This window comes from Adiantum capillus-veneris, chromosome 2 (genome assembly GCF_014529385.1).
Source record: "Adiantum capillus-veneris isolate H3 chromosome 2, ASM1452938v2, whole genome shotgun sequence".
Classification (NCBI taxonomy): Eukaryota; Viridiplantae; Streptophyta; class Polypodiopsida; order Polypodiales; family Pteridaceae; genus Adiantum; species Adiantum capillus-veneris.
Genome location: NC_140932.1, coordinates 169,691,422 through 169,763,510, shown reverse-complemented (window position 1 = coordinate 169,763,510; position 72,089 = coordinate 169,691,422). Strand labels below are relative to the sequence as shown.

The window sequence follows — 72,089 nt, the reverse complement described above, 5'->3', positions numbered from 1 at the left end:
CAGGACTAGGCAGCATGCAGTTGAATAGGCTTTTATTGCTTCTCAAATAAAGGGTGGTAAACATCAATACAGCCACTTCTTATGGTTCTGCTGCGAGCGGAAAAAATTATGTTCCTAATGCTTCTGCTGGGAAGCAATTCGTCTGAAAATTCTAGTGATAAGGGCAAAAAGAAAATGCATTGTCATTATTGTAAAGCTAATGATCACTTGATCAAGTCTTGTCCTAAGTTGAAGGCCAAAGAGGCTAAGAAGAAAAAGGGTGGTTCCGCTGCAAATGCTAGTTCCACTACAAATGCAGCCATTGTTGAGTCTTCTGTGAAAGGAGACTGTGTTGCTGATGTTGATGCAGAATGGGCTTTTAGCATAGAGTGCACTTATAATCCTGTTGTCCATGATGCATGCTTGTCAGTTGCTGCAGATTCACATGTGTGGTATTTCGACAGTGGTGCTACAAAGCACATTACCTCACATCATGAATTGTTCACCTCTCTCGAGTCTGTCCCTCATGGGAATTCAGTCACTTGTGCCGACAATGCCTCTTATCCGATTCAGGGAGTTGAAAAGATTGTGCTTACTGCTGCTAATGGCAGTTCTTTCACACTTGTTGATGCACTTTATGTACCCTGGATCAAGAAGAATCTCTTGTCTGTATCCGCACTTGCTAGACTTGGACTTGTAGGCAAATTTGTGGATGACAGATGTACAGTTCATGATCTCAGTTTTGGTGATGAAATTGTTGCATCTGGCCTTTTGTGTCGTGGGCTGTATAAGCTCACTTTGTATGACAAGTGTGAACAAAATTTTGCAAATGTTGTAGTGCTATTTCAGATGCAAAACTTTGGCATGCACGTTTTGGTCATCTGAATTTCGCCAGTTTGCTGCGTTTGTAGAAATCTGGTATGGTTTCTTCTTTGCCGCCTCTTGAAGCACCTATCAAACATGTTTGTGAAGGTTGTATTCTGGGTAAAATGCAACTTTCTAAGTTTCCAAAGGATGGTTTAGTTAGGGCCACATGCAGGTTGCAGCTTGTGCATAGTGATGTTTGTGGGCCCATGCAAACTCCATCCTTGGGCAATTACCTGTACTTCGTGACTTTCATTGATGATTACTCACAGGCATGCATAGGTATTTCTGCTTAAAGCGAAGTCCGAAGTTTTTATGTGCTTCAAACAATTTCTGGCTATGGCTGAAAATGTATCAAAATGTACTATGGGCACCCTCCGTTATCGATCGAGGGGGGGAGTATATGTCTCATGAATTTAATGCATTTCTGGCTAGTCGTGGGATAAAACACCAATGTACAGTGCCTTATACACCTCGACAAAATGGTGTTGCTGAGAGGAAAAACAGGACACTTACGAAAATGGCACGATGTATGGTCAAAAGCCAAGCTTTGCCACATTCTTTTTGGCTTGAGGCCATCATGTGTGCCACTTATGTACTAAACAAGTGTCCTATAAAATCTTTGCAGTCTATTACTCCATATGAAGCATGGCATGATAGAAAGCCTTCTATTGAGCACATGCATGTTTTTGGCTATTTGGCATATGCTTTGGTGCCACAAACACAGCGAAGAAAATTGGATGATAAGGCTGTCAACTGTATTTTTTTGGTTATAGTGCTGAAAGCAAAGGTTACAAGTTGTATCATCCGCAAACAAAACAAATTCTGGTTTCATGGGATGTAGTGTTTGTGGAAGATTTTGTCAAGCCCTTGCTGTCATGTACTAGAGACAATAATGTAAGCTCACAGGACATTTATGACACCTTGTTGCCTCTTTTCAGTTGTGGAAATACGAATGTATGTTCTAATGAGGCAAATGTACAGCCTATGGGGGTTTCTGAAAATGTTATAGATCAGCCTATTGCTGATGCATATGTACATGATGTACTTGATGAGGAAAGGGATGAAAATGAGCAGGCTAGAGGTATGCCAAAATGGCTGGTGCACACTTTGCGTGACAATAAATCGGATGCACCTTTGTCTAGTCATACTCGTTCAGGCTCTCGCCATGCATCTTATGCATCAGATTTATGTTTTGGATGTGTCTAGCTTACATGATGTTGAGGAGCCTCTGTCTTTTGATGAAGCACAGAATTCAGAAAATTGGATGGCTGCCATGCAATCAGAATATGATGCACTTATAGAAAATGACACATGGAATTTATGTGATTTTCCTCCTGGCAAAAAGGCCATTGGTACGAAGTGGGTTTACAAGTTGAAATGCAAGCCGGATGGTGAGATCGATCGCCATAAGGCTCGACTTGTTGCAAAGGGTTATGCACAACAAAAAGGCATAGATTATAAAGAGACTTTTTCTCCCACTTGTTGTATGACTATTGTGCGTTTTCTATGTGCATTGGCAGCTCATTTTGGTTGGTATGTACATCAATCAGACATTATTACTGCTTTCTTGAATGGTGACATATTTGAGGAATTTTATGTAATGCAGCCTCACGGGTTTGTCATAAAAGGGCAAGAGGACAAAGTGTGTAGATGTAAGAAGGCTTTGTATGGGTTGAAGCAATCTCCTAGTGCTTGGTATGAGAAAGCTGACACTCATTTGGTCAAATGAGGCTTTCGTAACAATCCAACAGAAAGCACATTGTATGCAAAGCGTGAGGGTGATGTACTTCTCATTGTGGTTCTTTATGTAGATGATTTGATGATCACTAGACCAAATGAGAGACATATTGTTGAATTTAAGTCTGATTTGAATGCTACTTTCAAGATGAAAGATTTGGGGTTGTTGCATCATTATTTGGGCATACAGTTTAAGCAGTGTAATGGCGGTATTGCCTTGTGTCAGAAAAGTTACACAGAGAAATTGCTATGTAAGTTTGGACTTGAGGATTTCAAACCTATTGCCACTCCCATGGAAACAGGTTTAAAGTTGAGTCTACATGATGCTGGTGATCCTGCTGATTAACTCTTTACCAAACTGTTGTTGGCTGCCTCATTTATGTATGCAACACGAGGCCGGATATTCAATCTGCAGTCTCACAGGTCAGCAAATTTATGCATAGCCCAAGGTCTAAGCATTGGCAGGCTGTCAAGAGGATTTTTCTCTACCTTAGTGGCACTTTACATCTTGGCTTGTTTTATCCCAAGGGGGGATCATTGTTGCCAGACTTACATGCTTTTTTGGACTCGGATTGGGCTGGTTGTTTTGACATGCGAGTGTCCACAAGTGGTTTTTGTTTCATGCTTGGCAGTTCATGTATATCATGGTTGAGCAAGAAGAAACCTATTGTGGCCACTTCGAGTTGTGAGGCTAAGTACAGGGCAGTCTTCACAGCTACGATTGAGTGTGTATGGCTGAGACACCTTATGACTGATTTGGGTGTTGGATTTCTGTAAATAGGAAAATGAGAACTCACCCTAAGAGGGTCATGCAATAAGTAATGCGTTCCAGTTATAATTAAAGTGGGACTAAAGTGTAAAAGAGGGGCCTCTAATTTTTGGCACCAACAAATAATATCAAATATCAAATACCAAACTCCACAAGAGGTGCTGTGGAGTTTGGGATTGTAATCTTTAGGCCTTTCTTGTGTAGATGGCCTAAATCCCCCCCCTCTCTCTCTCTCTCTCTCTCTCTCTCTCTCTCTCTCTCTCTCATGCTATGCTATGTTATTCTGTGTATTCCATGATTCTACATCTCTTACAATTCCTCTTACACTCTTTCCTTGTCAACCTATTTTCTTGTGTGTGTTGTCACAGTCTAGGTGTGTGTGTGTACTTGAATTTGAAAGTGAAGGTGACCTGTTGATATTCAAGTTAATTGGCACAGGAATTCAAATTTTTGAAATATTTTCAAATTGACAACATCGAATTTGCGAACCACAAATTAATTGATCAATTAATTCCATTCATCAACCCTCAAGAACCGGTATGTCAAGTTTAAAAATCCAATTTGATGGCTAATTTTTGTGAATTACGAAGACGGAATAGCGAGAGTTTAAGAAGCAAGAGAATTTGAAGATATGGAAGAAGTGGAATTAGGAACTCGGATATCGCCGCTCCTTTATGGGAATTTTAAAGGACTGAGCTGGGCATAATAAGGAATAATACAAAGAAGCAAGAGGACTCAAAAATTTAAGGAATAGGTAACTCAAAATTCGCCATCAAATATAAAAAAAGAAAACTCCTGATTCCCAAAGGGCAGAAGAAGCATTGAACTTCGGATACCAAGCTTGCAAGCATTGAAGCCAGCTAACACTGTGGGAAATCGGGCTTACACAGGGTCTTCCCTTGCAGTCGACCTCCATAAAATCGTGCAAGATTGACATCAATGTGAGCGCCCTAGCCCGTGGACGAGTTCTCTCTCTTGCCTTGAGGTCCGAAGCGGCTTGCAAACGGCGCCATCTCCCTCTTTCCCCATATGCATTGTCGGCTCTGCTGCAGTTTGCTATTTCAAGCTTAGTTACCTCATGCATTCACATCCCCTGTTAGAATTAAACAGCCATAGTGGCTTATTGATAAAAGATCTAAAATATTGTGCAAGAATAAAATGACCGAGAGGATTATTATTTTTCGGCACCTCCTTCTCAACTCCCAGAATTCCAATCTACAAATCATCATGCACTCACTAATAGTAAAATCAAATAGATAGCACATAATTAGCCACCATTAAGCCAACTATCTCAATTGTAGTTAACCACATATAACAAGAAGGTGCCCAATCTAGTAACAATAATACACTTCTTGGAATCAAAATCTAATTACCAAAGCTTGAGAAAAATGGATTACAATGTGCTTCAGAATAGCCGCTCTTAGTCGTATGCTCAAAGCTTTTCCAAACTTTTTGATAATGATACAACCCAAAGTATACAACAAATTTGCTCAATATTTACAACTCCTCTCTTATGCAAAGCTTTTCCAGAAACATAGTGTGGTTAAAATCATGGCTTTATGATGGTGTAGATGACTAGAAGGGCACCTGTTGGGTAAGGCTGCTAATAGTTGAGCTAGCTACTAAGCTAAGAATTCATGACATTGAGATGGGGGATATGGTAAAAGCATATGGAGCTTTCAAAGGGCGCGAGGTCTTAGTCACTCCATTGATTGGAAAGTTAAGGCTCCATGTGCAAAGCTATGTCAATGAAGAACTCTCTCATCAAGCATGAAGATGTTATCCTAGGGTCACCATGGTTTGATCGAATTGCTGCCACTATGAAGTTTTTTAAGAGAAAAATCCTCTTTTCCTATAGAGGCAAGGATGGCGCACTTCATGTGAATAGTGTAGGCAACACTATATCCCTTGTACAACCTCAAACTTTAGACAAAGTAATAAAAAGTTTTCTTTCTTGTTGCATGGCTTTTGTCAAGGAGTCTAAGAAAGACACATGTGTTTCTAATGAAGTTAAAAATGAAACTAAAGAGGAGTTAGAATTAACTAGTTTCCTAAATGAGTTTCAAGATGTTTTTATGGATGATATTCCTAGGGATCTACCTCCCAAAAGAGGACAAGGTGATCATTCCATAGAAATTCTACCTGATAGTTCACTCCTAACAAGCCTCCTTATTGAGTCTCACCGGCCCAACAAGAGGAAATTATGAGGCAAGTGAGAGAACTTGTAGAAAAGGGATGGTTAGGCCTAGTTCATCTCCATTTTGTTCACCAATCCTACTAGTACGAAAGAAAGACAGTGCTTATAGAATGTGTGTGGACTATCGTGCAATTAATTAGATAACCATATAGTATAGATTTTCTATTCCCAGGATAGAAGATATATTTGATAAGTTACAAGGTTCTAGATACTTTAGAGATTAGATCTCAGAATTCGTTATCATCATATAAGGAATGTGCCTAAAGATATACATAAGACGGCCTTTTGTACAAATTTTGGCCTATATGAATTCTTGGTACTTTCTTTTGGACTTGCCAATGCACAAGCTGTCTTTAATCAAATGGTGCAAAGGCTCTTCAGACCTCATTAAAAAGTTTCACGGGAATGTTCCTCGATGACATTATCATCTACTCAAAGTTTATTGAGGAACATAAGCAGCATTTTCATGTAATATTTCAAGTTTTTTGAGGGACAATAAACTTTATATTAATCAAAACAAAAGTGAGCTTTTCTTAAACGAGATTCAATATCTAGGTCATATTATCTCCCAAGCAGGGATCTGAATGGACCCTGAAAAGTTGGATGTTATAAAAGGATGGCCTATACCAATAAATCTATATGGATGGAGAAGCTTTATATTAATATGTGTTGTATGGACTACAAAAGAGAATGAATCTTTTGAAACTCTCAAAGAGAACCTTACCTCTTAATCAAGATTAATATTACCAGACCTTTCAAAGCCTTTTGAAGTCCAATATGATGCTTATGGACAATGTCTTGGAGTTGTTTTGCTTCACGAAGGGTATTCCATAGCATACAAAAGTAGGAGATTGGATGACCAAAAAAAGAATCTAGGCATATATAAAAAGTAGCAGCTCTTTTAAATACCCTAGAGGCATGGAAGCATTATCTCCTAGGCACTCCATTTATTTGCGCATAGATCACCAAAGTTTGAAGTACTTTTGATGCAAAATAAATTAAGTGATTAAAAAATGAGGTGGGACAACTCTCTTTCACAGTTTAACTTTCATATTGCTCACATAGCTAGTAAGGACAACCAAGTGGCCAATGCTCTTTCACAAAGACCAAGTGTAAATTCTATATCACTAGCTACTCACAATGATCTATCCTTTATGATAGATGAGTACACTACGGATCTAGACTTCAAAGATGTAATGTTAGCCATTGCATTAGGATGGGAAAAAAGAGGAACCATACAATGTGCAAATGGTTATCTTCTCTATGGAAATATATTATGCATTACACATGGTTTACATGAAAAGGTTATATACTCATCTCATGTTCCACCCTATGCAGTTGAACATAGAGGTCCACCCTATGCAGTTGAACATAGAGGGATTCAAGATATTCTCAAGGGATTCGAGATGTACTTTTATTGGCCAACAATGAAGGCAGATAAATCATACTATATTTCCAAATTCATTGTATGTCAAAAGACAAAATATGATAGAGGGAAGCATCCTGGCGGCTTGCTTCAGTCATTGCCTATACCTGATTCCCCATGGGAAAGTATATCCATGGACTTCATCTTTGGATGCCAAGATTTATTCATGGGAATACAGGAATATGGACAATAGTAGACCAGTTTAGCAAGCAAGTGCAATTTATACCGATGAAAAAGACTATTAAAGCACACCATATGGCAACCCTCGTTATCTCGCAGGTCTTTAAGTACTTGGGCTTACCAACATCTATAGTATGCAATAGAGATCCAAGAATGATTAGAAATTTTTGGAAGGGTCTCTTTGAGAATCTAGCTACTAAAGTTGAATTTCTCCTCGACCACAAACGGATGGCCAAAGTGAGATAACAAATTCAACTATTATTGATCTTCTTAAAGCCTACGTTACAAAAGTAGATCAAAGAGATCGATGGGAAAAGTACTTATCCTTAGTCAAGTATGTGTACAATAACAATGTCCATACTTCTACAGGAAAGACACCCTTCAATGTAATTGAAGGAAGATCCAAAATCCCATCAATAGTCAAGACACTTGGAAAGATATTTGTTGCTAATGAGTATCGTAAAGAATCTTTTCAAAAGATCCATCATGCATCAGAAGAAAAAGGTTGTTGTTGATAAGCATAGGTGACCCTTGATCTTCAAAGAGAATGATTGGGTATTACTCAAGTTTTCCAAAGCATGCTTAAGCCATTCTACATGCAAGGGGACAAGGACGCCCAACAAGTCACCAAAAACATCATGCTAAGTTAGCAAAAAGATATTATGTCCCATTTCAAATTCTCAAGTCTATCACTAAAACAACTTATAAGTTGAGGTTATCTACCACTTTGGTTGATTCATAATGCCTTTCATGTGAGCCTTTTGAAACCTTATAAGGGTAAGCCACCCAAAGAGCCGATAATTGAAGGACCGCTTGAGTTTGAAGGTCAATAAGAGATCATGTAGCCAAAGAGCATTCTATGACATGAGGACAAGGTTTTAAGACCCAATAAGACTATCCAAAGATATATTGTCAAATTTAAGAACTATCCTTTTGAAGATGCAAGGTGGATACAAGACATCCAGCTAAAGGATAATGTAGACCTTGTAAATACTTACAAGATAAAAACTAAAATATGAACAAGTATGTTTTATAATGATTTTTTTCTTATTTTGACTCTTTCTTTTAAATATTCATAAGTTTTAAGTGTATGCATACCATTGACGAAGGAAATTTGGAATGGCGGCCTCTACACCAAAACAAACTCCATTGCGCCACAAGGGAAATGAGATGAGGGCACCACCTAGTCTTGGAAGCGTGGACTAGGACCGCTACACAAAGAGAGAGAGAGAGAGAGAGAGAGAGAGAGAGAGAGAGAGAGAGAGAGAGAGAGAGAGAGAGAGAGAACTATCACTATGAATGAAGCATTAACCTTAGTGTGTGTACAAGGAATGGATAACTTCAAGCACTCCCAACACAAATAGCATGTAGATTACTAAACAACAACTCAAGAATTAGCCAAAATCACATCAAGCACTCTCACACACACATAAAAGATCTCTCTTAATTAACATAAGTAAGAGGAGGGGAGGTTACTAGCATAAAACAATTTGCACTCTAGAATGTGCAAGAATAGAGTGAATGAATGAGCTTTATGGGCTCATGATGAGTGATACAAAGACTCAATGGGGCTGAGGGATACTTGAAATTACAAAGGGGGGGACCTCTTTATATAGGAAAGAGAGTGATTAGGAGTGAGGTTAAGATCCAAGTGCAATTTGTACAAATGAAGCTTGATTAGGGACATTCAACCAATGAAGAAGCTCCTTCCAAGTGATTTGTTGACCAATTTGCAACTAATTGGCTCCATCATCACTTGTGTTGTCTTCACTCCTTCCTCCATAGCTTGAGTCCAAGAGCTTCCTTATTTTAAAATGTAAAGAATCTACATAAAATCAATGCATATCTAGTAATAATAGAAAGGGGTTGAATGAGAACTTATGAATTACAACAAGATTAAGCATGATGAGAGAGGTGATTAGAAAAGGAATTTGTGATGGTTTTTTGAGCTTGAGAGACAGGAGGAAGGAGGGGAGGGTGAGAAGACTAATGGATGATTTTTAGAGAAGGTCTCAATGTGGAAAAGGAAGGGTGTGTGTGTAAAGGTAGAGGGGGTGGTCTCCACCACAGTTGAAAAAACTGGCGTCCGCCATTTTGGCCATATCTCCTAGACCGTAGATGCAAAAATTATTAAAAAAAATATGGTCAAAATCTCCAACTCATCAGCTACAACTTTGATGCAGACAACTTTTCTTGGATCGGAGTGGAAGTATTTTTTTAAAATCCAGCAAAATCATGTGTCTATTTCTTTCCTTTACCAAGTCTTCCACTTGGGTCCCATCTGTTTGAATCATCATATGGCTCCAAAGCCATGATGATATGAGCCACTCATGACCCTTGAATCATGGGTGCATGGCTCCACAACCACATCATATCTTTTCTTTTCACATTTACATATTTTCCCTTCCCTTTACCACTAGGTTCTCCCTCTACCTTTCACCTCCAGTGAACTAGTCAAGAAAAAATTCCCATCAAATCATTTTTTGAATTTTTCCAAGAGGTTGTTCTCACTCTTTCTTTTATTGTAAACCTCTAGAAGCAAGGAAAACCAAAAAAATATAGTAAACAAAAAGTTGTGATAGGCTCGGATCACCATGAATCATGCTTGCGGAAGGTTAGTCTCTCAAGCTTCTAGTAGACCTTGCCAATCTACTAAGAAAGATGATTAGGGCTAAGTAAAGACATGCTTGCAATAGCTAAGCCTTCCAAGCACCAAGTGGATTCAGTCATTATTGTGGAAGAATGTCGATGAGTAAAAAGGGATCCTCTACCCGAAGCAACAGGACTAGCTATGACTTTATTTTCCCTACTCCATAGTCGACAATGACTATGATTTCAAGAGAGAGATAATGTCATGAAAATCAGTTTCTAACCTTCTAAAAGTATTTTTTATATTAATTTGGCCATTTAAGTCCAGAGAATATAAAAGAGAACAAGTGAAGTTGATCTAAGTGCTTATGGACCAACCCGATCAACGGCTTGGGACCAAAATGGGAGGAGCCCATAAAAGAGAAAAGGTAATTGCAATTTAGTTTTCTCGCTCATAGGTATAGGTCAAGGAAGGATAAATATATCCTGAGAAGCCTTGATCAAAGGTAACAAGAAAAGGAGATGACCTAGACCAATTATAGGAGTCTAAAAATGCAAAGCAGTCGTGCTAAGTTCAAGTAATCTAAATAACTCTTTAGACTCCAAATATGAAGTCTCGGAAGCCTTAGTGTAAATATCTAACTTACCATAAATTATCTAAATTTAACAAGTGTAAACTTAGTAGATTTTGGGAGTAGCTTGGTGGCACCTCCAAAGCACTATTCTAATGTTTTTCATAGGAGGTGAGTTTTACTTTTACCAAAGTCCATCCTAATTTAGCAGGTCCTAAATTAGCAGGCACATTGTAGCCTAGGTCAGCTTCATAAATCCTCCAACGTTTGTACAAAGGTTTTGCACCCAAACTAATTAAATTAAAGGTTAAGTTTATGTTTTTTTATAAGTGAAATAGAAAAGCTATAGCCTAAGGTTAGATCAAACCTTCCTTATTTACAAAGTTGAGTCTAGTCCTTCTTTTCTAGGCTTGGCTAGACCACATGTCCAAAGTAGCACCGATTTGCTTTATGTGAAGTTAGCAAGTGTGTGTGAGTGTGTGTGGTGTGTTCAATTTCTAAGAAGAGTCCAAGGAAGAAGGGGTCAATTTGTTTAAGCTTAGAAAGTGTGGATAAGTGCATCAGCATGCATTAGTTGCACTTTGAGTGTTCACTTATCATTAAACAAGTGATAGACATTCCATTTGAAGTTTATTAGAAAGTTTTGTATGAATCAGAAGCAAGGGGTCATTACGAATTTGGCTCTTCTATTCTCCCTTATTCACACACTCTCAAGTGCTAAGTGTGGCCAAGAAAATACTCTCTCTCTCTCTCTCTCTCTCTCTCTCTCTCTCTCTCTCTCTCTCTCTCTCATGGGAGCTCTAGAGATAGACTCCATGCTCAAGAGCTTGGCTATGGATGTAAATCCAAGCAAGTAAAAGCTTCATATTTTCTTCATTTCTACTACTCTATAATACTAAGCTATGCTAAGAGATTTCCACAATTGAGTAGGCATATACGAAGTAAAACTTCTCTTGCTTGAAAAATACTCTTTCATGCTCATCTACCTCTTACCCCGCAGTTCTTTCTCCCTGATGGGGTATTTAGGGCTTGGGAAGGAGGGTTATACCATGGAATCTTGAAGAACACCATCTTCTTGGTTTGAGGAAAGCTGTGCAAGAGCACAAGTTATGTTGTAATCAAAGATCTCTTTGAGAGAGAATTATCATACAAAGACCTTTTGGAGGGGGGATTGGCTCCAAAAGCAAATCCGGTCCTCATCAAAAAGTTTTCAATCTTAATTGTGGTATTCTCTTTAAATTATATGCATGATTTTAGTTTTCTAATGTGTAAATTCGTAAAGAAATCAGCCTAGGAAAACCTTTAGTCTCCTTTAAAGAATTCTCTTAAGGAAACCTCTCTCGTTTCATAAGTTAAAATTCCTTTGAATCTAAAGTAAGTATTAGATTCTTTGACACATATGATCTTGTGAAAGTGTTCTATAGGTCTATGCTATGGCCCCCTTCAAGTTTGGTTCACTTTGGTGTACGGGATAGTTGCTATGGTCAATTCTTCATCCATCTACCCTGAAGAGGGTCTACTAATTCAGGGTTCTTTTTAGCTACCAAGTTGTCAAACCTGCAAAAAAAAAAAAACTCATTAGTAACTTAGGAGCTCATCCCTACATGACTTTCTATATTTAATTCTAGTCACAACATAACTTTTTTTCACGTAAGAGTTGCAAAAATATCAAGCACATATAAAAGTAGTTACCATGGATTATTACATGCATCTTGCTCATTTTTTTCTTAACTAAGATACGAGTTTTAATGAAACATCAGCTGTTGTTTTGCATAGGTGCTTTTCATGAGTGTTGTTACTATTGAGGTTGTGCACAACAATGGGGGATTTAAAAATTTATGAGTGCGTTGACTAACATTTTATAAGTGCGCAAAATCATTTCTTGAGAGCTTTTCTAGATTTCATGTACCATTTTATTTAAATTCATAAAAAAAAGACATTAAAGTGTCCTTTTTGGTATCAAACTAGTGTTAAACCTCCATAGCCTCGTCACTTGTCTCTCAACATAACCACGGGAAACATCATTTGCATAAAGGAGGGAACCTATGTTGACTTGCACAAAACCTCTCAAAGCCAACATCAACTTGAGTGCCCTAGGCTTGCCATCATCTTTTGACAAAGTATCAACCTCTATTGTGAACGCTACAACTCACTTTGAACAAAAATGTCATCGAAATTTTGTTCTTTTCACTCCCTGAAGTAGAGATTTCTTAGAGAGTTCATAGTTGGAAGATTTCTTAGGTTTTTTTACCTTCATAATTTGGTCTTTGGAAATCGATCAAGAAACCCTTCACAAGGCATTGTCATATTTGACAAACCTCGTTGGAGTGCTTTTTCAAAAAGCTTGGTATTTATACTAGATTCAAGTTTAATGAAGGGGAGGAGATTGTCACCCTTCAATTTTTATAGCAAAAATTGTTCAACCATGACATCCAAGTCCAACAAATTTAAGAAATTTGGTTTTCATACATGCCATACAAAAATCAAGGTCTATTTGATGCAGATTTTTTTTTTTTGAATAGTTGTTAAACCACTTGGAGCTGATGAAGCTAGTACATCTACTATAGTGACTTGTGCTTTGTCCATTGAACAAAAAAAGAAAGATAGACAAGCACTCGGTATCAGTCTTAGTGCTCTCAAAGATAATTTTATCCATCTTCTAGATTATGTGGATTATGCTAGTAATGCCTAGACAACTTTTGAGGAAATGTTCGGTGCTCATGCTAAATATTCCAAGATAAGCTTGAAGATGGAATTTTATTTTGAAACATGCAACCTAAAAAAGATAATGTAGCCTTGGTGAACACATTAAAAAGTATAAATACACAATTAGTTTATGTTTAACCTTTGTTGCAAACAAGGATCTTCTTGCTATTTTACTCAAGAATGCCTGCACAATTTAATCAATTGTGATAGTTTTGAAAGTGGAGGATCAATTCCTACTCTGGAAAAGGTGTTGTTGATTCATTGCAAGAGAAAGAAAAGAGAGTTCATGTGCTATTTCATAGGTAATAGCAAGTCAAGTACATGTTGCTTTGTTACTACATTTTGCTCTATATGTGATCAGAGTAATCGTCAAACTTAAGACTTTTTTCAAAAAATCCTTGTGTTTACTGTGGAAAAATATATCATCCCTCCAATAAGAGCTTCAAAAAAATCAAAGACAAAGCACATCTTCTTGAGACGATGATAATGCTGATGGAGAAGCAGCTAATGTTGTCACAGATTCTAGCTTTGATAGTTATGCATTCTAGTCTTTTGTCTTAGATTTGTTGTCATGTCAATAACAAAGTTATGCCGGTATAAACATTGCCCATGCATTTTATGAGATAAGAACACCAAGTCATTTTCTTTCGATTTTCATGTCTATTATGGTTGAGTCTTGTTGCTTCCTCTTGATTATTGTCAGAGAGAAGTACACACGTGCTGTGTTGTTGTCTAGCCCACGGGTCGTTCAGGGGGGGCCTTCTACACTATGTTTCGGAGATGGTTTGTCAAACTTTTACAACTGTTGGTTGTCAACCCTTGTTGCCTATAATTGGGCTTGAGGGGAGAATGTTATGCTCAAGCCCTAATTTTGGGAACTCTTTCTTAAATCATGCAGTATGTGCACCACTTCCTTTAGTGGTTGAGAAAGGTGTGGTAGAGGTCAGCGGTTGCATGACCCTCTTAGTCTTTAAATAACTATGTAATGTTTCAACTTTTCATTGAGAAGAGAACTTTTGGTTTGAGCGTGAAAACTTATGTTGTATTTCCTTATGGTCTTTAGCTCCTCCATTTTCTACACACAATGAGTTGTTCAATCCATATCCTAGATTTTCAAATCGATAATTAGCGGCTCAAATTTTCCTATGGAAGAAAAGTCTCCTCTCCTACATGAGAGAAGAGAGTAAGAAAGTTTTATTCATATCAATGTACTCTACATGTCTACGACGTCCCATTCTAGCACATGCTTTCAATCTCTTCATTCAATGCTAATCTGCATAATAAGAGCTTCAACCCTCACTTGGACAAGATGATGCAGAGAACCTTCCCAAGCTCAAGAAAGATTCTTCTCAACCCCTATATTCAGACCCCTTCAGCTTTACTCAAGTCTATACTTAAAATTAAGCATAAATAAAGAGGCACAAAGAGCAAACTTGGAGATTACGCATTGAACATGCACACACAAAGCATTGAACATGAAGCTTGCATGCATTCAAAACTACAATAGAAAAGAGAGAGTAAAGATAAAGATGAAGAAGCTCCTTTTCATTATCGCCTTCTCCATGCATAGAAAGTTTGGGAAGTATAATTGTACAAAACTTCTCGATAATGCAAAAGAGGTAACAGAGCTGCTCCTCTTGTGCTCTCCTTGCCCAACAGTTTTACGCTCTTGAAATGACAAGAAGGAAGCCCAATTCCTTTCCACAATTGCCCTTTTTACATGTATGAAATGCCCCCAAGGTGCCTACTAGGCTCAGGGGGTTCACCTCAAAATGCGTAAGTGTAGCACATGAGTTGATCAAAAGGGGGTTCTTATCATTTCAAAGAGTAAAAAAATGCATTTAAAAGTGGGATTAAAAAAAAAAGTTGCAAGTTTATGAAGGAAAAGGGGTCATTTAATTCATGGTGAAATGTGCGTGGAGGGATTTTAAAATTACCTCTTGAATGCATTGCTATAGGTGGTTTTTGGAAGGCGATACCCTCATTCCACTATGGTAGACATCTCTCATAAAAAGGACCTTTGTAAGGAATTAGCATAATAGAAGCTTGAAGAGAGAATAAGTGGTGTAGTCATTCCATATTAACCACATTCCCTAGGATTTTTAGTACAAGATTATAATAAATAGGGGAATAAATATTGGATATCCTCATATCCTTGAGTGAGATCTAGAGTACCATGTCTCAATACAATCAGGATGTTGTTGATTAGCCGCTTGTTGATGCTCGATATAGCATTGCATGGGTGTAGAGGTATAGCTAAAAAAGTTTTGATACTCTCTAAAATGATACTAAAGCTGGTGTCAACCATTTCTTGTACAGCTTTGAGGTAGCATGTTGGCATGATCTCTTTCTCTCTCTCTCATACACACATACCTTCATCATCATGTTACACTTATAGGGCTTATATAAAATCCAATATGTATTGTTGTCATGAAGTCATGTATGACTCTTTATCATTTTTTGTACCTTCATATACCATTGACAATCCACATGCACATATGGCTTTTGGAAAGTTACATGACTTGAAGATATCTCATAAATACTTTTGTTGACATGTTAATGGTTGCAAATCCACACTTTCTAGCCCTTGATGCCAAGGAAGGATGGTTAAATATGCATACAGATGTTATCTCATATTTTTGAACATGCATTATATTGGCTCAATGTTAACATGAACACTTCAGTCTATGAAAGTTTCATTGTGACACATTGAGTTTCGGTGTGAGATGTTTCACTAGCCGCAATATGAAGTTTGAGGGGTATTTCATAAGAGGTTTCATGTGGGGAGTTTAAGTACCACCTGCATCATTACAAAAGTGTCAAGGTTTCACCACCATTCATGGTGATCGTGTATGGGCTAGACCAAGCTTAAGGTGGATAAAATAAGATTTACACGTTCTTGCTAGATATTGCCTCTAGAATTTCCTACGATGAAATCTTGTGTACATAATGGGAGGGAGTAATATGGGGTACACAGGGCTCTCTAAAGATCCACATGATCTTTACAAGATTAATAGTCTTTCATTGCCATCTCTCCTAGAGATGTCTCTAGCGTCTAATGTCCTTGAGCACCCATATGTTTTGATGTGATCGTCTGTAACTAGGGTCTCTCTATCAGCAATGTTCATGGTGCCCTCTCCTCTAGCAAGAGAGACTCCCTGTTGTACTATAGCCCCTCACTCCATTTCTGTATAAGATGCTCTCGATGTTAGTAAACCTCAAGCATAAAGCAAACAAACCATTACTGATTTGGGGCCGTTAACATTGACTTAAGCTAGAATCATGTCCCTCTAAACAAATATGGATGTCACGCTCAGATGCATTGTAACAAGCACAATTGCACACAAATGGTGCCTCACTTGACCTCCAATCCACATAGCCTACACATCCTAGCCTCCTATGTGATGCCCGCTACTCCATATACCTCAATCTCAAGAGGGTGAGATGCGACTGTTAGTTGCCGAATCACTACCCTCAAGCTGTGTGTTCACATGAGAAAATGCCCTCTATAGTATGCCATTTTGGTAAGAAGCAACCGTGCCAATGCCACCCAAGGCTAAGAGAGGTGACCAAGTTTTCCTACAAGTTCACCCAAGTTTTTTTATTAGTAGGGACATACCCGACATTATTTCCTAAGTATTGTGACTTATACCCAAGTTTTTTATTATTAGAGACATACCCAACGTTACATTCCAAGTATTGTGGATTTGTGACAATAGGGATTTTCAAGGCACTTCCTACCAATAGATCATATAATATGGTTTTGACATGCTAAAATGGGAATTAAATTCACTTTGTGTGAAACTCTACAAAGAAATAGCTAAATTTTGAAGCCTTGTATTCTAGGAATTGGCACATTGTATGTGTAGTATTTCAAGTGACACTTGAGGATAGTGCCACTTTGTCTAGTTTGGCTCTTGCACTACTTTTTGCTTCCTTCCTTTTGCCCCCTCATTTACTAGGTTTGCTGTAATAAACTCTGAACAATAGCATTTGGTTTGTGTAGCATCTTGTCAGTAGTTTAAAAACCTTGTGGTTTATTACACATTTATCGACAATTGAGCTAAGTTTTATAACTTCACAAGCATGAACACTAGTAGACTTGAATTGCTTTTCTTTCAATCTTTCGAACTTACATGCTGAAGTATGGCTTTCAGCCCATATCATTTGTCTCAATGAGGTTAGCTACACAAAAATTCAACAAATAAAAACTTTCTCAATGAACATATGGATATGTTACACATTACTCATGGGAACTATCGCATCCCTAAACATCAAGATGGGTGCCTGAGCAATGTCCCACCAATGTGAACCAACCACAAATAAATGCATCCTCTAGGTGAGAGTGGTAAGAGGGGCAATTAAAGATTCCTATAAATAGGATTCTAGGCTCACTTGTGAGCTAACATGCAAATTGTCACACTTTGGACTGTAGACTATCGGCAATGCTTGCCCAACCTCCCAAGGTAAGAGTATGGGCTGGTGATAGCCCGTGAGGTGAAACACTATGTCTAAGTAGGTGTAGGCTTTCAAGCTCAAGCATGAGCCAATCAAACTCTATTGCTGGAAGGTGAGACGGATATCTATTCCTAAGGTTGTTTTAAGTGCGTGTTTTGGATTGTGTCATGTAGTTCAGGAAAAGTCATTTTTCCAACATACAAAATTCCTTTCCTTGACTTGTTGTCAAAAGGAAATTTGAGAAAATTAGGTTATTTTTTGGGTTTTTACACTATTTTTCTTTAATTTGGGGCGGAATTTCTCCTTTTTCCCTTGCCCTCAACCGGCCTTTCAGAAATTGAAAACAGCATGATATTAAGCTGACACACATTCCTCCCAAACACTTGTGTCATATGTGCAAGATGAATCACTGGGGAGCATTAACATTGACATGTGCAATAATTACAAAGTCGTAGGACAAAAACACGCAAATGAAAAGGAGAAATCAATCACCTTTGAGAGAGGTGAGCAAGTTTTCCAAGGTACATGGACCTCTGACAATACTCGAGGTACATTAAGTTATCTAAAGGTAGCAATTACCCGCTAGTGTAAGTATCAGAAGGGGAAAGACCTGAACGTGATGAAAGGATATCCTCATGATATGATGTATAGAATTACGGGGTTATTTACTCAGAGGCATAATGATCCAGCCCCTATTACTATAACCTGATCTTCTGCATTGCTTCATCATGTCCACCCCCTGTATACCAAAATTACACATGCGGTGTGGAGATGTTTCTTACAGATAATTGAACCATATTTTTTTCCATGCGATGGCATACCTTGTATTAAGATGCAACTACATAATGCTTCTGAGAATTGGGATAGGTCCTTGCCAAATACCCTCCACAGTTTTCTTCTAGAGACGCTCTTCACTGGAAAACACAAAACACTCCACTGCAAACACAACTCCAAAATTTAAAGAGAAGAGACTTTATTATGATGTGGCTCACTCCTGAAAGAGGTACTGAGATGGGCTAGAGAGCCACTACTAGCAGCATGTAGACAATGCCTCTCTTAGAAACAAAGCCAATCCAAGCAGTGAAAAGTATTCAAGAATCAGAGAATGAGCAACCAGAAGGTCGTCCAGGAATCGGACATCTCTCTTGCTTGTGCTGGAAACAGTTTGTGATGGGCATTGGCAATCAAAAAGCGGCTTCACCTCGTCTTTGTCACTGACTGGCCAGCTCCTTCACTTGTCCGCAAAATTCTCCATCAAAACCACCACAAAGTGATCTCACCAATGACTCCTCCGATTCAAAACCTCTCAAAATAGGAAAAAACCCCTACTACTAGCAAGAAAGACACTCGACTGTTTTAACAAAACAACAGCATGGTTAGAATTGAATTGTCTCCTCTGTTTAAAAAAGATTCTAATCCTACTTTGTTCCCAAATGACTCCAAATTTAAGCCTTAATGAGATCCCATCTTTATGTCAACACATCCAAAAGGACTCTGATGACAAGATGATGTTGTACATGCATGCAGGGTTTATGGCCTTGAATAGGTAAGTGAAGACTCTTATTCCTTTCTTTCTTTTTTGAAAGCAAGCATTCATGCATTCAAACCATCTTATCTTTTTCGTAGATATGTCTAAAACTTCATGCATCTTCAAATTTTTTGCTTTCTGCCAGATATACTTACAAAACTTCTTTGCTCAAGTGGTGGACTTCAATACTTTTTCACTTTGTTGAATGTGGTATACTTCCTCACATAGAAGTTGGCAAACAGCATCAGCAAAGAGATCATGTAATAGAAAAGAATCTGCAACCACCAATGACTCTCTCTCTCTCTCTCTCTCTCTCTCTCTCTCTCTCTCTCTCTCTCTCTCTCTCTCTCTCTCTCTCTCTCACACACACACACACACACACACAGAAAAGGAGGGTTTAGACCCAGAATTGGTAATGAAAAAAACCCTGAAATTTAACAATTACAACAAACCCAAGAAGAAAGACCACCAATGATATAGATCTACAAAAGATGGGTGATACATCAAAGGCTAGGGAAGGACGACTGTAGTAGAGAGAGTTGAGCCAGAAACAAGCCCCCTAGACTTGCGACAAGGAGGCCAAAAAGTCCACCAAAGAATCTCCAATATCAGACTCCAAATCTCCAAGGCCAAAAAGCACACACTAGTAGAATCGGCATCACCACCGTACAGCCACTCTACAGCAAAACTCCGGGAGAGAGAGAGAGAGCCTCAAGCCATCCTTGGCAGCAATCAACAGGGCTATGATGCTCTCTCAAACTTCAAGCATGAGCATGGTGTAGGACAGCTGAAGATGAGGCTGGAGACCCCATCACCCCAAAACCACCACCAACCAGCCACATCCCTCCCCAAAATCTTAACCCTCACTATTCAAAAACGAAGAGTGAAATAGAAAAACAACCAAATAACAAGCAACATACAACCATACACTAATGCTCACCTCCCACGTGCAACCAAGCCGCCTCATGAAAACAAGCAACACAGGCAAGAAGAAAAAATGCATGTAAACTAAACAGACGATTCAAGCAAACAAACAAGGATCTGTGTGAAAGAATCTTCTTGTGGGCACAATGCGCATACTACAAGACAAAAAACAAAACAAAAACCAATTGCTATCGGCGAGCAATCTGAATACCATACTACGTGAAATACTCAAAACGTTTGTTTTGGTTTTTAACCTTCCAGATATCCTAACACATACAACTCTATCAAATACAATAGGTGGAAAATTCTCCTCATCAGCGCAGCAAAAGGAATCTCACCTCTATCAGAATGGTATCCTGTCACAAGGCACTCCATCCGGCTCTCTACGAGAAGAAAATGGTACTGGTATTTTGGTGCTAAGAAGAGGTGGCAGCATCACAAGATCGAAGTCCAGCTGATCCTAGCCCATATACCTTGTGTAGTGCAAGGCACCTTTGTCTGAGTCTTCTTTTTCCTTTGACCCTCTTCTTCTTGCTTTTCCTGCATCTATTCGTGGCTTTCTAGAGGTACCAGATATGAAAGACTCTTGGAGCATCCCGTCTCTCCTAGACATCTATTTGTTGGCTCTGTTATTAACCTCCGAGTGCATCTAGCTGCCACGTGTCCTGCTCTACCGCATACAAACCATTGTCCTGGCAGCCGGATAAAGAAAATTATGCGCCGAGTATTTCCTCTATGGCGAGAGATAAACCGAGAAGGATCCTTCATAAGAAAGAGATGGAAGGATCACTTTGACAGTCAGGGTTTAGCCACCATCGAACAAAGCCTTCCTCTCCCCCAATAGAAAACCAGGGTCCTCCCATTTATCAACTCTCAGAGGCCCCGGCCTCAAAGGGTCAGTTGGAGATCTCCGCGGGCCTACCACATAAAATGACCTGGCAGCTACATGGATAGAGGGACATCTGAAGTAGAAGCAAAGCCATCGGAGTAATCAAAGCCCTCCTGATAATCTTGGGACTCCACAATCTCATGCCGTCCCTCAACCCGGCCACTTTGACCCCTTTGATCTCTATCTTGTTGTTGCACACAACCCTTGCGATGTGCTGCGCTTTGCTTGGTCTAGTGATGTTACGAGGATTGAGCTCTCCTATGACCGTCACTGCGGCTGCACCTTGCGATAATCCTTCATTGTGACATCAGCATCGGAGCCCACCTCGACCACAATACTCTTTGAATGAATCACACCCTCCTACTCATAATCAATGGTCATTAGGCATCACAATGTACTACAAAATCTTTGTTCAAATCTGGAAGATGAAGAACAATATTCTTGCTAGCGTCTTCCTTCAATCATTGGAAGGCTCATTCATCATTCTGCGTCCACATGAAGATGGCTCTCTTTTTACACAAGTCATGCAAAGGTGTTACAATGTGTGCAAAGTGGCAAATGTATTGCCAGTAGTAAGAGGAAAGCTTCTGCCTTGATGAACATCCTTCGAAGTTGACCATTCTGCAACGGCATGGACTTTGGCAGGATCCATCATCCTCACACCTGCTTAAATGATGTGTCCCAAGATACGATATTTCCTGCAAAAAGAATTCACTCTTCTTTGGGTTAAAATAAAGCTTGTGAGTCTGCAGTTCTTGAAACACAATCGCCAAATGCTTCTTATGCTCCTCTTCAATGGATGAGGAGAAGATGATGGCATCAAAAAAAGTTCCACAAAACTTTCTATGAGGACGAAAAATGTAATCCATCAATCGGTTGAAAGTAGCTGGTGCGTTGGTTAGACCAAATGGCATAACCAAGAACTCATACATACCAAAAGTAGTGTGAAATGCTATCTTTGCAATGACGCAATGTGCACTTGACGGTATTTATCCTTAAAATCAATCGGGCTAAAATTGAAGCTCCACTAGTGTATCCAAGATCACGTAGGGAAGCAATGGGGCAGCAAGCACCACCTCTCTCTCTCTCTACACTCTCTCTCTTTCTCTCTCGTAGCCCCCCCCCCCCCCTTTCCCCCAAAAACATCGCGCAAGATGATGACTTCTCCACACCACAAAAGGCCCACTAGGACGCTGAAGGCGACTTCCATGCTCACACACAAACGGCTCACATAGATGGTAAAAGAGATGAAAGAGTGGAAAGCGGAGATGGAAGGTTGGAGGGAGGAAAAGGCAGGTTTCCTCCAAAAGCAAGCTAGCAAAGAGGAACAATGGAAAGCGGAGGAGGACATGTGGGCTGAAATCGGTGCGCTCAAAGAGGAGGTATCGGCCCTTAAAAAAGAGCTGGCTGAAGTTAAGACAAGAGGGAAGGAGAATTTCAGCCCTCAATGATCGAAGAGCTCAAAGTCATCAAGGGGCAAGTGCAGGCGATCAAAGAGGATGAGAAGCAACATGAAGCAAAGACGTCTACATGGGTGGAGGTGATCACCAAGACGCAGAAGAAGATGAATGAAGCGGAGAAGTGGATAGAGGTCGCTAAGAAAGGAAAAGGAAAGGAGGCATCAACCCCCACACCAACCATCATCAACATGACACTAGAGGAGGAACGATGGAGACGCTTGCGTGCTGGAAAAAGTAAGGGAGCTCATGGAGTTGATGGGAATAGATAAACCAACGCACACAAAGGCATGGAGAGTCGGTAAAAGAAGTGGAAGTCAAAAAGAAACATATGGGTGTTGTTTTTGGAGCTGAATTGAAAAATGTTGTGTGTTTTGGTTGTGATTTTTTTCAACTCCTTTCGCTCATTTCCATTAGACTAAGCCCAATTAAAGATATGGAAGCAAACAACAAATACGAGCCCCTAGGTGTGTGTACATGTATATAAAAATAAGTGCTTTTAGCTTGATTTTTTCTAAGTTTTAGCCAAATATTTTTTTTTAAATGGGGCAATCCAACAAAAATATGGTTGGACGTTTTTGTGTTGCTTTGATAATTTATGGTTGATATTTTCTATATTATTTTACTTTTCTAATAAAAAAGGTCAAGCATAATAATAATCAGCCACAAGTGTCAAGTGTAGAATTTGACTTCAAACAATTGATCTCAACATTAAGATCGACATGGGATAAAAATACGCGACAATTTTGAGCAAGTTGACAAAAAGCCTAGCTGACATCATCAAGCAATCTTGGACAGATTTCTCTATATTACCATATGCTACTTTGCTCCAAGTACATCGACCTATGCGTCACCTAGAGGAGAGTCTCCTTTCTCTATGCTTGATGATGACATATGGGAGTTCTCTAGGGATGGGAAATCATTCTTTTGGGGGACTTCAATGCCCGAATGAGCAACCATCAGACAGTCTTCTATGATACCTCGGAGGAGATGTTGAGAGAGCTGGACACCATAGACATGGGGTTGGACAGACGCTCATAGGACATACAATGTACAGAGTATGGGAGATACTTGCTAGATATGGGCACCGCACATGGGTTAGCCATACTCAATGGCTTACAGAGATTCCCAGCAGCCGCCACGGGTTTACTTGCTTCCCACATCGTCACAGTTCTAATTCACCACAGCTTAGAGGAAACGAGTAGAAGGTCCTACAAGATATACTTTCACTTCAGAGACGGACTTTGTTTAGATGGATGGGATTTATAGACGCCTATGCACAGAGGATCCACGGCGACCTTTGGAGGAGCTCATCCATATTTTGACAGAGACTCTACGGGATGCAGCTAGGGAGGCTTATCCACATACACAGCCCGAGCAGAGGCGTCGTTCTAAGACTATGCCCCAAAACAGTTGGTATGATGAGTACAGAGATTTGAGAGCCCGACTACAGAGAGAGGTTTCTCTAGGAGTCATCACTCATAGACGGTCGCGCATTGCCTTCCGACGTTTAGTATGTCGGAAGAAGAGGGCCTTTCTGGCTAGCATTGAGCAAGAGTTATAGCAACTATCTTTGAGTCAGGATTCGGCTGAGGCTTGGCGGTTTTTTTATGAACCGTCTCCCGCTCCGGGGTAGGAGTGGCTAATAAGTCTGGGGTTGCGACACGAATGTAAACTTTGGAAGCGCCACCTTGCTCTATCTGCTCTTTGGTACGATCGGTATGCTTTCAGAAAAGCACACGCCTGAAGCTCTAATACCACTGTCACACGACGGGCACCACGTGCCAACGGAAAAGAACAGACTAAACAACTTTAAGCAGTTCAAATAACAACTGAGTTAAGAGGGATAGACGACACATGAGACAGGGATTGGCGGAGTTCCACCCCGAGAGAGCACTGGCCCCAACAAACGTTGCACCCCTTTCGGTATTTCTTTCTATTGCTTGAACTCAATACAACTCCCATGGCTCTGCTCTACATCCCCCGCAAGTAGATTGCCAAAGTGAGAGCCCATGAGTCATATTTAAAGGCCCTTGGCCTCTAGAAGCACTTTACATGAAAAGTAGTCAAACTCAAAAGCTTCTAGTCCAAAAACACGTGTCCAAAAGCAGCCAGCGCCAATCGCAAAAATCCGTACAGTTGCCACGTCAACATCTGCAACGTACAACACAAAATTCCGTAATGTCTGCCACGTCAGCAGGTCAACGCAAATTGCGGGGTTCCGTACAACTGCCACGTCATCAGCTTCTACGCAGGAGATTGTGTGTGCGTGTGATCCTGCTTTAATTTAATGCCTTCAAGCCACTCGGCAAGACTTCGCAAGTTGGTAAAACTTATAATGCTGCTTCTACTGCTTCTTCTAGGGTTTAGGACCCTCGATTGAGATGTGCAAGTTCGCTCCGTTCTTAGGTGGCTTGACACATCAGTAGTTTGTGACACCTCAGATGACTTGAATGGTGGCTCATCCGTTCCATAAGTCAAAGAGCCTAAGTGCATGGAGAAACTATCGATAGCATGTTTCATGTGCTGTTGAATGCTCTTGGACTTCTATTTCAAATAGAATCGGCGGATCTCTTTCGATAATTCGCAACAGTACTGTTCCATCTGCTCAAAAAAAAGAGACCTTCCGAAAAAAGAAACTCGCAAAAAGGTATCCTAACAGGTGGCCGAAGTGTCATCCTCCCACATCCTCAGATGATTCCATGCTATGATCACGTCGGCCTCGTACTATTGTGCCAGCCAGAAGGAAGAAAATGATTTCTAGAAATTCACCCCGACTGTCTTTTGTGCTTTCTAGACTTGCTTTTCTTTGATTTTCTTTTCATAGGTTTGCTTTTCCTATTCCTTTCTTCGCTTCGTCCGTCTCTTCTTATCCTCACTTAGCACTAGAACTAGAATTGGAACTATCAGAAGACGAAGAAGTACTAGAATCATCCTCACAGAATAAGCTTCTTTGATCCGCTTGCCTCCTGGAAGGTAGACTTTTGACTCAAACAGCCAGTATGATTGTTTGAATTCATGCCCTTCCGAGAGTGCTTTTTAGCTTTCATCAACTCGTTGACTTTCTTCTCAAGAGCTTCATCAAACTCTTCTTGTGAATTAGGTCTCGCTTTCTCTTCACCTGGCTTAGCCTTCGTCCTCATTGCTGACTTGGCCGAGACGTGGATAACCTTCTTTCATCTATCATAAACATCAACAATCAGGCGACCATGCACCTGGCACAAGTGTCCACCAAAAGCTGCCGCTTGTATTCAGATTTGTCGAGATCCTCTAATGAAAGGTCGCCCATTGTCCCCTCTGTAACCAACTTGGACACCCCAAGTCAAGATTCTACCGCAACACACCAGAGATTCACTTCAAAACAGTTCACAATTCACAATTGAGTCGACACGGTCCGGCGTAGTTCCATGCCTAGAGGTGTTGGCCTCAAAGATTGGTGCCCCTTTCGGTATTTCTTTTTGTATTAATCTGTGTTCAAAATACAAGACAGTGGGTAGGTGCTCACTTTCAGACTCTGCGTCCAGATTCTCTAAGAAGTGAGGCCCTGCCCACTTATTTATTGGTACGAGGGATGCCCAAATGCAGAGCCCCAAAAGCATTAAACTCAAAAGCTTCTTACTCAAAAGCATTGGGCCCAAAAGCTTTCAGAATTAAAGCATTCAAGCCCCAAAAGCATCTCAACGTAATTTTCGGAAATCCGTACGGCTGTTAGCGTGAAAAGCGAAAATCCGTACAACCGTCCGTACGGCCTACCACATCAACATGTCAGTGCGTTTTGCGGCGGGTTTTCCGTTGGTTGCCACGTCAGCTTGTCGGAGCATTTCAGTGTGTCCGGGTCTCCTACAACGTCACCCATTTGTGACATATCCCCCTCTTAAAAGCATTGTAATCGAGGGCGATTACGCGTGCAAAACAAACAAAGGCCATAAACTGTCTTAGCACACACTGACTGTTAGTACCGACGCACTAGGCACAACACATCTAGCACATGTACCAATCGACAGTCACATCATAGGACATCAGAGGACATCACTTGAAATCACAGGACATCACATGACAAATCACATTCAAAATCATTCCAAACCTTAGACCATGATTAATCGGCAACGTATTTAGCAATCAGATCTAGATCGGTCGGGACCTCACAGATGCCCAAATAACTAATCCATATTGCAATCATGTCTATAGAGACTTATGAGACCAAAATGTTGCAATCATTTCGTCTATCGTTTCCTGCACTTAAACAAGTCAAGCACAAATCAATTAGTATCATATTCATTATCGGGAATTCTTGGTCATAAAGTCATACAAGAGAATACTGTCAGCTCACCAATATCGCTGAAACCGAAAGAGACATCACTGACTCTATATCAAAAATCGGGGCAATCCGTAGACAAAGGAGCGAAGTGACTCCCCTCTTGTGCAAACCCGCTGCACAAGATTTGCCCATGCTAAAATCGGGGTTCTATCAGAGTAGACTATGCTAAATCGAATGCTTCAAGGTAAAGTTCCACAATCTAAGGAGTATCTGCTAGGTCCTCCTCCATCATCCACTTCGCATCCAATGCAGGATAGTTCTTGAATTTAACCAAGAACCGCCTAATCACTTTACCTTTAATCTTTCTATCTCTATGTGCCAATATCTGTTCTGGAACGACTATCTCCTCGGTTTCCTCCACTTCGGGTTGCTCATTTGGCTCCCCATCATCGGGCACATCGCCTTTAAAAGGCTTCAAGAGATTCACGTGAAAAGCATTGTAAATTCTCCAAGTATCGGGCACCTTCAGTCTAAAGGAGACATCATTTATCTTTTCTTTTATCTGGAAAGGTCCATAGTATCTCATGCGAAGCTTTGGAAAAGCCGCTCCTTTCCTTTTCGTTTTCTTTAGCGTGCCTACTCAAATCGTAAGAGCACCCAATCATTCTCCTTTAATTTCAAATCGCGACCATGTCGATCTACTGCCTTCTTATGTCTATCTTGAGATTTCTCTAAAGCCTCCGGACCAAGTCCCAGTCCCTCGTGAACTCGGCTTCAAAAATCTTATCTTCCGTGCTTAGGAAGGGTGGAACTTTCATAGCACCTTCAATAATCTCAAATGGCGCCTTCCCCATCGAAGAGTGGATCGTGTTATTGTAGGCAAATTCCACCAAGGGCAAAAAAATTTCCCATTGAGTCTTCTGATAAAAAATAAAAGACTTCGATAAATCCAATACAACTGAATTTGCAATCTCACATTGCCCATTTGTCTACGGGTGGAAAGATGATGAGAACTGCAACCCATTGCCAATGTTCTCCCAAATAGCCTTCCAAAACAAATTCGTGAATCCGGGATCTCTGTCACAGACTATTGTCTCAGGCATGCCATGTAATCTGAATATCTGGACAATGAACAGTCTCGCTAAATGATCCGGCTTGACTTTTTTCTTCACTAGAATGAAATGAGCTTGCTTGCTAAATCTGTCAATAACAGTCCAGATACCATCCTGCCCACTTTGTCTTCGAGAGATCAAAAATGAAATCCATTGCAATACTTTCCAAGGGGCGGGTGGGAATGGTAAAGGCTGTAACAATCCCTGTGCTTTATGCCTGTCAAACTTGACCTTTTGGCATACCAAGCAACTATGTACAAAATCGTCCACGTCCTTCTTGAGTCTCGGCCAAAGGAAGTATCACTCCACACCTTCCAAGGTGGTATCAATGCCGCCGTGACCCGTAAATGGTGGACAGTGGCATTCGGTTAGAACCTTTTCTCTCAACGGTTGTGTAACACACAACACCGTTTTCTTCATTAAGAAGCCATCCCGAATGGAATATCCCGCTACTACCTCCCCATTCTGTATTCGACTGAATACATCTAAAAAATCAAGTTCTGTAGCGTACTGATCGACCATGTCCTCGAAGCTTCTATGGTGAATCGCGGAAATAGCCAAGACTAACGGCTTCCAGGACAAAGCATTTGCCACCAAGTTCCTATGTCCCTGCACATGGACAATCTCGAAGTGAAACTGTGACAAGATGTTAGCCCACCACATCTGCTTTTCTGATAGCTGCTTCTGTGACAAGAAGTAGCGTAAATTCTGGTGATCAGTGAAGACCGTAAAATCAGCTCCGAGTAGGTAATGTCGCCACTGAGTAAGAGCATGGATAACCACCAAAAGCTCTTTCTCATAAATCTGTATTGTTAATTCCGGCCTTGAAAACAATCGGCTCTCATAGGCAATGACATGGCCTTCTTCCATTAAGACCGCACCCAGACTACGACCACAAGCATCACAATATACTTCGAATTACTTTTGCAAATCCAGCAAAGTCAATGTAAGGTGCAGCGGAAGTGAATGTTGAACTTTGCTCAAGATAAGTGCTCCGAACTGTGCTCAAGGGTTCCTTTCCCCTATGGAAGGGAGAGCCTTCCGTTCCTTTATGAGAGAGTGCAATGGACACAAACAAAGTGAATGGACACTGTTAGTGAAGGTGCTGAGACTGAGAGATAGAGAGAGAAGAGAATACGACACCAGACAAGTTGTCAAACCCTCCTCCGAAGGCCCAACTCTGTATGGCAAGCGCGGTCTACTTATGATTGCATAAATCTCTACAATGCTTGGACTTGCCGACGATATCGACAACGATGAGGACGATGACGAGACGGGCTGAAATCTGCAAATCTTTATCTGCTGAATTCTGACTCTATGTCGATGACAACGATGCGACGACGATGCACTGAAACGCAGATGCTGAAATCTGCGTTTTCCGGGCTGAATCTGCAAACTTTGCGGAATCTGACCGTGCGGCGAGGATCTGCTGCGGGAAGTGAGGTCTGCGAGGTTCATGGGTTCTTCTATGGGTACTGAATGCTGAAAACTGAAAACGCTGATGCTTGTGGGGGTGCCGTCGCGAAGATCTGCAAAAACGCTGAAGTGCTTTGCAGATGCAAAAATGCTAGGGCTGAAAATGGTCACGCTGTGGAGAATCTACTAACGCTGGGATTTCTGCTTGGTCAGCTATCACCATGAATCTACAAGAGCAAAAACGCTAGCCTTCTACTGTGATGCAAAAACGCTAGGCCTCTTGGGGGTTCTGCTGAGAAGTTGCCTGTTGAGCGAGTGCTCCTGTTGCCTCTTCTACCAGAAAGTGCTAGCTCTGGTTTAATTATATATTATCTTAGCAAAATTGCCCTTGTAACAGACTTGGACACTCCAAGTCAAGAATCTACCACGACAGCACCAAATAAACACTTCAAAACAATTCACAGTTTACAATTGATTCAACACTGGCCCGACGGAGTTCCGTGCCTAGAGATATTGGCCCCATAGACGGGCGCCCCTTTCGGTATTTCTTTTTGTATTAATCTGACTTCGAAGTACAAGAGTGCGGGTAGGCGCTCACAGTCAGACTCTGCGTCCAGATGCTGTGAGTTGTGAGTGGCCTACCCACATATTTAAAGAGTACAGGGGATGCCAAAAGCAAAGCCCCAACAGCAGCTGAAAATCAAAAGCTCATAAATAAAACAAAGGCTCTTTCTCTCTCTTGCTTATAAAATAAAGAAAGTTTCAAAAAGCTGTCCAATCAAAAGCTTTTAAAATAAAGCAGAAGCTTTTTCTCTCTCATTCTTCTATGCTTTTAGAAAATAAAGCAAAACCTTCTCTCTCTCTCATCTCTTGCGTTGAGTAAAAGCAAAAGCCAAAATCTGCCCAGCTTTCCGTAAATCACGTTGGTGTCCATACAGCAGGCCACACGTCAGTCTGCCACGTCAGCAAATCAGGGTTAAGATTAGGGTTAGGATTAGGGTTTCAACAAAATTAGGGTTTTTGATTTAGGATTAGGGTTTTACCAAAATTAGGGTTAGGGTTAGGATTAGGGTTTCAGTAGAATTAGGGTTTCTGGCAGCCACGTCATCACTTTGTGACATACCCCCCTCTTGAAAGCAATGTAATCGCCCTCAATTACGCCTGCAAAACAGACAGAGGCCATAAACCGTCTTAGCAGACATTGACTATTACTACCTACATACTAGAAACACACATCTAGCACATGTACCAATCGGCAGTCACATCACAGGACATCACTCGACATCACGGGACATCACATGACATTCAACATTCATTCGGATCTTAGACCATGACTTATCGGCAATGTAGCTAGCAATCGCATCTAGATCCAGTCGGGACCTCATCGATGCCCGATTGACTAACCCCTATTGCAACCATGTCTATTCAAAATCAATTAGACCAAAACGCTGCAGTCATTTCGTCTATTAGTTCCTTACTTAAACAAGTCAAAAACAAGTCAATTTCATATTTTCCGGAATTCCATTTCATAAAGTCATCCTTGAAGCTTAAAGAGACATCAGTGACTCTAGTTTTCAAAAATCGAGGCATCTATTGACAAAGGAGCGGAGTAACTCTCCTCTTGTGCAAACCCACTGCACCAAATCTCCGGCCAAGCTGAATTCTGGGTTCCGTTTGGAATAGACTATGCTAAACCAAAAGCTTCAAGGTAAAGATTCACATTCCGAGGAATATCTGCTAGGTCTTCCTCCTCCATTCGCTTCGCATCCAATGCAAAGTAGGTCTTGAATTTAACCAAGAACCGTCAGTTCGCTTTACCTTCTTTCTTTCTTTCTGTGCCAATTTCTGTTCTGGAACGAGTATCTGCTCGTTTTCGTCCAATTCGAGTTGTTCATCATCAGGCACATCGGCTTCAAAAGGCTTCAAGAGACTCACATGAAAAACATTGCGAATCCTCCAAGTATTCTAGCAGCTTCAGTCCAAAGGAGATAACATTCATCTTTTCGGAAAATCTGGAAAGGTCCACACTATTTCATGTTAAGCTTTCAAAGAAGCCGCCCCTTTCCCTTTTTTTCTTTCTCGGGCGTGCCTTCCCATAATGTAAGAGCACCCAATCCTTACCCTTCAATTTCAAATCGCGACAATGGCGATCTGCTGCCTTTATCTGTCTTTCTTGAAATTTCTGCAAAGCCTTCCGGACCAAGTCCCTCATGAACTGGTCGGCTTCAAAGCAAAATCTTATCTTTCGCGCTAAGGGTAGAACCTTCGTAGCAAATTTAAACATCTCAAATGGCATCTTCTCCATCAAAAAGTCAAACGTGTTTCTGTAGGCATATTCCACCAAAGGTAAAAACCTTTCCCAAGTAGTCTTCTGATCCAACCAAGAAAACTTCAACAGAGCGAGTACCACTGAATTGACAATCTCTGATTGCCCGTCAGTCTGTGGGTGGAACAATGACGAGAACTACAACCGCATGCCTATGTTCTCTCCAAATAGCGGTCCAAAACAAACTCGTGAACCTAGGGTCCTGTCGGAAACAATCATCTTAGGCATGCCATGTAATATGAAGACCTGGGCAATAAACAATTGTGCCCATTTTGGGTTCTCGGGAGATGAAATCCATTGCAATACTTTCCCTGGGCGGGTGGGTATGGGTAAAAAGCTGTACAATCCCTCTGCTTTATGCCTATCAAACTTGACCTTCTAGCATACCAAGCAACTGCGCACAAACTCGTCCACATCCTTCTTGAGTCTCGGCCAAAAGACGTATCTCTCTACCCCTTTCAAGGTGGTAGCAATGCCGCGGTGACCCATAAAAGGCGGACAATGGCATTCAGTTAGTGTTAGGAAATAAGACGTAGCTAAATAGATATTTGAGTAGATTACTTAATGGAGAGAGAGAGATTTCTCACACAAGAGATTATAGAGTAGAGAGAGAGAGAGAGTACACACGATATACGTGGTTCACCCAATGTGGGCTACATCCACGGGAAAGCAGCCACTCAATGGCTTTAGTACTTCAAAACAAGAAGTAGTTTACAAAGGGATTATACCCTTAATAAAGCTCCCGCCTTGCTTCAATCTCACCACCTCACACTCACCTTGTTGCATCAACTTCACACTATGAAATGCGTGTAGAAATGGCTTCCTTTTATAGGCTAAAACGGCTGCCCTCTCTCATGAGAGGCAACCATGTGGAGCCGCCCTTGTGTAGATAAGTCCAAATCGGACCCTCCAATCCGCCCATGTGTGGCCGCCCTTGAGAAGACAAGTCTGCTTTTGAATTCGGCCACCGGCCACCGGCAACCGGCCAACCGACCGGTCATTTTCCGACCACTTTCCGGCCGCCGTCCTGCCATAATATTCTGGAAAAAAAGGAATATTCCCTCCGTGAAAATTTTGGTTTCCGACGAGTGATTTTATTTTCCGGTGAGTTATTTTTCTTCACGCACGATGGCTTCTCTTCATAATGAAGGCCTTACAAATGTGCGTTTTTACCACATAAAATTACAAGGGGTAAATCAAGCTCCATACTTAACAATTAGAACCTTTTCCCTCAACGGCTGTGTAACGCACAACATGGTTTTCTTCATTAAGTAGCCATCCCGAATGGAATAATCGGCTACTATCTCCCCTTGTTGTATTCAACTGAATCTGCAAAATCTGTTCTGTGGCGTACTGACCGACCATATCCTCGAAGTTCCTATGATGTATCGCGGAAATAGCCAGAACCAACGGGTTTCAGGACAAAGTATTTGCCACCAATTTCTTCTGTCCCTGCACATGGACAATCCGGAAGTAAATTCTGACAAGATTTTTGCCCATCGCATCATCTGCTTTCCAATAGCTGCTTCCATGACAAGAAGTAGCATAAACTCCCATCATCTGTGAAAACCATAAAATTGGCTCCGAGTAGGTAATGCCACCACTCAGTAAGAGCATGGATAGCCGCCAAACGCTCTTTCTCACATATCTGTACTGTCAATTCCGGCCTTGAAAACAGTCGGCTCTCATAGGCATGACATTGGCCTTGTTGCATTAAGACCGCATCCAGACTACGACCACAAGTATCACAATATACTTCAAACGACTTCTGCAAGTCCGGCAAAGTCAAAACTGGTCTCGTAGTTATTTTCTCTTTCACAGTCTGAAAGGGAATCGCCTTTGTGGATCCCCACGAGAAAGGGACTCCTTTCTGTGTCAAGATATGCAAAGGGGAAGCAACCTCTGCAAACTTTCGAATGAACCGCTTGCAGTATGAACACAGTCCCAAAAAGCTTCCAACTTCCTGGACATTCTTCAAATCGGGCCAATCACGGATAGTCTCTATCTTGGCCAGATCCATTTGCACTCCTGCTGCTGATACAAAGTGTCCCAAAAAGTGTATCTCTGGTAGGAAAATTTCACTTTTCTTTGCATTAATCACTAACTTGTGATCTCGTAATGCCTGAAAGACCTGAAGCAGATGATCTCTATGTTCTGCCTCATTCTCGGAGAAAACAAAGATATCATCAAAAAAAAAGTGCCAACAAATAGCCTGTACTCTCGAAGAATCTTGTCCATCTTGATGATATCCACTCTTCGAATCAATCCTGCTAAAACACAAGGATCCCTGTAATCTGTCGAGTATATCATCGATCCTAGGAATCGGAAATCTGTTCTTGATGGTGATTTTGTTGAGAGCTCTATAATCAATGCACATTCTCCAAGATCCGTCTTTCTTCAAGACCAACAACACTGGAGAGGAATACGGTGAAGTACTAGACTGGACAAGACCCTTTACCAAGAGGTCTTTCACTTGGTTCATAATCTCTTCATTCTGGGCTCGGCTCACACGATAAGGTGGATGGTTCGGTGGCGTGCTTCCACGTATCAAATCAATGGTATGATCCCCAGGACGAGTGGGAGGTAACTCGCCTGACAGGCCCTCTGAAAAGCAATCGGCATGAGTGTGGAGAAAATCTTGGCGTTCTTTTGTTGAGGTCAAAACATATTCGACCTTCATCCATCGTTCAATTCTCTCCCAAAATAAGTGAGTAAAGAAACTGAAGTTTCATCAAGTACAATCTCAGAGCCCTTCATTTATCAAAGTCGCTTTCTCGGCCCGGTAGTCAACCATGGCGTTGTTCTTGTGGTACCAAGGGATTTCGAGTAGAACGTCACAACCTCCCAAGGCAATTACGTAAAACTCCGCGTGCCCTAAACACACCTGTCATTGCAAACGAAGTTTGCCAATGCTCGGTGTAATGGCAACATCCCGTTCGGCTGCCACTTGAACTACCTCCGCCTATGGCCTCAGCCTGTCGGGCGTAATTCCAAATCAAGCCGCCAATTCAAGAAGTTGGCCTTGGCTCCTTCAAAAGAGCTTCCTGATCTTTCCCTTTGCCCAACAAAGTTTGTACTTTCATTCATTTGATTCGGTTCAGGCCCCACGCAATGTGGTACCAGTCCTGCTTTTTATCTGCCTTTTCTGCCACGTCTCTCAGCTGCTTTAGAACTTTTTGGCCGTTCATCTTGTTCATTTGGTGCCTTGTTAGGGCACTTCGCGGAGATATGTCCAAGTTTCCCCATCCAAAGCACTTCCCCTCCCTGATGAAGCAAGCTCTCTCCTGAGGAGTAAGCTTGGGTCGTGCATCTTTCTTTTCAGAGTTGCTCTTTCTCTTTCTACTTTCATGTGGTGAAGTTTGTTCAGCTCTTTGTGTCATGATCTCATCGGTGGGGTAGGTCAAACTGCCAGAGTGAAAACCCCATTTCACATGACTCATCAACTCCTGAATAGAAGCTGACTTTTGTTCCAAGCAGTGATCTCGGACCTCTGTAGGTAGACCCAAGGTAAACCGCTCAATCTGTTCCTTGAACGAGATCTTCTTAAATGAAGAGGCAGGTAGAAAAGAGCTCCAGAATCTCTCGCAATAAGCGTCCACTGTATCTTTCTTGGTCATCCGAAGATGGTTCCAAGCAATTCGGATATCTCGTTCATACTCTCGAGTCAACCAAAAATAAATAAAAAGCCTCTTGAGTTTCAGCCCTTTAACTGGCGCAGTCTTGTTTAATAGAAGTGTGGACCACCAAGTTCGAGCATTGCCCTTAAAGTAAGAGGCAACTCTCCGAATCTTAAGAGTGCTCTGAGTAACGCCCTCCCGCGAAAGCGATGTCAAATTGTTGTACAAAAGACAAGGCCTTCGAAGCATCTCTATAACCAGAAAACGTGTCAAATTTAATTGACTGTCCACCTTCCTTAAACTCTCGGACTTTCTTGCTTTTGTCTTCCAGAAAGTCATACTGGTTGGCTTTGTAAAAATTCTTCTTCTTTGTATAAAAGTTGTTGTCGTCAGAGTCTAAACTGTCTGTAGACGAGTTCTCTGTAGAACTGTCACTCACTTGGCGAGATTTAGACTTCTTTGCCTTTTTCTTGCCCTTTCCGAAGCGTTGTTTCTTGCTTCGCTTTTTGCCTTTGCGGTCTTCTTCGCTCGAGTCAGATGAGCTAGAAGAACTGTCAGAAGATAAAGAAGAAGAACTGGGTACTTCTTCAAATCGGTGATGCTTCTTCTGTTTCTTTGCCTTTTCAAATGTCGATCGACGACCCAAATAACCCGGGAAGTCGGTGCCTTTCTTCTGCTTTTTGCCGTGCTTTTTAGCTTTGTTTTGCGTGTCAAAAAGCTGAGCAATCCGTGCATCAACCACCTCTTCTAATTCCTTCTCTGAATATTTCTTGTGAACAGAAGGTTTCTTGAGAGCTGGTTTTGGGGATGGTGGTGTAGTTTTCTGCCACTGCGCATGCACTTCTTGAAAAGAAGTCTCGCTCATATATTTTGCAAATTTTGAGTCCTTCGCAAAATTGAGCATCATCTTTGTTGCATCGCCGATCAATTGACGATGCTCCATCTCTCGACGCTCCGCTTGAGTAGGCCAAGGTGGGCCATACTCCTTGCCAGAATCTTCGTTGTGATCCCTTGCCGCATCTCTGGATGCGGAGGGAGTCAATTGATCCTTGCGTGAAGCCATAGGTGCCGCGGAAAAAAATTTGGGATCGGATTTCCGTAAAAGAGAAATCGGCCGTGCTCTGATACCACTATAGCAACTTGGACACTCCAAGTCAAGAATCTACCACGACAGCACCAAATAACCACTTCAAAACTGTTCATAGTTCACAATTAATTCAACACTGGCCAGCGGAGTTCCATGCCTAGAGATATTGGCCCCAAAGACTGGCGTCCCTTTCAGTATTTCTTTTGTATTAATCTGAGTTCAAAGTACAAGAGTGCAGGCAGGCGCTCACACTCAGACTCTACGTCCAGATGCTCTATGTTGTGAGTGGCCTACCCACATATTTAAAGAGTACAAGGGATGCCAATAGCAAAGCCCCAACAGCTGAAAATCGAAAGCCCATAAATAAAGCAAAGGCTCTTTCTCTCTCTTGCTTATAAAATAAAGCAAGTTCCAAAAAGCTGTCCAATCAAAAGCTTTTAAAATAAAGCAGAAGCTTTTTCTCTCTCATTCTTCTATGCTTTTATAAAATAAAGCAAAAGCTTCTCTCTCTCTCATCTCTTGTGTTGAGAAAAAGCAAAAGCCAAAATCTGCCCAGCTTTCCGTAAATCACGCTGGTGTCCGTACAGCAGGCCACGTGTCAGCCCGCCACGTCAGCAAATCAGGGTTAGGGTTAGGGTTTCAATAGAATTAGGTTTCTGATTTACGGTTAGTTTTGCTTTTAGGGTTAGGGTTTCAGCAGAATTAGGGTTTTTTTATTTTAGGGTTAGGGTTTCAACAAAATTAGGGTTTTTGACAGCCGCGTCATCACTTTGTGACAGCCCTACCTAGTTCCCAACAAAAGTCACTCAATAAATAAGTAAAAAATGTCAAAAATAGGAAAAATAGAACTATGCATTGTAAAAATGCTCCTGATGGGTTCTGATGGAAATCTGATGATCATGCTATGTGCAACCAGAGGATATGCATCTACTCTAACTGTCTGGACATACACGGTCTGCGAACGGACTCACAAAAGTGCCAGATCACTTCCTATTATAGACTGACTTGACTAAATTAAACCCTGGTCATGCTATAGCTTGTCCACGGACACATAGGGTTGGATGTGTCACGTGACATCCCCTCCTTTTCAAAGTGAGGTACCGGTACTGAACTGTATGGCGTCGAGGGAGATTGCCAATAGCATCCGGAATCCTGGAAAGAACTCTTCGCCGGCCCACTCCGATGTGTGGGTCGTGCGATACTTGAACTTCATAAACAGTCTGCAACGCTTCCTTCTTTGGGCCGCGCCAAAAGCGACACAAAGTCTTATGAGTCTCCTTCAATGCTTCAACTTCGTCTAGAGTCATGCGTCTATTTTCTTCAAGAATCTCCGAGGATGAAATTCTTGAAACCACTTCCAACAAAACATGACCATACCCATTCCATGTAAAGTGACTGGAAAAATACTATTTCTTCAAAAAAACTGTGCATGTAATGCAAATGAAGAAAGTGACAAAGTGTCAAACCGTTCATCAAACACATGCAAACAAAGAGATCAAATCTTTTCTTCTGATCTAAAAAATCAACTGTGGCAATTCACAACGGAAATGCCCATGCTTGGTGCTCATACTTTCTTGTGCTCTTTCTACAACTGTGTCATGCCAAGGAAGAGACATGGAATGTGACTTCCTTGAATGCATACTTTTCAGCTTTTCATGAATAATCTGCATACATCCGTGCTCATCCATGAGTGAATCGTGCTCAATGTACAATGGCATGCCTAGGAAAAGAGATCACATAAAGACGCTAACTAAAATACAGGAAACGATCACGAATGAAACACTCGATCACTGCATGCTGACTAATCATGCGAACACATAGTACTTCCTGTGGGGGTTCCTTGGACCTAGGCTCGAGAGCCAAGATCGGTTCTTCTTGAGGGGGTTCTCTAGACCTTGACTTGAGAGCCAAGATCGGTTCTTCGTGATTGATCGAATCTGCAATGAGGTTAGCTTCACTAGAAACAGTATCAACTAACCCATCATTCTTGTGAACAATCACATCATCTTCATGCAAATCATCATGCCTATCATTGTCATTCAAATCATCATGCTTATCATAATCATGCAAATCATGTGTGTCAGCTTGGGAGAAGAAGAGACTGAGAGAGTCTCCTTTTCCCGAATCTCTTGTATCTGTGCATCAACTTGAGAAAAGAGTCGCAACATATCTTTCATTCTTGCTTTGTTCTCGCGATCAAATCTTGCTCGTCTTTCTTTGTTCTCGCAATCAAATTTGGCTTCTCTTTCTTCGTGCTCACGCGCTATGGCTGCCAATCTGTCTTCGTATTTACGCTCTATGGCTGCCATTATTTCGTTGCTTTCTAACTTCCTTGCTTTGCGTTCTAACTTGTTGTCCATAAACATCTGCTCCAACTCCTCCATAGGAATTAGTGCAATCCTTGGCGTAGATGGGGAAGGGGAAGGGTCAGAAAAACCTCTTGGTGGGGAAAATTCTTCTTCTCCTCTCTCATGCTCATCACCTCCAAGCAAAGTATCCATTCCACTTCCAGTGATGACCATCCCCTAAAGTCATGGATTCTTGTGGATTCTTGTGGTCTTGGGTTCTTAAGTTCACGAGGAACTTGGGTTCTTGAGGGTCTTGAGGTTCTTGAGGGTCTTGAGGTTCTTGAGGTTCTTCTTTCGCTTGCAATTTGTGTTAGAGAAGGATCTTCTCTTCACCCGAGTTCTGCTCTTTCCCGCGGGCGCACGCCTTGGCGGCCTTGCGCTCACACCAAGGTTGCTTTTTCCCACCTCACGTCGATTGGCCGGCCGCTAAGTGCACGGTCCGCTCTCAATGAGTGAAAAGAGGCACAAGGAGAGGCTAAACAAGCCCTTCTTTCTTGGGTTTCCTGTCACTCTTCAAAAACACGATTAGGAATTAACACGCCCAAGAGGACTTGGGTTACGTGCGACCGCAACAAGCAAAAAAATTATGTGGTTCTTTCCTTGAGTGATACAGAACACTGTCAAAGCTCTGATACCAATGTAAGGTGCTGCGGAAGTGAACATTGAACTTTGCTCAAGACGAGTGCTCCGAACTATGCTCAAGGGTTCCTTTCCCCTACGGAAGGGAGAGCCTTCCGTTCCTTAATGTGAGAGTGCAATGGACACAAACAAAGTGAATGGACACTGTGAGTGAAGGTCCTGATACTGAGAGATAGAGAGAGAAGAGAATACAACACCAGACAAGTTGTCAAACCCTCCTCCGAAGGCCCCACTCTATATGGCGAGAGCGGTCTACATATGATTGCACAAATCTCTACAATGCTTGGACTTGCCGACGATGTCGACGACGATGAGGACGACGACGAGACGGGCTGAAATCTGAAAACGCTAAGGGCTCAAATCTGCAAATCTTTATCTACTGAATTCTGACTCTATGTCGATGACGACGATGCGACGACGACGCACTGAAAACGCAAATGCTGAAATCTGCGTTGTCCCGGCTGAATCTGCAAACTTCGCGGGATCTGACCATGCGGCGAGGATTTACTGCGGGAAGGTGAGATCTGCGAGGTTCGGGGGTTCTTGTGCGGGTACTGAATGCTGAAAACTGAAAACGCTGATGCTTGTGGGGGTTCTGTCGCAAAGATCTACAAAAACGCTGAAGTGCCTTGCAGATGCAAAAACACTAGGGCTGAAAATGGTCAGGCTGTGGAGAATCTGCTAAAGCTGGGGTTTCTGCTTGGTTTGCTATCGCCAGGAATCTGCAAGAGCAAAAACGCTGGCTGATCTGGTCCAAAAACGCTAGCCTTCTGCTGTGATGCGAAAACGCTAGCCCTCTTGGGGGTTCTGCTGAGAAGTTGCATGTTGAGCGAGTGCTCCTATTGCCTCTTCTTCCAGAAAGTGCTAGCTTTGGTTTGCTTATATATTATCTTAGCAAAATTGCCCTACCTAGTTCCCAACAAAAGTCACTTAATAAAAAAGTGAAAAATGTCAAAAATAGGGAAAATAGGTCTATGCACTGGAAAAATGCTCCTGATGGGTTCTGATGGAAATCTAATGATCATGCTGTGTGCAACCAGTGGATATGCATCTACTCTAAGTTTCTGGACATGCACGGTCTGCGAATAGACTCACAAAAGTGCCAGATCACTTCCTATTCTAGACTGACTTGACTGAATTGAACCCTGGTCATGTTGTAGCTTGTCCACGGATACATATGGTTGGATGTGTCGCGTGACAGTCAAAACTGGTCTCGTAGTCAATTTCTCTTTCAAAGTCTGAAAGGCAGTCACCTATGTGGTCCCCACGAGAAAGGGACTCCTTTCTGTGTTAAGATATGCAAAGGGGAAGCAACCTCTGCAAACTTTCTAATGAACCACCAATATAAGAACATAAGCCCAAGAAGCTTCTAACTTCATGGACATTCTTCAAATCGGGCTAATCACGAATAGTCTCAATCTTGGTCGGGTCCATCTGCACTCTTGCTGCTGAGACGATGTGTCCCAAAAAGTGTATCTCTGATAACAAAAATTCACTCTTCTTTGCATTGATCACCAACTTGTGGTCTCGTAATGCCTGAAAGACCTGTAGCAGATGTTCTCTATGTTTTGCCTCATCCTTGGAAAAGACTATAATGTCATCAAAGAAAGTATCAACAAAAGATCTATACTCTCTGAAAATCATGTCCATCACTCGGTTAAAGGTCGTTGGAGCATTGGTAAGGCCAAAAGGCATTACCAAAAATTCATATAAACCGAAGCTCGTCCGAAAAGCCCTGACATTGCAAATGAAGTTTGCCAATGATCGGTGTAATGGCAACATCCCGTCCGAGTGCCGCTAGAATTACCTCCGCCTGTGGCCTCAGCCTGTTGGGCATAATTTCAAATCGAGCCGCCAAAAGAAGTTGGCCTTGGCTCCTCCATCAAAGAAATGAGGACTTCCTGATCTTTCATTTTTCCCTAAGAGCGGCAAAGTTTTGTACTTACATTCATCTGATTCGGTTTGGGCTCCAAGCAATGTGATACCAGTTTTGTTTTCATCTACCTTTTTTTGCCACATTCCTCTGTTGCTCTAGAACTCTCTGGCCTGTCTTCAGTCTATTCTTTCTATGCCTTTTTGGGGCACTTTGCGGAGGTGTGTCCAAATTCCCCGCAACCAAAACACTTTTCCTCTTTGAGATAGATAGCCCTTTCTCTAAAAGTCTGTCGAGGACGTGTATCTTTCTTTTCTTTGTCCTGGGAACTCTTTCTCTTTCTACTTTCATTGTGAGAGGTTTGTTGGGTTCTTTGAGTCAAGATCTCATCAGTGGGGTAAGTCAAATTTCCCGAACATATCGCGAAACTCCGTTTCGCATGACTTATCATTCTTGAATAGAATTTGACTTTTGTTCCAAGCAGTAGTCTCGGATCTCTGTAAGAAGTCCGCAGCAAAACCACTCAATCTCCTCCTTAAACAAGACCTTTGTAAATGAAGAGGTTGGTAGAAAAGAGTTCCAAAATCTCTTGCCATAAGCGTCCAAAGAATCTCCCTTGGTCATCCAAAGATGATTCCAAGCGGTTCGTATATCTCGTTCGTACTCCCGAGAAGAAATAAAGAGCCTTATGAATTTCAACCATTTAACTGGAGCTTCCTTCCTTAGAAGAAGAGTGGACCACCATGTTCGAGCATTTTCCTTGAAGAAAGATGTAGCCCTTCTAATCTTGGTGTGCTCTGAGTAATGCCCTCCAGAGAAAGCTATGTCAAACTGCTGAATGAAGGCCAAAGCCCTCGGAGCATCTCGAAACCCAGAAAAGGATTCAAATTTAATTGACTGTCCATCTTCTTTAAATTCTTTTTTCTTTTTACTTTCGTCTTCGAGGAAGTCATATTGGTTGGCTCTGTAGAAGTGATTCTTTTCAAGAGTGCTTGTCCATGTCTTTCTGCAAGTACAGGTTCCGCTTTTCTGCACTCGTCTATCTTTTCGGCTTTCCTCGCTTCCTGAGAGGAGAAGCAATGGCCACACGCCATCTCAAGTAGATCTTATCAATCGGATAATTCTTCAGAATCTCGGGTACCTACAATACGTAATCAATCTGTTCACACATATACCAATCTACAATTGACGTTTATACTCTTTTTCTAGCAAACTTGTCCGAAAAAAATTTGCCCAAATCTTCGTTCTTTTCTTCAGTTCCCGCACTAGATTTCCAACTTTTCTTTGCCTTCCCACTGAGAGGTGTCATCTCTGTCAGATTCTTCACGAGAACCCATGTATAATCTGGGATTCTCTATGGCTTTACGCCCTGTAAGACAGAGCGATGAAGACGGGAGCGCGCCCGATGCACGATGTATGAAGGGTGGGAGTGGCTAATAAGTCCGGGGTTGGGACACGAAGATTCTGTCCCAAAAGCTGTGTGCGCTGCAAAAAGAATCGGATCCTCCATAGCAGAAGAATCTTTATGTGCTCTAATACACCACTGTAACAAAATTAAGACACCCCAAGTCAAGATTCTACTGCGACATAGCAGAGATTTACTTCAAAACAGTTCACAATTCACAATTGAGTCGACACGGCCCGGCATAGTTCCGTCCCTAGAGGTATTGGCCCCATAGACTCGTGCCCCTTTCCGTATTTCTTTTTGTATTAATCTGTGTTCAAAGTACAAGAGAGTGGGTAGGTGCTCACTCTTGTACTCTACATCCAGATTCTCTGAGAAGTGAGGCCTTGCCCCATTATTTATTGGTACAAGGGATGCCCAAAAGCAAAGCCCCAAAAGCATTGGGCCCTAAAGCTTTTAGAAATTAAAGCATTCAAGCCCCAAAAGCATCTCATCGCAATTTCAAGAAATACGTACGGTTGTCAACGTGAAAAGCGAAAATCCGTACAGTTGTCCGTACGGCTTGCCACATCAGCATGTCAACGCGTTTTGCGACGGACTGCCAGGTCAGCCTGTTGGTGCATTTCAGTGTGTCCGGGTCTGCTGCCACGTCACCCATTTGTGACACCCTCCCGACTCTTTAGAGGAAGGCTTGCCCTCGTTGGAATCTCTCTTGGTTCTCTCCGTTTCCCCGCTAGGATTTGGGTGATCTTCCTCCTCTTGCAAAAGATTATTAGGTCAAATGTCCTCTCTGTCGGCTGAAACCATGTGTGCTGCAAAACATCGAATCGGATCCTCCCTAGAAGAAGAATCGTTTGAGCGCTAATACCACTGTTACAGACTTGGACTCCCAAGCGAGAAATCAATAGCAACACACGCAAAAAACTACAACAAATTGAACTGAAGAGAGAGAGAGAGAGAGAGAGAGAGAGGCGGAGTTCAGCTTCAAGATGCATTCGTCCCAAAGCATAAGCCAGTCATAAGAAGGGCACCACGGCCAACGGAAAAGAACAAACTGAACAGACTTTTAGCACTTCAATAACAACTGAACTGCAAGAGAGAGAGAGAGAGAGAGAGAGAGAGAGAGCATGCGACACAGAGTGGCAGAATTCCACCCCAGAGAGTATTGGCCCCAAACCTTGGCGCCCCTTTCGGTATTTCATTATATTGCATCACCACACTACAAGCCGGTACACCACGCTCTGCACCTTCTCCAAAAAGTGTGCCAGAGAATGAGCCCTAGCCTCATATTTGAAGGCCCTAGGCCATTGATAGCAATTTACATAAAAAGCCTTCAAACTTAAAAGCAATTGGCCCAAAAAGCAGATGCCCAAAAGCTACCAGCGCAAATGCAGAATTCCGTACAGCTCTGCCACGTCAGCAATCAAAGAAAAACGCGAAAATCCGTAAATTGTGCCACGTCAACATGTCAACATAAAATCCGGAAATCCATACAGCTGCCAACGCCAATTCCGGGAATCCATACACCTGCCACGTCATCTTCTTCGCGCATGTGAGTGTGTGGGCTTCCTTTATTTTAATGTCTTTATGTCACTTGAAGGGTTTCTCGTTGACGCTGTGTCAGACGAGGCCTTTGAGGTTGGGTGTCACGAGACTCTCGAGAATTTTGTTTGTTGTTGTCAAGAGTTGTGGTTAGTTGCCGGAGGTTCTTCTATGGTAAACTTCTACTTTCCTTTCATCAGTTTGTAGCCGACCACAGCATGGACTATAAGCCATAGTAACAGGGGATGCCCTTTTTCGGGCTTCTCGTCCCCACTTGCCGTCTCGCCCTCTTTTTTACACTAAAAATCCATTTGAGCCCCATTCCCCGTCCCGGAATGCGTCCCTTGTGACTATGCTATAAGCTCTTGCATGGTGGAGACTTGCTTGGAGAGGCAATATTCCTGCAATGGTGATGGTAGTCCAATGGTGTATCACTCGCATTGGGCCCCCAAGGGAACGAACCTCAAGAAGGACACTGGAAGGTACACATCGAGAAATCTTTGGTTATAGTCGTCCATGGTTTCGGTGGCAAGCAATTTCAAGTTGCCCCACTCTGCCAAAATCCGGACTTCAAACATAGAAGTCACGTAACTGCGTGCAAAAACTGTCTTGAAAGCTTGCCAGGTCCTTGGAGCACGCAGTTGTGTCACGATTGAACTTCACCATTGCATAGCATTATCTTTAAGAAATCACGCTGCTCGAGAAATCTTGGATTTTGAAATCTTTGGTTGGTTAGGCGCGTATCCCAGGTATGGATACTACGGGTATCCATAAGGGCTAGCTTGGTGGCGGTGGCGGTGGCGGTGGTGGTGGTGGTGGGGGTGGGGGTGGGGGCAACGGCGGTGGCGGTGGCGGTTGCACTGGATCAGGGTCAAATGGATGCACCATATTCCTGAAGACTCCCCCGATCGGAACAGAGAGCTGAGAAGGTTGCCGGTTGGAAGCTCTCGTACTTTCTGGTGTCAGAGGAGGAGGTACCACCTGGGGTATTAGAGAGGGTGACATGTAGTTCAAAAATTGTTGAAAACTTTGCAGCATCGAAAGATTCTGTTGAGGATGCCACGAAAGAATGTCGTGAAGCTCGTCGAGAAGAAACTGTAAATATTCTCTTGAATCCATGAACGCCATGTCTTGGGTTCTTTATGGGTTATGCCCAGTAAGACAAAGCGGTGAAGACGGGAGAGCGTCTGATGCGCGATGAAGTAAGGGTGGGAGTGGCTAATAAGTCCGGGGTCGCGACCCGGAGATTGTCACAAGACGGACACCACCTGCCAATAGAAAAGAACAGACTGAACAATTTTAAGCACTTCAAATAACAACTGAACTAAAATAGAGAGAGACGACACGTGACACGGAGTCGCGGAATTCCACCCCAGAGAATATTGGCCCCAAACCTTGGCGCCCCTTTCGGTACTACTTTATATTACTGCTGATTCGCAAAGTACAACAATCCGGGAGCACCTCCTTTGCAATTTGCACGCTGAAGAGTGCCAGAGAGGGCCCCCAAGGCTCATATTTAAAGGCCCAAAGCCTAAAAGCATCAAATATGAAAAGCTGACCCCAAAAAATCCCTTTCTAAAATTTCGGGATTTCCCTAAAAATCCGCCGCGAATTCCGGAACGTCCGTACAGGTGCCACATCATCATATTTTGATGTGCAAAGCCTTTTGAGCGTGTTCTGCTTTATTTTGAATGCCTTTATGTCACTTGGGGCCCCATCGGACGGGGTCCCCATAAGTTGGTAGGACTTCTTCTTCTGTTACTTGTTCTTCTTAGGGTTTCTAGAATTAGGGTTTGCAAGTTTTAGGGTTAGGGTTTTTAGAATTAGGGTTTGCAGGTTTTAGGGTTAGGGCTTCCAAAATTAGGGTTTCAGCAATTAGGGTTTCTGGCAGACATTAGGGTTAGGGTTTCTGCTTTCGGGCAACCACATCATCTGTAAGTTGGCTCCATTCTTTAGGCTTTGACACGTCAGCTATTTGTTACATCTCCCCTTCTTGAAAGAGAGTAATCGTCCGCGATTACAGCATATCTGCAAAACAACTCAAGTTAGCTCAAAAATTTCCGAGGGACAATCAATTTACTCTTTTTATTAAGGAGTTAGCTTCTTCTTTTTGCTCTTTTGATCAAGGAGTTAGCTTCTCCTTTCGGCTGTTTTGATGAAGGAGTTAGCTTCTCCTTTCTGCTCTTTTGATCAAGGAGTTAGCTTCTCCTGTCGTCCAGATTGGATCTCTTCATATTCCGGCGTAGTAAAATTAGCCATCACACCGAGACTGTACTGATCTTCCACGGGTGTCTTGATGCACTAAAATTACATACCCCGGCAATCTCATCCAATTAGGAATATTCAGTAGTTGGCACATCCCAATGCAACACAAATGCTGACATATGCATGTTACAAGACATACAAACATAAAGCCACCGATGAACACTCCCCCCGCAAATAACCATCCAGGTCCGGGCCATGATCTGTTCAACGACTCCCTCATCACTCCTCCCGCAAATAACCTAAAAAGGTCCGGGCCATGAGATATAGAGGCCTTTTACAACCAAACCGCCCCCAGACCGCAGCCTGCGTCGTTGGAGGTGCTGAGAGTAACCACTGCTCAGACTTCTTAATACTCCTCCCGAATAACCATCCAGGTCCGGGCCATGAGTAACAACAACAATACTCCCCCTATAAATAACCACAAGGGTCCGGGCCATGAGTAACAACACTTTTCAATCATTCAATACTCCCCCCACAAATAACCACAAGGGTCCGGGCCATGAGTAACAACAACACTTTTCAATCATTCAATACTCCCCCCGCAAATAGCCACAAGGGTCCGGGCCATGAGTATGAACAAGCATTCTCAAACATAATTTCTCACTACTCCACCCGGGAGTAAACTACTAATCATTGAAACAAGTATCAAACCAGAGTAAAACAATTCAAATCGGCACCAAAACACGTTCAAAATAGATAGCATCCATTTCAAACTAATTCCAAACAGGATTACCAAACAAGTTCTCAAACAAATTTGAAACTTTAAAAAAACAATCTCAGCATCAGTCGAGCTCGAAAAGTCGACAGACTTTCCATCTTGGAACCTGCACCAAAAATTAGGGTTAGATTCATTCCGTAAGGCCGTAGCCGAGCACAGCATGGTCCATCAGCTGATTCAGCTCTTGGACAGACAGTGTTTCTTTGGCGGCGATGGTAGTCCCAAGATAGCAATCGCATAGAATCTCCAAGGTCATCTGCTTGTGAAGAGACATCTACTGAGAGATATCGAGAAATTTCAAGTTAGATCTGCTAGGGTTCACGGCAAGCATTTCAGGATACCCCACTCTGCCAGAAGTTGCACTCTGAAGGAAGATGTCAAAAACCATATAACTTCGGACAAAAATTTTCTTGAAAGCTTGCCAAGTACTTGGAGTATGCTGCTTGGTAGCTATAGACATCAACATCTGCATGGCACTGCTTTTGAGGAAAAAAACGGTGACTTGAAACAAATCTATATCCTTCTCTTGCAAGTGATCTTAACTGGCTTCTGCCCTGTAAGACACTGCGGTGAAGACGGGAGCGCGCCCGATGCGCGATGAAGTAAGGGTGGGAGTGGCTAACAAGATCCCTCAAATAAAATTCCAATGATCCCTCAAATAAAATTCCAATAGCTCTGTCTGCTCTTTTGTAGGACCGGTATGCTTTCAGAAAAGCACACGCCCGATGCTCTGATACCACTGTCACAAGACGGACACCACGTGCCAATAGAAAAGAACAGACTGAACAATTTTAAGCACTTCAAATAACAACTAAACTGAAATAGAGAGAGACGACACGTGACACGGAGTGGCGAAATTCCACCCCAGAGAGTATTGGCCCCAAACCTTGGCGCCCCTTTCAGTACTTCTTTATATTACTGTTGACTCGCAAAGTACAACAGTCCAGGAGCACCTCCTTTGCAATCTGCACGCTGAAGAGTGTCAGAGAGCGCCCCCAAGGCTCATATTTAAAGGCCCAAAGCCTAAAAGCATCAAATATGAAAAGCTGACCCCAAAAAATCACTTCCTAAAATTTCGGGATTTCCCTAAAAATCCGCTACGAATTCCGAAACGTCCGTACAGGTGCCACATCATCACATTTTGATGTGCAAAGCCTTTTGAGCGTGTTCTGCTTTATTTTGAATGCCTTTATGTCACTTGGGGCCCAATCGGACGGGTTCTCCATAAGTTGGTAGGACTTCTTCTTCTGTTACTTGTTCTTTTTAGGGTTTCTAGAATTAGAGTTTGCAGGTTTTAGGGTTAGGGTTTTCAGAATTAGGGTTTGCAGGTTTTAGGGTTAGGGTTTCCAAAATTAGGGTTTCTGGCAGACATTAGAGTTAGGGTTTCTGCTCTCGGGCAGCCACATCATCTGTAAGTTGGCTCCATTCTTTAGGCTTTGACACGTAAGCAGTTTGTTACAGAGATACTTCAAATAAGATTCCAATAGACTTTGGAAGCGCCGGTCTGCTCTGTATGCTCTCTTGTAGGACCGGTATGCTTTCAGAAAAGCACACGCCTGATGCTCTGATACCACTGTCACAAGACGAGCACCACGCGCCAACGGAAAAGAACAGATTGAACAAACTTTTAGCACTTCAATAACAATTGAACTGAAAGAGAGAGAGAGTACACGCAACACGGAGTGGCAGAATTCCAACCCAGAGAGTATTGGCCCCAAACCTTGGCGCCCCTTTCGGTATTTCATTATATTGCATCAACATAGTACAAGCCGATACACCACGCTCTGCACCTTCTCCAAAAGGTGTGCTAGAGAATGAGCCCTAGCCTCATATTTAAAGGCCCTTGGCCATTAAAAGCAATTTACATGAAAAGCCTTCAAACTTAAAAGCAATTGGCCCAAAAAGCAAATGCTCAAAAGTTGCCAGCACAAAATCAGAATTCTGTACAGCTCTACCACGTCAACAATCAATGTAAAACGCGGAAATCCGTACAATTGCGCCACGTCAACATGTCAATGTAAAATCCGGAAACCCGTACAGCTGCTAGCGCGAATTCCGGGAATCCGTACACCTGCCACAACATCTTCTTTGTGCATGTGAGTGTGTTGGCTTCCTTTATTTTAATGTGTTTATGTCACTTGGGCCCCATCGGACGGGGTCCCATAAGTTGGTAAGACTTCTTCTTCTTCTTAGGGTTTAGGCCCCTCAGTCGGGGTCTGCACAGTGGCTCCATTCTTCAGTGGCTTGACACGTCAGCAATTTGTGACAGGGCCCCTTTTAGTGTTTCTTTCTTGATTGATGATCACAAAGTACAACTACTACTATGTAACAAACTGCTGACGTCTCAAAGCCTAAAGAATGGAGACAACTTACAAATGTGGCCGAGGGGCCTAAACTGTTACAAAGCGATGACGTGGCTTCCTGAGAGCAAAAACCCTAACCCTAATTTTTGCCAAAAACCCTAACTGCTGAAACCCTAATTTCTGCCAAAAACCCTAACTGCTGAAACCCTAATTTTGGAAACCCTAACCCTAAAACCTGCAAACCCTAATTCTGGAAATCCTAACCCTAAAACTGCAGAAACCCTAACCCTAACCCTAAGGGCAGCAGGGAGATTTCCAAAAATTGCGCTGGCTGATGACGTGACGGGCTGTACGGATTTCCGTTATTTGCGCTGGCAGCTTTTTGGCTTTGCTTTTGGACCAGATGCTTTTAAGTTTGAAGGCTTTTCACTTTAATTGCTTTGTAGGCCAAGGGCCTTTAAATATGAGGTTAGGGCTCATTCTCTGGCATGCTTCCTGGAGAAGGTGCAAAGAGTCTGTAGTACCGGCTTGTACTGTGTTGATGCAATATAAAGAAATACCAAAAGGGGCACCAAGGTCTGGGGCCAATACTCTCTGGGGTGGAATTCTGCCACTCTCTCTCTCTCTCTCTCTCTCTCTCTCTCTCTCTCTCTCTCTCTCTCTCTCTCTCTCTCTCTCTCTCTCTCTCTCACTTCAGTTGTTATTTGAAGTGCTTAAAGTTGTTCAATCTGTTCTTTTCTATTGGCACGTGGTGCCCGGCTTGTGACATGCTCTGCAATCTCTTCCAAGCTGGTCTGCCAAAGCCACCCCCAAGGCACACTTACAAAGGTTACAAGGGGAGCGCCAAGCTGGGTGCCCCAGTTTCTTTTCAATTGCCAAAAACAAGGCATCCAAAAGCTCACACCAAAAATTCACACAAAAGCTGCCATGTAGCTGCCCGTAAATCGCGGCACATTTTACAAATATAGCAGCCACATCATCTCTTTGCCAGTTTTGGGTTCTGCTTCAGTTTGTCCGGCCTTTATGTCCGAATCTCTTTGTTAGGGCCAATATGCCATGTCATCACAATTTGTTACAGATCCTTGTTTTGGACAAGACTCTGTTGAACCCTCAATTCTCACAAATCTCTTTCCTTCAGGCCTTGATTGCTCGCATAAAGCAACTTCGAGATGAGCTTGCCATATGTGGCTGCTTGTGGCTCCTAGATTTTTGGCCAACCTTTCCTCTCGATACATTCTCTCTACCAATCACTTTCTTCCTCTCCTATCCGCCGATTCTGGATAAGCCATGGGAAAGCATTGCTATGGACTTTATCTTTGATCTTCCAAGAACGCCAACAGGGAATGATGGTATATGGACCATTATCTGCAGGTTCAGCAAGCAGGCCCATTTTATCCCTGTCCGGAAGAAGATAAAATCTGATCAGATGGCACGCTTGTTCATGTACAATGTGTTTAAGTACCATGGTATGCCACAATCAATTATCAGTGATCGTGATCCTCGCATGACCAGTTTGTTCTGGAGAGGATTGTTTGACAACATGGGCACTACGCTCAAGTTCTCGTCTTCGTTTCATCCACAAACTGATGGACAGTCAGAAGAGGCTAATTCTATTGTCTTAGATCTGCTGAAATGCTGTGTGTCAGATAATAAGGGCGAGTGGGAACAGTATTTTCCTATGCTTGAGTATGCGCACAATAATACGGTGCATTCGTCTACTGGCAAAGCACCTTTTGAAATTGTTGAAGGCGGCAAAAAGGTTCCTCCCATTTTGCATACAAAGGACAAGATCTTTGAGGCAGATCGATATGTTATTATGTTGAGAACATGGATGAGATGTATAAGAAAATTAAAATTGCCTTGGAGAAGACTCAGGCAAAACAAAAAAAGGTTGCTGATCATCACCGTCATGAATTGCTACTATCACCTGGTGATTGGGTTCTGTAAAGGTTCGAAAAGGCAAGGTTAAAGAAGATGAAGGGCAAGGAATGGCTGTTTCCTAAGCTCAGCATGCGTTACTATGGGCCTTTTCAAGTGCTTGACCAGATCAGCGATGTGGCTTACAGGCTGAAATTGCCTGATGTGTGGAAGATTCATAATGCGTTTCACGTGAGTCTTCTAAGACCCTTCGTGGGTGATGTGCCAAAAGATATGCCAGATGAGGATCAGCCAGAAGTTGAGGAACTTGATGAGATCCTAGTACATGAGCAAGTTTTGGCACATAAGGATAGAAAAGTTAGAGGACAAGTTGCAAGACGCTATTTGGTGAAGTTCAAGAACTATCCGCCTATGGATGCAAAGTGGATAGAAGAGCATGAACTGTCAGAGTCACCAAATGTATTGCAGCTTTACCTTGAAGCCTTTGGGTTACAGCCTACTTATGCCCCAACCCAACGTGTGCAAAGGAGGGGTAATGATAGAACTAGTACATCAAATGTACATATGAATTCAGTGTAATAGATGGAAATGACAAAAGTATGAAGGCCTCATTAAGTCATTTGTATCTATGTGTTATGACCTTTCTTGCGGGTACATGAGATGATAAAAGAGTGCTAATAGCACAAGATCATCAGTGGCGTGTATTTATGGTATGCAATCGAGGACGTTTGCGATTTCAAGAGGGTGGTATGTCACGGGGACGTGGCAACTGTTAACTATGTCACGAGGACGTGGCAACTGCCAACTTTAGTTGTTGGTTTCTTTCCAATGGGTTTTGTTTTATTTTTGAGACCCTCTTCTTGAAGTAGCAAACGGTCGAACATTGTATGGCCAATTGAACGGTAGTTTCACCCGCAGATGGGTAGTGGTCGGCACTGGAATTCGTATGGTAAGAGAATGTCTAGGCTCAGAGCAAGATCGTATAGGTCCCCCCATCGCACTTAGCAAGTTGGTGGATACTAGGAAGTCAACTCAATAAAGGCCTAAAGTCAAGGTATGACTACCAACAGAAAGTATCCGACAATTGGGCCACATTGCACTTTTGGATGCGGTCCCAATGAGGATAGATGGTCAGATGACCACAGGGAGCCCAACGGAATCATTTCGTAAAATTTAGGGAACTGCTATTTTGGGCCATGAAACGTGTTCGCGTCATTACCTCCGGTATGACTAGGGAAACACTTTACAACTCTGCTGCGAAGTCAACTGGGCGACCAATCGGGAGATTTTTAAGCAGCGAACCGGAAACGGGAAAATGCTTGTAAATGCGCCAGGTGGCAAAATTTCATGAACTTGCCTCTTCCAGAAAAATGGGCGCTGAATTTTTAAGCTGGGAAGAGCCTCCTTTTGCATTTTGTCATAGGTTAAGAGCTATGGAGTGCTTCCTTGGACCTTTCCCCCTTATGTATAGTGCGGTGCCAAGAGTGATGCCCTGCACGCTACGCGCTCCTCTCTCTCTCCCCTACAAGCAGTATGTTATGCCCCACTAGTGGGCTTTTCATTTGACCAATGTACAGTTATGTGGGTTCATGCACGATTGCCGAGGCAAGAGCCTCTGCCACAAAACGGGAGAAACACGAGCACTTAGAAATCTGAAAAATAGAATACTTTGCAAAAGGGAGAGAAGGGAGAAGATCGACACAATATTGGGGACCAGAAGATGGGCTGGTCCCCCCCCCCCCCCGTTAAGAGTATTCTTTATTCAGGGAGAATTCTTATACAAGCACGAGAACCCGAGGAAACCCCTCCGTTCTGTAATCTTGGACCTGAAGGTCGTGCTTTCCCGTAAAAGGGCTTGGGCGCAAGGCCGTTCCTTCCCGTAAGGGACTTGGGCACGAAGCCGTACTTTCCCGTAAGGGACTTAGGCGTAAAGCCGTACTTCCCGTAAAGGGCTTTCCCGTAAGACGGGAGATTCCTGCAAAACAAACCACACAAAGCAATAATTCTCAATGCGTATCAACACCTTATACCTGTCGCTCCTTACTCGGCAAAGCGACTTCCGTACTCCGTCGTCACGCGAACACTTGCAAGTTCCGTCGCCAGCCTCTATTCCAAAATCCCAGCGCTAGCACTCTCTGCTGCTTCCGGCTTGCTGAAAACTGGAACGCTGGCTTACCCTTTTATAAGGTCTGGCACCCTGCGGGAATAGAGGCCCAAAAAACAGAGCCTGGCGCTCCTAGAGAGAGGAGAGAGAGAGATCGCAATTTCAGCCCCCTGCGTTAGCTTTTAGCGCTGGCTTTTTTTTTAAGAGCCTTGCTTACTTTATTTTATTAATAAAGGGCTGGTGACTTAAAAGTGACCGGCCACTTTATAAAATAAATTGTGAACCTGTTCAAACTTTAAAAACTCACTCAGTTAGTGAAAACAATGCTATACGAACACATTCCAGGCGTCCCTGGGTGCAGGACACCACACAGATGCAATGCAGACACAGACTCCTCGCGGGAAAACATCTGTCCTCCTACGACTGTTCCTGCTTTTCGTAAAAAGCTTCATTGAACCCATCTTTATTCTTGTGCTTGCGTTCTTACGCGTATTTTCTTACTCAGTTCGGATTTCCTCCTTAGCCTACGGGATGCCCCCCTTACTGATGAACCCGTCACCCATCATGTGACGCATCAGGGGCACTCGTAACCCGGCCCTTTCCACCGAACTTACGGAAACTCCTTCGCGATGTTTACAGTCACCCATCAAATGACACATCAGAGTTGTCCGTTCTTGATGGCAATTCCTGTAGCTACAATCTTTTAACAGTTCTTAGTGCACATAATAAAGTATCCTACAAAGAGGTTAATCATTAAAAATAAGAAAATAGTCCAATTAGCAACATCCCTCTGGCTTCTATTGTTATACGCATACTCGACAAGAGGCAAATATTTCTCCCAGTCAGATTGCCGGTCTGACACATAAGCTTTTAACATATCCAATACTGTGGAATTGGCTATCTCACTTTGCCCGTCCGTTTGAGGATGGTAGGCAGATGAAAAATTCAGCTTTGTACCAAGATTATCCATCAAGACACGCCAAAAATTTCCTGTCATGCGAGGATCTTGATCGCTCACAATAGACTTAGGCATTCCATGATGCTTAAAGATCTGTGCTAGCAAGACCCTAGCCATGTGATCTGCTTTTATCATTTTCTTGACTGGTATAAAGTGTGCTTGCTTGCTAAACCTGTCCACAATGGTCCAGATCGCGTCATTTCCAGCCTGAGTTCTAGGGAGGTCCATGATGAAGTCCATGGCAATACTTTCCCAAGGTTCATTAGGCACAGGCAAAGGTTGTAGCAACCCAGGCGTCTTATGCCGATCATACTTCACTTTTTGGCAAACCAAACATTCCCTGACATATTTATCAATGTCTGCTTTAAGGCTAGGCCAAAAGAAATATCTTTCCATTGCTAAGGTCGTAGGGAGAATACCCCGATGACCCGCCTAAGGCGAAGCGTGTGCTTCATCCATGATCTTCTTTCTTAATGGTTCCGCCACACATATGGCCTGATGGTGGTAGAGATAACCGTCCCGGATGGAATGGGGAAACTCATTCTCTCCACGATGTAGCTTTCCCCAAATGGTGGAGAAGTCTCGGTCATTCGGATACAAATCCGGTAGTGCTTCTAGTTCTTGGTGATACACCGAAGTGATAGCGTTCACCCTTGGCCGCCTAGACAATGCGTCCGCGACCACATTCTTACTCCCAGCCGTGTGAAGGATCTGGAAGTGAAACATAGACAAAAAGTTTGCCCATCTCATCTGCTTCTCAGATAGTTTCCTTTGCATAAGAAAATACCACAAACTCTGGTGATCAGTCTTGATCACAAAATCCGCTCCTAGAAGATAGTGCTTCCAATTGGATAAGGCGTGAATCACAGCCGTGAGTTCCTTTTCGTAGATTGATGCATGCAACTCTGCATCCTTAAGCCGTCTACTTTCGTAGGCCACTGCATGGCCTTCTTGGTTTAACACTGCTCCGATGCAATCGCCTGAAGCATCGCAGTGAACCTCAAATGGTTTCCTGAAGTCAGGCACTATCAAAATAGGTCCATGGCTTAGCAAGTACTTGAGCCGATCAAAAGCTCCTTGTTGTCTCGATCCCCATCTGAAAGGAATCTTCTTCTTTGTCAAATCATGAAGTGGTCCTGCTACATGAGCAAATCCTCGGACAAACCTTCGATAATACGAACATAATCCCAGGAAGCTATGTACATCATTTACCGTAGTGAGAATAGGCCAATCTTCTACCACTCGGATCTTGGCAGGATCCATACTCACTTGATTGTGAGAGACTATATGGCTGAGATAGTGTATCTCTGAGAGAAAGAACTTGCTCTTCTTTGCATTAACATGCAACTCATGCTTTCGCAATTCTTGAAACACTAAGTCCAAGTGCTTCCGATGTTCCTCTTCTGACTTAGAGAAAATGAGTATGTCGTCAAAGAATACTCCCGTAAAAGTTCAATACTGGCTGAAAATGCGGTCCATCATGCGATTGAACGTCGCAGGAGCATTGGTCAAGCCGAAAGGCATTACAAAAAATTCATATAGTCCAAAGGTTGTGCGGAAAGCAGTCTTATGGACATCCTCAGGGGCGATCCGTATCTGATGATACCCACTCTTTAAGTCTATGCGACTAAAGACACTTGCACCCTGCAACTTATCAAGTATATCATCAATCCAAGGGATCGGAAAGCGATTCTTGATTGTGATCTTGTTTAAAGACCTATAGTCTATGCACATTCGAAACGTGCCATCTTTCTTCTGCACCAGTAGAATGGGAGAGCATTAGGGTGAAGCACTTGGCCGTACTAACCCTTTCTCTAGAAGCTCGTTGACTTGCTTCAAAATTTCCTCTTGCTGAGCAAGACTTACCCGATAAGGGGGTTGATTGGGAGGCGAGCTACCCAGTATGAGATCTATGCGGTGATCTTCCGGGCGTACCGGAGGGAGTTCATCAGGAAATGTTTCCGTGAAACAATCTTTGTACTTTTCAATAAATTGAAAACGCTTAATTTCCAGACTAGAGAGAGAGTCCCTACTAGTTTTATCCTTCTCACGTGCAAAAATCAAGTAAGCAGAAACACACTTCTTCATTTCTTTCTTAATGGAGATATGGCTTGTAATTGGGAACTGCCAATCTCCTGCATCAGCATGAATCTTTATTTTCTTACCCCCATGATCAAAAGTGAGGGTCTTTTCCACATAATCAGGAATAGGTGTCATGTGGAAGTGCCATGGCATACCCAAGATGATATCACATCGCTCGATGGGTGCCATCAAAAATGATTCGCGGTCCTTGTACTCGCCAATCCGAAGATTGAGCTGTCCTTGCACGGGAATTGCATTGGTTGTCAACCCCTCGAATGCCGATCCGGATGTAACCGGTGTGCCAAGCTGAGCCGGTGTGAGGCACAATCGTTCCGCAGTATCCAGGGAAATGAAGTTATCCGTGGATCCTGGATCATAAAGAATCAGTACTCGCTGGTTATTCAAAGACCCCCAGCCCTTCAGAAGTTGACGCTTCCCTTTCTCCATTTCTGTGTTTCCTTGAACATCTGGAATTGAGTTCGAGCTTGGCGGTGCGGGTTCCTTCCTTGCTTTCTCTTGCCTTGTAGAGGCTTGTTCTTGCCGTTGCTGCTTTAGCGGGCAATCCGGTTTCATATGTCCTTTCTCGCCACAGTAGAAGCATCTTCCTTCCTCTCTGAAAGTTTAAAGTTGAGTAGGAGAAAGATACTTAGTTCGCTTGCCAGTGCCCTCTGGCTTCTTAGAATGATCATCGTCCCTAGATGGACGTTTTCTTCCTTGGCCCACTTGGTCATCGTAGACCCCTCTTTGTCTTGCACGGTAAGTGCTATGCTCCATCTTTCTGGGCGTCCCAGTTGAGTGCAAATCCTCAGCAATGATTGATGATGGACGCAATGATTGCTGACTCCATCATCCTCTGAAGAGTATCATGCGGATACACCTTCATACTCTTTCGAAGCTGCGGTTGGGACACCCGCTTCGAACTTTCGTTTCTTTTCCTCGTCGGCAATCTTCATGAAGGGAGTGACCTTCAGAAGAACCGACCAATACTTGTCCACATACGTCGTTACTCTTTCATGTTCCTTCTGGGCAAGCCAGTCCCATTCCTTCTGTATGTCCTGCTCGAAGTCAAGTGGAAGAAATTGTTCATAAAATTCAGATTTGAAGCTCTCCCAAGTTCTGGCCTAAGAACCTTCCAGAATCTTGGCTAACCACCAATTACTTGCCGTTTCCTTGAGGTGCATCCCCACATGGCGTAATTTGGATCTTTCTGTGAAGTGCCCATTGGTAAAGGCGACTTCAAACTGTCTGATGAAGGACAGTGCTTGGAGATGTCTCTCCGTCCGTTGTAGGTTTCGAACTTGATGTCCTTGTCGCCCGATTTGAAGACTCTCATGCGATGTTGAGACTTGCGACCCTGCTTCTTGAATCGAGGCTTATCTTTAGGTTGATGTAGGGTAGTGGCAGTAGTAGCGGCTTCCTTCATCTGACGAGATGATCGAGAAGTAGAAGTATAATCCGGAGAGTAAGATGGAGATGAGATAGAGATTTCCTTGCTCTCGTCTAGCAGAGAGAGCACTTTTTCCTGGCCTTTCCTTGAAGTAGGCCGTTCATTCCGATCCGAAGATCCTTTGTGCACCTCGGCACGTTCTTCTTCTCTTGCCTCCTGTGGTCTCACGCCAACAGTGTTGTCTGGATGCTTGGCTGCATCAGTTCCATTCGTTTTCTTCATTCCGCCCAAAAGCTTTTGGACGTCTCGCAACAGTAAGATTTGTTGCAAATCCGCAAGCTGAGCTCGCACTTGTTGAAGCTCCTCTTCAACGCTTCTCCCTTGGCTCGACATGGTTCTTCCCGTTCTTCCCGGAATCGTCCTCCTTTGCAGAGAAAGAGAGGAATCCGAGCTCTGATACCACTGTCACAAAACGGGAGCGTACACGAGCACTTAGAAATCTGAAAAATAAAATACTTTGCAAAAGGGAGAGAAGGGAGAAGATCGACACAGTATTGGGGACCAGAAGATGGGCTGGTCCCCCCCCCCGTTAAGAGTATTCTTTATTCAGGGAGAATTCTTACAAGCACGAGAACCCGAGGAAACCCCTCCGTTCTGTAATCTTGGACCCGAAGGTCGTGCTTTCCCGTAAAAGGGCTTGGGCGCAAGGCCGTTCCTTCCCGTAAGGGACTTAGGCGCGAAGCCGTACTTTCTCGTAAGGGACTTAGGCGTAAAGCCGTACTTCCCGTACAGGGCTTTCCCGTAAGACGGGAGATTCCTGCAAAACAAACCACACAAAGCAATAATTCTCAATGCGTATCAACACCTTATACCTGTGGCTCCTTACTCAGAAAAGCGACCTCCGTACTCCGTCGTCACGCGAACACTTGCAAGTTCCGTCACCAGCCTCTATTCCAAAATCCCAGTGCTAGCACTCTCTACTCCTTCCGGCTTGCTAAAAACTGGAACGCTGGCTTACCCTTTTATAAGGTCTGGCACCCGGCGGGAATAGAGGCCCAAAAAACAGAGCCTGGCACTCCTAGAGAGAGGAGAGAGAGAGAGAGATCGCAATTTCAGCCCCCTGCGTTAGCTTTTAGTGCTGGCTTTTTTTTTAAGAGCCTTGCTTGCTTTATTTTATTAATAAAGGGCTGGTCACTTAAAAGTGACCGGCCACTTTATAAAATAAAGTGTGAACCTGTTCAAACTTTAAAAACTCACTCAGTTAGTGAAAACAATGCTATACGAACACATTCCAGGCGTCCTTGGGTGCAGGACACGTCAGAGATGCAATGCAGACACAGACTCCTCGCGGGAAAACATCTGTCCTCCCGCGACTGTTCCTGCTTTTCGTAAAAAGCTTCATTGAACCCATCTTTATTCTTGTGCTTGCGTTCTTACGCGTATTTTCTTACTCAGTTCGGATTTCCTCCTTAGCCTACGGGATGCCCCCTTATTGATGCACCCGTCACCCATCATGTGACGCATCACGGGCACTCGTAACCCGGCCCTTTCCACCGAACTTACGGAAACTCCTTCGCGATGTTTACCGTCACCCATCAAATGACACATCAGAGTTGTCCGTTCTTGATGGCAGTTCCTGTAGCTACAATCTTTTAACAGTTCTTAGTGCACATAATAAAATATCCTAAAAAGAGGTTAATCATTAAAAATAAGAAAATAGTCCAATTAGCAACAGCCTCTTGCACAGGTACTGGATTAGCTAGCGGCTAATCCCCCGCAGGGTACAGGTGTATTCGGAGAGGTTTCACGTCTGAAATCTCGTCCGATTCAAAGGGCAAGTAGCGCTACAAGTGCGGGAGCTCGAGGTCTTGCTACAGATGCGACCAGCACACGAAACGGAGCCCAAAACAGGGAATTACAGCCTGCTGTGTATTTTTGCAGGTTTAGGGTTTCGGCCCTAAACGGACCCTAATACCCCCAAGAGGTTCGGGGACGCGAGGGGACCGCTGTACAGGTGAACTGGCGCATTTTCGGGGCAGAAAACAGAGAATTCAGCGTGCTGCAGATTCTCGCCAGGTTTTGCAAAGTATCTGTATGCGACGGGTAAGTCTTTTATTGCGTGGGGATACTGACTGTGAAGCGTCCTAGTACAGTTATGCTACCGAAATCGGGCCAGAACAGGTGTTTCTTAGCCTAGATTGTGCGGGGCAGCTTGTAGGAGATCACAGGTTTTATTCCCTCTATTAAAAAGTAAAGAAATACCGAAAGGGGCGCCAATTTTGGGGCCTACAGGATGTCGGCGTCTGCTCGGAGCATTCTAGCTCCCGAGCCGTGTGTGTACTTGGGTGTTAATCCCCGTTACAGGTTACTTTTGCAAAGTACTCTGTGTGTGTCTAAAGTAAAGAATTTCGGGTGAAAGCCAACGCCTACTTCCCCACGGGCCGGTTTCAGGATAACCGGCCTCAAGGACATAAACAATGTGGAAAAAGAGGTCACAAGCCTCACATCCATGATGGGGGTGGACAAGCCTTCACACACAAAGGCATGGAGAGTGGGCAAGAAGAGTGATGGCCCGGGAGAATCTTCGAAAGGGAGAGCTCTCATACTACGCTTCCTTGGAAGAGAAGAAGGAATTCTTGAGAAAGAGGCCTACTCTCAAGAAGACAGGTATTTTTCTCAGTGATGATCTCACTCTCTCACAGCTTGCGCATATGAGAGAGGTAATGCCAGAGATTACGGTGGCAAGGGAGAAGGGAAAGATGGCCTTTTACAGAGATGATCGGGTGGTGATTGTAGAGCGGCGCTCTACATGACGGTGTGAGACCTATGGGACCACACTGAAGATGGCCACTTGGAATTTGTAATGGATCTATGAGGTTGGACGTTGGTGCCTTTGGGGACAGTTTCAGAGAGAGGGACATTGTTTTCTTCTCATAGACGCATCAGGCCGCCGAACAGCCTATGCCACATGTGGTGGGATACAGATGGGAGACAGCCCACAGGATAGTCGCGAGATCTAAGCATGGGAGTAGAGGTTCAGGAGGAGTAGCAGTGCTATTTAGGGAGGAGTTACAGCCACTACTACATATTGTACGGAGAGACGATCATGTTAGATACATGTGGGTGAGGCTGAGAGCTGACAAAGGTCGATTTCTATACATTGCCATATGTTACTTCCCCCCAGTACGTCAGTATATGCTGCATCCAGAGGACAGTCGCCTTTCTCTGTACTAGATGATGATATATGGGAATTTTCTAGGGACGGTGATATCATCCTCCTAGGGGACTTCAATGCCCGAACGGGCAACTCTCAGACAGTCTTCTACGACACTTCAGATGAGATGCTTAGAGAGCTGGATGTGGGTGAGTTGGGGCTTGACAGATGCTCACATGACAGAGAGCAAACAGAGTATGGGAGATACCTCACGGAGATGACGACTACACATGGGTTAGCCATACTTAATGGCTTACAGCCATTTCCCGGAGCAGCCGGTTTCACATGCTTTCCACACAGACACGGGGCCAAAACAGTGGACTATGTTATGGCACAGCCGAGCTTTATTCCTTGTATCAAGATTTCATAGTGGGAGCCAGTGGGCGTAGCAGTGGATCATGCACTTGACATTTTCTGTTTCATTTCAGTATAGTACAGCCCAGACATCAGAAGGTAGGTCACATACCCGTTATACATTTACAACAGAGACAGGCTCACTTTATACAGAGGAGATCTATAGCCGTCTATGCACAGCTGGTCCTGGCCTCTCAGTGGAGGAGTGCACCACTTTACTGACTGAGACACTGCATGGTGCAGCATCAAAGGCATACCCACACACTCAACCGGGTCAGAGGTGATATTCTGGGAGCATGCCCCAGAATAGTTGGTATGATGAGCAGTGCAGAGAGATGAGAGCCCAGCTTCAGAGGGATCTTCTTTTAGGAGTCATCACTTACAAACAATCTGAGATTGCTTCCCGACGCCTTGTGCGACGGAAGAAACGAGCTTACTTTGCCCAGACTCTGCGAGACTTGTATCAGATGTTCTTGAGTAGAGACTCAAGAGAGGCATGGCGATTCTTTCATGAGCACTCCCCTCCACTAGTGATTACTTCTCCTGATGTGTGGGGCCAGTATGCCTCATCGTTATATACAATTCCTCGACAGGACCCCCTTCCAGATCCTACAGAGCCATGCCCACCTACCAGCACCTTCTTTACCACTGAGATGGTAAAGAGAGCCATTGACAGGATGAGGACCAGTAGGGCATATGATCACGATGGTCTAGTAGCAGGGCACTTCACACATGCTAGAAATATGTTGGTAGAGGTTCTTGCAGTGTTGTTCAATCGTGCCATGTGTGGGGGGTTACCTGAGACTTGGAGATTGTCTACTATTGTGCCTATCTTCAAAGCAGGTGATCCTACAGAGCCTGGGAATTACCGCACTATTATGGTTGGGCACACATTGGCACGATTGTATGCATCCATTCTTGAGCAGCAATTGAGTAATTGGGTAGAGGGTGAGGGTGTACGAGCAAAGGGCTAGGCCGGTTTCAGGAGGGGTTTCTCCACTCTTGATCATATTCTGACACTCAAAGCCATCATTGAGGAGGGCAAGTCACATGGGAGACAGATTTATTGTAGCTTTGTGGATTTCCGCAAAGCATTTGACATGGTATCGAGAGCTCGATTGATGCGCAGACTGCAAGAGATGAGGGTGCCCATAGTGTTGATTTGGGGGAATATGGCTCTATACAGATTAGTGATGGGACATATACGCACTCCGGAGGGGATATCTGATTTAGTTCACTCCACCATTAGGGTGAAACAAGGTTGCCCATTGTCTCCTACTCTATTTGGTATGTATGTTGATGAGGTGTCTGATTACATTGACAGAGAGGGTGATAGAGGTGCCCAGTTGGCAGGGACGTGGATCCTATTGTTGTTATATGTTGATGATATTGTGTTGATCTCTAACTCACCTGAGGGTATGCAGCGACAGTTGGATGCATTACACAAATTTGCAGAGGATAGTGGATTGTCTAACCTTGGTTTTACCAAGGTTATGGTGTTTAACACCACACCACAGTGGATCAGGAGATCAGCACCGACTTTCACATATGGTCAAGAGATTGTAGAGTATACAAATGCATACACTTACATTGGGGTTGTCTTCACTAGGCCGAGGTTTTCTTTGGGGAGAGCAACAGAGACTAGGCTGACTAGAGCTTTTGCAACCTTGGGAGGCTTGGAGAGGATATGTTCGGAGGTTCAGTTCCAGGAACCTCAAACAAAGTTATGGCTCTTTGATACCTTAGAAGCCTCAACTATGTTGTATGGGGTGCAGACATCGAAACCTTCTGTAGGCCAGGATGATTGGAGACATATGGAGAGGCCCTTGGTATCTATGATCTCTCGATTGATCAAAGCCAAGGCCTCTCTACCCCACGCTATCATTCAAGCAAAGCTAGCTTCCCCTCCTATGGAGATTGAGGCGCTTACCAGATCAGTCTCCTTTGTGCACAGCTTGTGGGATACTACTAGAGACAGATATGCTAGATTGGCCCTTGAGTCTTCCAGACAGTTAGCTCTTCAGGGGGACACTTCATGTTGGTATGCACAGATAACATCATGGTTTCAGATGCATGGTTTCACCATGGACAGGCTGCCCCCTTTCCAGTACTTCCTTCAGAACCCTCGATGTCTCTTACACGGGTGGAGATTACTAGACTCATTCGTCAGGACCTGATCCAGCTGGATACCAGGAGGACATGGATAGAGCCGCTACAGGAGTTGGGCACGAACATGGCTTTCTATAGAGAGCATCTTCTCCACCTCACAGGAGATGGATTTGTGATTCGACCCATCTACATGGACACACATATGTCTCATGGTTTGCGGTGTGCCATTGGTCAGATACGCACATCCTCATTCAGACTGGTAGATTTAGAGGGATACCAACAGACAGCAGGATATGCCGCTTATGCCAGTTAGAGCTAGAGACAGCTACATTACATATGTCATTGCACAGTGTACTATAAGATACGGGGTCGTTTCCATTGCTTATTCAGAGAGGGTTTTGGTCCTTTCTATGGGGTATTGAGTTATGAGAATCAGAGATGTCTTGGGCTATATCTACTTGAGTTACACAAATATAGAGACACTTTACTGGGGAGAGATAGAGAGAGACAGTCCCAGAGACAGATTACAAATTTTCACTAGATATGGGACAGCCAGAGGAGCAGTCATCATTGCAGAGCTCCGCCCACACTCATTCGACCACTACCAGCACTCTCATCAACCAAGCATTGGAGCTACAGAGATCCAGACAGCCACGATTGAGGGGAGGGGCTACACAGCATCGACGGAGACTACAGCAGAGGATTCGAGCCATACTCTCGATATCCAAAGTGCATATGAGGATGGATTCTAGTAGTAGTATCTAGTTCTTTTGTACCCAGACATGGTATTAGATTCACCATTTTGTAACAGATTGGTCTCATAGGTCATTTTGGCCTTTTGAAGACATTAATATAACATTTCATTTCTCTCTCTCTCTCTCTCTCTCTCTCTCTCTCTCTCTCTCTCTCTCTCTCTCTCTCTCTCTCTCTCTCTCTCTCTCTCTCTCTCTCTCTCTCTCTCTCTCTCTATTGACCATGGAGGAGATTGATGAGATCCGCCAGCGACCGATGCTGGATCTTTTGTGATCTATGATTTACTTATCCCGCCTAGCTTTTCACACCTAGCTGTTTCGGATTCCATAGCATTTTATTATGTCATTTTATTTTATTTTGTCATTTTTGTTACTCTGACTTTGAATCAGATCCACCACATTGTAACTTTCTGGTCTCATAGGTCATTCTGGCCTTCTGAAGACGTTAATATAACATTTCATCTCTCTCTCTCTCTCTCTCTCTCTCTCTCTCTCTCTCTCTCTCTCTCTCTCTCTCTCTCTCTCTCTCTCTCTCTCTCTCTCTCTCTCTCTCTCTCTCTCTCTCTCTCTCTCTCTCTCTCTCTCTCTCTCTCTCTCTCTCTCTCTGTGTGTGTGTGTGTGTGTGTGTGTGCACACTTCGACATCCATCACCACCATTCAGAAGAAGAATATCCTTTGAGAGAGCGTGGGAATCTTGAACCAAAACTTGAATGGTAGGGATCCGGAGTCCGTGCTGCCTTAGCGAGTACAAAAGCAGAAGTCCTGGAGGACTCAACATAAGACCGAATGAGATCCCCCATCCAAGGAAGCAAGGAGAGGTACTCATGGCACAAACCCAAAAAACAGACGGAAACTGGGAGTTCTGCCTTGTTCGCAATCACATCAACTGCAGGATCAAAACCATGGTGCCAATGTCGAAAGTATGCCTGTGCAGCCCTCAAAGCCACGGGGCTCATACGAAGCAGCATGGCCACCATATCTTGCCCTTCAAACTACATGTAAGCTACCCCTGGCAAAGAATCTACGCATCCATGATCTTTCCCACCTTTTCCACTACGCCGTCCTGCACCAAATCCTGAACTTCCCCTCTGCCAGGGCGCATGCCAACAATCCTGCGGTAACTGAGGTCGCCCTATATTCTAGGCTCAATTTCTTTTCTAAGCGATAGAGAGAGCGGAATGGTGGGCTCAACAGGGGCAGGCACGAGGGCTACATAATCTCTCTGAGGCGGAAGGTCTGAGTCCTCCATCCGGAATGTTGCCGCCACTGAGAACATATGTGTATGTGCAAGAAAGTATCCAAAGCACCTTATACACATGAAACCATCTCTTTCAACTCAACAATTCTAAAGCCTGTCTTTCTACCATCCTTTTGCAAACCTGTCACTTTGTTACCCGAGCAAAGAATGTCTACGATTGAATACTGCAGTACTTTCAAAGAGGGTTTTGAGGTCAAGTTCAAGCTCTCTGTACTCGAGTAAAGAACATGAACAATGTGAGTGGGACAAGCTCCTGTTTGCAAGCATCCCTTCCTCCAGCAATGTTAAATCATCGAACGTGTCGAGCAGTAAAAGAACGCAAAACCACAGATTCGAAGGTGCAAGTGTTGCAAAAAGCGTGCTGCCACCAAAGCTCAACATGCAATCTCTGCAACTTTATTTCATTAGTTTCGGCCTCTGGGGAACAAAAATCTCTGTGCTGAGAAACCCTGAACTAGACAGCGAACATTGAAACGGCTGGAGATAAACAAAAGTGCGGCTGATGAAAGCGACAGTTGTCGTGATCCAGTCCCGTATTTCCATAACATGTAATCAGAATCTACACGAAAATGATACCAACCTTGTACAAAAATTGCGGGTAGGGAGCTTGAACGAGGATGCAGTAGGATGCTTGAATCCAGTTAAAAATAAATTGTGTCATTTGAATTTGAGTTAGATACCTGAAAATCAAAGGTAGACTAGAAGTAAGGTTTGCTTGAACTCAGCAATGCAACACACAAAAATGTGAGGTTCAACATAACCAATGTGTCTAATTTTCACAATGAAGTATCAACAAGGTGTACCTTCCCCAAAATAGGTACTTTTGCCGGACCTTTTCATTACTTCGAAGAAGAGCAGAGAGAAGATAATATGTGTACATTAACACATGCACCCCTGAGTTGATTGCTCCTGAAAAATAAGCTGGACAAAGACCTTGGATAATCAAAAAAATTGTCGAGCTTTGTGACCTTTATGCAAGATCTTTGCAACATTATAAAGCCTAATTAGATATCACAGCACTCCCACAGATAAGCTTCCTTAACAGAATAAAATTAAGGACCAAGGAGAAAAGCAAACCTATCATCCAGTCAACCCCCTACTCCTCATTAAATATCAATCGCTGACTCAATCATGGAGCAGCACATTGAAATAACCAAGACGTTGTAATAAAGGTAAAATAATCCATACCATCGCCACCCGGTGCATGATGCGATAGTATCCACCAAATTACAGCGACAGACATGTGATGATAAACATGAAGCACGGTCACTTGCCGCACATTGCGTTTCAAGAGCATTATAATCTGTTGGAAAGAGATGCAGTGGTTAAATTCCTTTGAGAATAATATTAACATGTAAGAGCTTGTCTCACCGTATCCATCAATTCGATGTACTTTGACATGTAGAAGATATAAATATAACGTGCCATCTGCAAAACAAATCTCCATTACACCTTGCCAGAGCACAAATTATGTCATAGGTGACAAAAAAAAATTACAAAATATCTTGTTGAAATCAAATCCTATAGCAAGCCAGGCTTTACCGTAGTCTCGTTTGGATCGTATGCATTGCCCCACAAAGTATACCTACACATTTAAATAACGTATCATGGCATTGTGAAAAGCAATGGTAGGCTCTTGGGCCAATGCTACCTTCTTTCACCTTAAGAACTCTCATGCCATAAAGAGAAATCAAAGCACTCAACAAATTTGAAGGAGCTTTGTATTGCTTGACAATCTGATACCCATCTGACGGTCAATTCAACAATGCAAATGCAGCATTTTTTGTGCATTACTACTTTGACAATGCCAGTCATCACATACGCCCTGATACACACATGCAATGTATTGTATGTAAAACAGTACTAAGTGCGGTCAGCCATCACACTCATTCCAACATCGCATAACTTGCCAGTATAACAACCACATTCCTCACATGTAACTGCATGTAGTTGTAAGTACTTATTCGTACTTACTTGAGTTGAAAAGCTCGAAATGCAATGCCGAGGCACATGTACAGGCTCAGGCAGACACAAAAGAGGTTGTGGAGGATGACGAGAGCTTGCAAGAGGAACGGCTCATGGAGGCGGGGTTTGGCATTGGAGGCACGAATCCATAAAAGACCCGGTAGGACAATACTGATGTAGGTGACAACGGCAAGCAGGACAGGGGTAGGGCTGTCTACTGTCGGGAGGCCCCTTGTGAGGGGACTGCTGGTAAGGTGCACGCCCAAGTGATGAAGCAAGTTCATGAACCAGGTGGAAACGCGCGTATCTACGCAATTATAGAAGGCTCCCACAGACAGTAGGACCTCCTCCATAGCCGCAAGAGCCTATTCAGTATAATTGGGGTCTCCGCTTGAGAATTGAGATTGTAATCATAGATTGTACATTGACCTCTCGTGGCGCGTGCGCACTTTCTATGTCATTAATCTTCTTCATAATCTCCACTCTCTCTCTCTAGAGCTCGAGTCTCTCTCTTAGCGACGGGTTTGTCCCGACGTGTATCGTGTTGCCACCTCTGACAAAGTTGTCAACTTGTACACAACAAGGTGAAGCCTCGAGGTTATCCCCAAAAACTTTACACTAGAGTAACAGCATGGTCGCACACAAGCTTGTTTGCACCAATTAGGTTGGGTTCAGACAAGGCAAAGGTAGACTGTGAGGTAGAGGTGTGAGTCCTTAGTGGCACACACCTATTGGGTAAACAGAAAGAAAGACTTCTTTAGACCCACCAAAAAACTCGAGGTTATCCCAAAAAACTTTACACTAGAGTAACAGCATGGTCGCACACAAGCTTGTTTGCACCAATTAGGTTGGGTTCAGACAAGGCAAAGGTAGACTGTGAGGTAGAGGTGTGAGTCCTTAGTGGCACACACCTATTGGGTAAACAGAAAGAAAGACTTCTTTAGATTGGGCAAGTCTCCCTGCCCTCCCCCCCCCCCCGGAAAGAAACCCATTGTCGAGCTACTTTTCAGCATGAAACGTGGAATAGTTGAGTTGATCTTTGCGCAGCAGGTTGCCAGCCCCACGATCAACCTAGCGGCTATCCCTTGTTGTTGTACATGCTTTGTGTCATTACATTGTGGTTCAGGGTTTTCGTCCCATGTGAACTTGAAGGGCAGAGCAATGAGAACCGAAGGAGTTTGTCGGTGCAATCGTCTGAACCCACCCTTACATGCACCTGAATGGACGTCACCTGTAAGATGTCTGGCACTGATGGTTGAGAGTGCATAGTGTGGCCCAACCCATACATGAGAGATGATGGCACTCCCCACTTCTAGCAACAGAAACTCCACCTTAAAGCTGCTCAAAAATCTAACAAATCTATTGCTTCCCTACCTAGATTTTAGTATAGTTGCAAACCCCGCCCCATGAATAGTTAGAATATGTTTCATGCTTCTCCTCATGTGACCATAGTGGAGGAAAAATCAGGAGGCATGTTTCTGGTGGATGAGAATGATTACAAGGGCCCATTTATTTGTCAATCTAAAATTACTATGCTTGCAATTTAAATTTCACCAAAATTCAAACTCTAGTTTTTGTGGTGAAATACCTACATGCAATTGGAAGAAATTAGTGTGTTGTTGTACAAACAATAATTATTTCTAAATGTGTAATAGTGATTTAAGTCATGGGCGGATTGCAAGGTTTATTTCTCCTTGAATTGGCAAGTGCTCCCCTAATCTCTATCTACGCACTACTATTCTTAGTTTTTAGTTTGGATATGTTTGGCTTTGTCAAAGGCCATGTGTGCTTTCCTCCCATGTGTAGGGTGTGCATGTACAAAATTGAAACTTGATAAAACCTTTCACCAAAGATTTTATTCCCAAGGTAGAGCTTGCATCTAGGGTAAAGGGGCCAGTGGTGGACCAGCTAAGAGGAGTTGGCCATAGCTCCCTCCCCCGTTATCAGATTTGAGTCGGAGGAGGTGCAAAAGATGCGCGTTGAAGAGAGGGTTTCATAGCAAAAATCTGAGCACAATCTGCCTACGATTGCAGAATAATACATAGCGTAGCGCATTTCCCAATGCAAAATGAAGCTTCTCACGTGTTAGAGACAAGCAAGACCCAGTAATAATCAGTTTTTCAGCAAATCAAAGAAGGACACATCACCAAGATTCCAAGCATATTCCATTTTTTTGGCTCTAAATTGGGGGGAGGTGCAGCTTTGTTCTGGTACCCGTCCCCTTATTGGCCCCTTTACCCTAGAACCCACATGGATCAGATGTGTGTAGACTACACAAAGATCTTTTATGTGGCATTCGCTCTTTTATGTAGTTCTCTCTCTCTCTCTCTCTCTCTCTCTCTCTCTCTCTCTCTCTCTCTCTCTCTCTCTCTCTCTCACACACACACACACACACACACATACACACACACACGCGCGCACGCATGTGCGCGCGTGCATGCATGCACATAGGTAAAAGTGAAAATGAGGGTAGTTTCCAATCTCTAGTGTATAAGTGTCTCGAGACTCTAGATGATTGCACACTCTCATACCCATGGATCCTATCCATATGTATACTTACTCTATAGATCATAAATTTCTCAATTCTAACTCTATATGACCAAACTATCATTGTTTTGCATAGGTGGCCTGGCCTCTTGAAAGGCTTGACAACATTACTTCTTCCCTCCAAACTCTTTACATATTCCACATAGATTAAGATTCTTTGTTTGCTCTCAATTTTTGAATATGAGAATCATTATAATTTTAGAAGTTTTAATGCAAAATGAAGGAAAATCTTCAAGTAAATCAAAAAATACCCAAATAATTGCAAAAAGCAACCCAAAAATATACAACAACAGAGTTGTCTTGGACAACTGAGATTTGTGCCTATGGATGGGACAAAACAAAATTGTATGTTCAAGGCCATGTAATGTGACCCTATCATGCCAATAAAATAATGTTTTTTGAGACTAGGTGTCTTGAACTCATTGCTCAAGGACTTCTGCCATCAAGGTTTTCTATGCTTATACTTAACAAACAAGGAGGATATTCCATGAAGCAGAATCTATAGGTGTGAATGCATTTGGTTGTGGCATACATAGTTGTGGGTTTTATGGCACTTTACATTTGCCATATTTGATTCTATATATTTTATGCAATGCTTTGAGGATTGGTTGGTGAAAGATCGGGTTTAGGGTAGCATCCTTAGTGTAGTCTTCATAAAATTGAACAATCAACACTAAAAGTGTGTATAATGAGTGGATACTCCAAGTAGTAGCAGCATATGGCTAAGTGCATCTCTCAAGGGTCGTATAAGCGTCTTTCCCAACGGTCAATGGGCAACTCCCAAAGGGTAAGAGTGGCTCCACATTATAGGGGTGAATAGGATTAGCTTTGAACTCTTGTGCACCTCACCATGCCATGTGTGCTAGGCCATATACCCTCACATGCTCACAAGATGATTTGGATTGTTGAATGTACAATAGATAACGTCAATAGAGTTTGCGAGGTCTAGGCCAAAGGCCATAATCCCAACAATCCTACCCTTGGCCTTCGAACTATGTTGAAGCAAGATTGATCAAGACTCAATGCCACATAAGCTAGTAGTCACATAGACTGAAGTAGTCAAATAGGCGAGGGATAGTCACACAGACTAAAAGTAGGTCTCAGGTGATATAGTGACAGACTAAAGAATCCTCCCCTTCAACAAAGAAGACGGAAGACCATCCATATTTATAGTACATCAAAAAAGTTTTTGTAGTGATCAGGGGTGGCACATACATGGAGACAATTCTCCTCCTCCAGATCTTCGTCTTTGTCTTCATCCTCTACAAGGTTGACTTTGCCTCTGTCTCTGTTGTTGTTGCTACTATCGTGGCATTTTGTTGGTGGATGACCTTTGACACTGCAGTGTGCTAATGAAAGTGTCTAGCCTCTTTACAATTGCACTCGAGTAAGCTTATCGTAATGACATGCATTACAAGGATTACTATGGCATCCAACTAAATTTTTCGGAGTTCCTAAAAGGGGGGGGGGGGGGGGGGGGGAGAGCATGACATCATCTTTGCTTGAATTGTACGAAGAGAGCTTGGAATCCTCATTTCTTGAAGTGTGCAAAGAGAGCTTGAAGCTCAAAAGAGGCCTTTGAACTCCATAATCTTGAAGTCTTTTGTGAAGCTTGAAAGACTCCTTCACATGCTCAATTTGGAGTTTTAGGGCCTTTTGTTGCTTTGTGTGATCTCTTCCTTGAAGCTTGATGTGAAACTCCTCAAAGGCTTTGTGGACACTTGGCAACTGCAGGGTTTGGCTGTTATAGGGTTTATGGAAAAATCCCCTAGAGAAGAGGCCTTGCTAGGGAGGCTCTGTTGTGGTCATGTGAAAATCCTCCAAACCCGCTCCAAAGTAAAAGTAGTGCTAGTTTGGGGCATTTTGTGTGTATTGTCGTGGGACTCCTCCACTACGAGGGTTGAGCAGAGGTTGAATAGGTTGGATGGGAGTGGGAATAGTGACCTATAGAGTTGAAATTGACTTAGGGCAGACTTGAGAGGATGGCTTCAAGTCCGGATGGTAGACAAAGAGTTTCTACACGTTAACAATCTCTCATGGACAAAGACTTTCTGCACGATAATAATCTCTCACAGACAAAGAGTTTCTGTGCAATAACAATCTCTCACGGACACGACTTGTCTTTATGAGTCCCTTTTAAATTCTAGAGAATTTCGTTCGCCATGCGCCCTTCAAAAGGAGTCGAATTGAGCCCATGAACAAGGTTCCTCCTAAATATGGGGTCAACCCTTTAAACCACCAAGCCCACTTGATTTAAAGTGATAAGCCTTTTGAATTTGGGTTATATGAATTGG

General features: G+C 43.1%; 1 protein-coding gene across 2 annotated transcripts; it reads right to left on the bottom strand.

Moving 5' to 3' along the window:
• Positions 1-18,433: 18,433 nt before the first annotated feature.
• Positions 18,434-67,753, bottom strand: LOC147464058 (uncharacterized). Of its 2 annotated transcripts, XM_086492587.1 has the most exons (9): positions 67,258-67,753; positions 66,826-66,868; positions 66,655-66,711; positions 66,472-66,586; positions 66,087-66,204; positions 65,864-65,963; positions 20,271-21,519; positions 19,164-19,283; positions 18,434-18,831 (listed from the first exon to the last, which is right to left on the bottom strand). In XM_086492587.1, the coding sequence occupies exons 1-7, from the start codon at positions 67,599-67,601 to the stop codon at positions 21,295-21,297; spliced, it is 1,002 nt and encodes a 333-aa protein (XP_086348713.1). In that variant the 5' UTR covers positions 67,602-67,753; the 3' UTR covers positions 18,434-18,831; positions 19,164-19,283; positions 20,271-21,294. The 2 variants fall into 2 exon arrangements, with proteins under 2 accessions (XP_086348713.1, XP_086348722.1); XM_086492596.1 differs by lacking the exon at positions 20,271-21,519 and having other exon boundaries at positions 67,258-67,715.
• Between the last annotated feature and the right edge of the window lie 4,336 nt (positions 67,754-72,089).

What these genes read in the sequence shown, in the direction of transcription:
- LOC147464058 (XM_086492587.1), bottom strand. Translation starts at nt 67,601, where the DNA reads ATGGAGGAGGTCCTACTGTCTGTGGGAGCCTTCTATAATTGCGTAGAT. An exon ending in TTTCGAGCTTTTCAACTCAA is followed by an intron (nt 66,869 to 67,257) that starts GTAAGTACGAAT and finishes TTAAATGTGTAG; the next exon opens with GTATACTTTGTGGGGCAATG. An exon ending in ACGATCCAAACGAGACTACG is followed by an intron (nt 66,712 to 66,825) that starts GTAAAGCCTGGC and finishes TTTGTTTTGCAG; the next exon opens with ATGGCACGTTATATTTATAT.